General features: G+C 44.3%; 1 protein-coding gene and 1 long non-coding RNA gene across 2 annotated transcripts in view; both read right to left on the bottom strand.

The window, feature by feature from the left end:
* The window catches only part of LOC144892844 (uncharacterized), a 6,498-nt gene extending 6,056 nt beyond the window's left edge, over positions 1–442 (bottom strand). The window contains exon 1 of the long non-coding RNA XR_013623987.1: positions 309–442. This is a non-coding gene — a long non-coding RNA (uncharacterized LOC144892844). The remainder of the gene's footprint in view (positions 1–308) is intronic.
* Positions 443–27,416: 26,974 nt separating this feature from the next.
* On the bottom strand, positions 27,417–52,159 carry LOC144892843 (protein mono-ADP-ribosyltransferase PARP14-like). The gene is made up of 5 exons (XM_078781172.1): positions 52,039–52,159; positions 39,877–40,017; positions 37,344–37,592; positions 32,481–32,717; positions 27,417–28,212 (listed from the first exon to the last, which is right to left on the bottom strand). Exons 1-5 carry the CDS (start codon positions 52,139–52,141, stop codon positions 27,545–27,547), a joined length of 1,398 nt encoding a protein of 465 aa, XP_078637298.1. The 5' UTR covers positions 52,142–52,159; the 3' UTR covers positions 27,417–27,544.
* Positions 52,160–72,089: the final 19,930 nt, after the last annotated feature.

Genomic DNA, 72,089 nt, shown 5'->3' with positions numbered 1-72,089 from the left:
TTTGCTTAAATCTCATTTAAAGGAGAAAGCGCATATTTCAAAAACCAAGAATGATTCCGTCTTATCGTCAAACCTTTCACTTTGCATATATGTATGAAAAAGATGCACAATGAAGCAGGAAGTGAAAAAAGTTATTTCTCATTGCCATGTTATCCTCAGTTGGCTGTTTGGCCATCTCTGAAGTCATGCATGTGATTTTGGATCAAGGATGGACTGTGGAAATCTTGTGATGATATCAAAACTTTAAATTACTGCTGCAGACAGTTTAAAACAATCAAAACAAGTCTGGAAATAGTGATGGCACTCACAGTTTTTGGAATGTTCACGAGATAAGAAGTAAACTGCAAGAGATGGAGTGTGGAATAAACACTGAAGAACAGCGCTGATGTAGCTGTTGTTTGCCTCCTTCATCGCCTGACCAAGTCCAGCTGCATATCCGATATTTTTCGGCCACTGGAGTTGAAGCTCGTGTTCAGGAGAAGACATCGTCCCTGGAACTTCTAACAGACCCTGCCAATGTGCATGGCAAATGAAAACACCAACTCAAACAACATAACAATTCTACTTTCCACACCAATGTGGTGAGGCACAAACGCAACAAGGTCATGTGCTTTGGATTGGATCTTTTATGTTATACTGGGATAATAATATGCCAAATGGTGCAGTGCTGATGGTATATAGAGGAATATACAAGGATAGACAAGGAACTTTGGCACAGGAGGTCATTTGGCCAACATTCCTGGGCTACACCAACATCAGATGCCAACACCCATCCACATACAACCTGCAAATATCCATGTACCCCAATGCATACAGATACCTATCTACTCAAAATTTAACTTATCTACTCTTTCTGCTGACACTACCTTTCTAGTGAAACCATTCCATGCATTAACTAGAGAGTTCATAGAACACGATACCCCATGCAGTGTTCAGGTCGATACAGTTTGATCCCGACATTTGTGGAGGATATGTTCCTGGAAAATACCGCAAATATCAAATCCGTGAATGTGGAGACACTGTTTCAATGGGAAAATGGGGGATAAATAGGTTCTTGGCAGTTCGTGACGAATAAGGGAAAATCAAAAATCCCGTGAAAAACCGAGAATACACCCACCCACAAAAAACAAGAATACGTGAGGCACAGGGCTGTGGATGTCAGAGCATGTCAGAAAAACCGTGAATATGCCCGCAAAAAAAACAAGAATACACGAAGCACAGGGCTGTGAATGTCAGAGCAGATCAGAAAAATCGTGAATACACTCGCAAAAAACCCGCAAAACACCCACGAAAAGAATGTCAAACCGTGTGGTTACGCATGTACAGTGGCTTTATACGTGACGCATGGAAGATGCTTTTAGAACTGTGACGTGTACAGCTGGTGGGAAATGGTTTATGTATAGCTGGAAGTTGTTTTATGCGTGAGGCACAGAAGATGCTTTTAGAAGTGTCATATGCGCAGCTGGTGGGAGATGGGTTTTTTTGCGCCCATGAAAAACCGCGAATACGTGGGGAACAGGGCTGCGTATGAAGAAGCATGTCTTATTTTATCAACTGTGAATACACGGGGTCCCACGCATGTTTGAAACGCGGATGTTGGGGTCCGACTGCATTTCAATTTTAATAAAATAATGATTTTAAAGATAGTCAAAAAATGACGGGAGTTTAGTTTTATACATCCCCTTATACACTGTAATAAGACGACGTCAGGTTGCACTTTTGGAGTTTGGAGGCTATATTTGATACCCTCTCACATGCCACACCCTCTCATGTGTACAGGATGGGCCATTTATCTATTCCCAATTTTGAACCCCTGTAAATATGTTGCTAAGAAACAAAATCAAACAAAATATTTACAGGATATATGTACATATTTCAAGTTTTTGTGGTAAATATTGTTTTATTGAATTCAGAAGTGTACAAAATTAGTGATGAATTTCGACGTTATTTCCATATTTTTCAAGCAGTGGGTGTATCCTTTTGCAATACTCCAAGACCATTTTCTGTCGCATTCTGACAAATAATTTCTCCAAAAGCTGCTTTAATCCACTCTTGCAGATCTTGAATATTCACTGGTTGAGTTGCGTAAACCTTGCCTTTACGAAAGCCCCACAAGAAGAAATCGCACCTGCTCACTGGGAGTCTCCAGGTCCACAAATGGCTCAACAAGACTTTTCATGACTGGTGGATGGGTCAAGGTTCGCCCAATATGCGCTGACCCCCTCGATTGCCAGACATCACCCGGTGCATTCACTGACAGTTCACTCAACCATCGTGGTAATATTAGTTGTGAAAGATGGGTGAATGCTCAAGTCTCAAGGACCACCTCTCACCGAGACGATGTTGGGGTTCAGCTGAATTAACAAATTTGAAGTGCAATATGCATGCACGGGAGGGAGGCAGCCAAAAAAGGATAACCTTGTTGTGGGCCGACCCCAAATAAATCATAGATTCAATTGTACTTCATCATTCATATAAATAAAATTAAGCAAATTACACTAAATCTAAAAACTAATCTAAAAACTGAAGATTTAACTTCACAAAAACAATCAATACTCTGATTATAACACAGCGCACACGACAAAGTGATGTTTTGTTGATGGTCCCAAGATGTCGGCTCATTGATTTCGTTTCCTGTTGCATGACCCCCAATCCAGTTCGTAAAGACATCAGTGACCCCCGACATCACCTTGTGGTTTAACACTTTGTGCACATCTCTGCTACTTCTCGGCCTCACCTCGTGTTAATATCTTGTTTCTTGATTCCTCGACGGTCCTCGTACTCTTTCGTTCAAACAGCACGGGGGAATGTACACAGCAGCACGAAAATAACCTTCAACGCCACAAAAATGGGACACAGCCTGAGTGACGTCACATTGTGACGTCGTCACTATCGACATTGTCACGTCACAAACATTACGCCCATCAAAGCCTACGCTGTTATTCCCAACCTATGGTTCGTTTGTTACATTGTTACAACCAACCTACGGTTTGTCCGTGGTCGTTTGACTCGGCCAAGGTTATAACAACCGACAGGTTCAGGGACCATTCAACGAACTTGCCACTGGCAAGTAATCAATCAATTACGTTCACGTAATCAATTACTTACGTTGGCTGTTGCACAACATAAGGGAACTCGTATTTATGTTTACCGGTGCATACCTGATACCCCGACCTTCTGGGAACGTGACGCTGAATGATGCTAACATTCCTGCTTCTTCTTCTTCAAAACTGGAGACGTGCTTTTTAAATCGACATCTTCTACGATAAAATGGATGAGTTGTGTGTTCGTGCGTGTGACTGTGAGGCATACTTTTTGTGTCTGTTAATTACGTACGTCTATTCATTAATTACGTGTGACATACTATTGAAATGTTTACCTTTTAACTCTTCAGACTGCTGAGACTCTTTCCACCATTGAAGTCTCTGAGATCCCTAAGATCCTCAATACCCCAAAAACCCCAAAAGACCCAAATGACACAAAAGACCCAAATGACACAAAAGACCCAGATGACCCAAAAGTCCCTGAGGACCCAAAAGACTCAGAAGACCCAAAAGACTTCAAGGATGCAAAAGACCCCCAAATCCGGCAGGCAGGTATGCTACAAGGTCGTGGAGACCTCTGAAATTTGGTCCAATAGACCAATGGGCACCCCCCCCCCCCCCATTAGTTATGATGAAACAGACACGAATTTTTATGCCTCCACTCCCCGAAGGTGGCCGGAGGCATTATGTTTTCGGGTTGTCCGTCTGTTTTCGGGCATTATATGTTCGGGTTGTCCGTCTGTCCGTCCGTCCGTCCGGATGGGCTCATCCTCGTTTTTCTCAGCAACCACATGTCCGATTGAGACTAAACTTTCAGGGTAGGAGTCACACCCATGCACAATGTTTTTAGAATTATGACGTCATAGGTCACGTGATATGGCAGTCATCTTGGAATAAACGCAAATAATTAAAAAATTATTTCTCAGAAACCACTGAATGGAAAATGTTTAAACTTGGCACATTGTCAAGTACACCCAATGGGGAATAAAAGCATGGTAATGATGACATCATAGGTGAAGTGGTACATCAGCCAAAAATGTTTTAATCGAATTCCTCATCCTAAAAATCTTACATTGCATTGACGAGGCATGGCGTTAAAATATGATCACAAAAACATCCTTGCTCACATGGTGTGGCAGCCATATTGGATTGAAGGAAAATATTAAATAATTATATCTCTGAAAGTGCTCACCCAATTGATGCGAAATTTTACAAATATAATCTAACACCACTGTTGCATATAGTTTGTAAATGTTGTCGTAGGTCACGTGGTTTGGCAGCCATCTTGGATAGAAAAATGAACCCTACCTGATCAACACAACACTTCACAAACATGTTCCCTTACTCATACATATGCAGAGTGCACATTTTTGAGGTCATATGGCATGTGGTATGGCAGCCATATTAGCTTGAAAACCGATATTTTAAAAAATCCGTTCTCTGAAACTGCTTCATCGATCGATGTGAAACCTGTCCTGGCTGGTGAAAATGTGATACTTCAAAACAGCTGAAGGGATTTAAATCAAACTTTTTTATTTTTAGTTCATTGAACGAGGGCATCTACCTGTTGTGGGACGATATGGAGGCCTATTGGAGACAAAATCGCATTGTTCTAGTTGTTCCAACTAAGTCGATTATTAGCTTTGCAACCCAGTAAATCGATGATTGGCTTTCGCATGGTACCATTCTTGTTATACCACGACAGTCGGAACAAGATATTCGGCAAACACTTTAACGGAGCATGTGAGTAGCTGGGTCGTGAGGATACTTTAGCGGTTGCCGAAGACGATAAGAAGAGGCCATTTCGTTGGGTACAAAAGGTTGTTTATTGTACAGAAATCTCCAGCAACTGCTAGCGAACGGAAGTCGTAACGGTTTATATAAAACCAAGAACCCTCTTTGGAGGGCGTGGCTCCAACAGTAACAGCGTCACGACGACACAACCAAAAGCCCGTGTGACAATGTGCCAAGTTTTAAATTTTTCCTTTGAGCGGTTTCCGAGAAATAATTTTTCAAACTGTCATCATGCCAACTGGCTGGGTGTGGGTTCCTATATCACCAGCCATGGCACCTCAGCAAAGGACTTCTGCGACTCATTGGGACTGACACAATCTGTCAATTTCCCGACCGGGATCTCAGTCAATGGAGTATCTTCCCTTCTAGACTTGGTTATGACAAACTTCCCTGCAAATGTCTGCTGCTCTTCTTCTGCTCCAATCGGTTCTTCTGATCATGTGCTTGTTAAAGTGGGTATCTTTCTGGCCATTCTCAGAGAGCCTCCTCAGCGCCGAAAAGTCTGGCATTTCACTCAGGCTGACTGGCACGGTCTGCAAGCAGCCATCAAAAATCTGGACTGGTCTCCCATCTCTACTGCCTCTGACATCAATTCTTCCTGGGAATTCTTCCAAAGCAAACTGCTCTCTCTCTCTCATGCACAGATTTATCCCATCTCGTCTTCAGTTGTCTTACCCTTCCTCCCATCCATGGTACACTGAATCTTGTGGTGAGGCAGTTGCCCTGAAACAACTTGCCTTTGCCTCGTGGATGGCAAGTCCAACTGAAGGCAATCTCAGTTCCTTCCACCAAGTTCGGAACAAGTGTGTGTCTCCCGTTAGGAGTGCCAGGAAGCACGATCTCTGCACACTCAAGAATGAACTCTCAAACCTGTCTCCTTCCTCCAAATCCGGGTGGCATCTGGTCAAATCCGTTTCTGGTGTTTGTTCCCCCTCCATCCCCTCCCTTACCTCAAATGGCCACACAGTTGACACCGCACGTGACAAAGCCGAATGCCTCAACTCTGTGTTTGCCTCAAAATCTTGTGTCCGAAACCCATCTCTCTCCGTTCCCACCTTACCCAGTCGAACCCAACTGCTCGTGGACTCTGTGTCCTTCTCTCCTGACAAGGTGGAGAAGTTTTTGTCAAACATCGACTCTGATTCTGCAACTGGACCATACAGCATCAGCCCACGGGTCCTATAATCCTGCTCTGCTGCTTATTCTCACCCTCTCTCTGTTCTTTTCGCCCTCTCTTTTGCTCAAGGTCATCTGCCAGCATCTTGGAAATCAGCATACATTACCGCTTTACACAAAAAGGTGCAAAAACAGATCCTTGCAACTACAGACCAATCAGCCTGCTCCCAATTATCAGCAAAGTCATGGAATCCATCATTGCTTCGGATATCAAATCCTTCCTCTTCTCCAATGGCTTGATCTCCGATCATCAATTTGGATTCAGACCAGGTCATTCTACTCTGGACATGTTGCTTCTGCTGTCTCAACAATGGATGGAGGTCCTCAATGCCAAACAGGAAATCAGAGCTGTCTCCCTGTCATCAATGCACAAGATACGATCAGCAAACGCCCAGAAACGGCGAGTTTTACACCGACTTTCTTCGCAAAACGATTTTTTTTTAAACAAGTATATATTAAAAAAAAAAGTATTAAATAGTAAATAAAAGTAGGCGGCGACTAAAACGGAAGCGGGCGGGGACGAGAAACATTTTTTTTTTTTACTTGGCCTAAACACTCTGTTTTGCTTTGAGAAACTCGAGTATGAATTCACTCCAACTTCCTAGAAGTTCATGGTGTTGAGAAATCTGTGTGACCATTGCTCGATCACTAACCCCCGATAACACCTTGTGGTTTAACACTTTGTGCACATCTCTGCTACTTCTCGGCCTCACCTCGTGTTAATATCTTGTTTCTTGATTCCTCGACGGTCCTCGTAGCTCGTACTCTTCGTACTCTTTCGTTCAAACAGCACGTGGGAATGTACACAGCAGCACGAAAATAACCTTCCACGCCACAAAAACGGGACACAGCCTGAGCAAATCCCTTTCCAATGACGTCAAAATGAATAGAACGACATTGTGACGTCACAAACATTACGCCCATCAAAACCTGCGCTGTTATTCCCAACCTATGGTTCAATTGTTTGTCCGTGGTAGTTTGACTCGGCCAAGGTTAGAACAGTCGACAGGTTCAGGGAACATTCAACGAACTTGCCACTGGCACTTGTTGCACAACATAAGGGAACTCATATTTATGTTTACCGGTACATACCTGATACCCCTACCTTCTGGGAACGTGACGCTGTATGATGCTAACATTCCTGCTTCTTCTTCTTCAAAGCTGGAGAGACGTGCTTTTTAAATCGACATCTTCGACGATAAAATGGATGAGTTGTGTGTTCGTGCGTGTGAGGCTTACTTTTTGTGTTTATTAATTACGTACGTCTATTCATTAATTACGTGTGACGTACTATTGAAATGTTCTCTTCTCTTCTTCTTCTCTACTTCTTCTTCTTCTACTTCTCGTATTATTACCTACTTCTCTCCCCTCCCTCTGACGTCAGTGCGGGTCTGTGGATGTGACATGCTACCCCTGGGGCGTGGCCACCAGGAGGACCCTCTTGGTGCTGCAACTAAGCATGTGATATGGACCGGAGCCACTGACTAAGTGAAATGCCGCAATCGACTGGAGCCCAGGGCTGTGTCCTGATTGTTGGCTTTAGCAGCTGAGATGACACCCTTGCATGTGGCATCCTCACTACCCAGCTACTCACATGCTCCATTACCTAATTAAAGAGTATTTGCCGAATATCTTGTTCCTACTGTCGTAGTATAACAAGAATGTTACCATGCGAAAGCCAATCATCGATTTAATGGGTTGCAAAGCTAATAATCGACTTAGTTGGAACAACTAGAACAATGCAATTGTGTCTCCAATATGCCTCCATATAGTCCCACAACAGGTAGATGCCCGCGTTCACTGTCCTAAAAATAAACAAGTTTGATTTAAATCCCTTCAGCTGTTTTCAAGTATCACATTTTCACCAGCCAGGACAGGTTTCACATCGATCGGTGAAGCAGTTTCAGATAAGGGACTTATTTTTTAAATATCGCCTTTCAAGCTAATATGGCTGCCACACCACATGACATATGACCTTAAAAATGTACACTCTGCATATGCATGAGTAAGGGATCATGTTTGTGAAGTTTTGGGTTGATCGGATAATTGCTTCATGTTTCTATCCAAGATGGCTGCCAAACCACGTGACCTACGACATAATTTTCAAACTATATGCAACAGTGGTGTTAGATTATACAAGAGAGATACCCGTGCTATGCACGGGTGGGAGGCCAGAAGCAAACAGACAAGGCAGATACGGCAAATGCTGAAGCATGAAACCAATAAATTCCACATTCCTGTAGCACCTTCAGTCGCACGTCAGACAAGGACAGCAAGTTCGTGAAAGACTTCCATGAAAAACGTACCCGTTTGCTCACGTATCGAAACATCGTTCGTGCGACCATGGCGAATCTGCATATGGCGATGGCAAAATATCATAAATTGAAGGTTTTTCTTATTTTAAACGATTCATATAAACATCCGTTGAATCATATCACACGCAAATCATCAAAATCTAAACAGTATCTTGAGAATTTCAATAAAAGCTGCATCACTGTTCATATCGGTAAATATTATTCCATCGTGTTTCAAATCGTGATCGATACACTATGATCGTGATGATAGTGATCGAGAATCGTGATCGATAATCGTGTTCACAATCGCGATGTCGTATGTACTCCCGATACGTGTCCCAAATTCCCGATACGTGTAACTGTACCAAATCAACAGTTAAAAGGATTTTGAGCCGATAGCTGTTACGGCCTTGGCAAGATTGATTTTGCGCATGCGCAAGATTGGAGGTCACGTTTTTCGAAGCTGTTCCATGCGCTCACGCTTTCGAAGCTAAGTAATTTTTTCACAATTGTGTTTTTGTCGAGACTGTATCTATCTTTCGGTGTGTGTACCCATAGCGTGTCTTTAGGAAGATTTTCGGTGTTAATTTTTCATACATGTATCCACAATTGTCGGTTGATTCGTGTCGCATATTCTGAGGCCTAGTACGAGTACTAGTAGGCTTAGGCTACCGTCTCCGGCCTTGTGGTTTTGTTTTCTCTCAGCGGTTCGTCGAATGCGCTGCAATTACTTTCGTTCTCTGTTTCGTCCCAGTCGTTCACCCCATACTTCCTTGTTTAATATCTCAACTCAAAAAAAAAACCCCAAAAAATATTTCCTTCTTAGTTCTTATTCGTTTATTTGTTGTTCTTATTTGTTCATTCGTTCTTCGTTCACGTTGTTCATGATCACGCGATCATGTGGTTAGAAAGGTTTAATCTTTCCCCTGAAGAACTGTATTCTGTCAAATATTATAACACCTTTTTCTTCTTCTCCTGTAAAAGGATGCTTTGGTCTTGCTCAACAAATCTATTCATTCCAAAAAAAATACCATCTCTTACAGTTCCTCTTTTCTACATTCCTGAAACTCTCCAGCACTCCATCCCTCCTTCAGCGTCCTCAAACGTATTTTTGACTCGAAGGTCTCAAACTCATTTTGCAAAAAATGTTCGTTTCCCATGAATCGTACACTTTTCAAAATCCAATCTCACCCCTCCCCTCCAAATCTTCCCCATCCCCCCTTCCCTCCAAAACTTCCCAATTACCCATCCCCTCCAAAACTTCCCTATCACCCCTCCCCTCCAAATCTACCCCCTTACCCCTCCCCTCCAAATCTTCCCCATCACCCATCTCTTTCAAATATTCCCCCTTGCCCCTCCCCTCCAAATCTTCCCCATCACCCCTTCCCTCCAAAACTTCCCCATCACCCCTCCCCTCCAAAACTTCCCCATCACCCCTCCCCTCCAAATCTACCCCCTTGCCCCTCCCCTCCAAATCTTCGCCATCACCCATCTCTTTCAAATCTTCCCCCTTGCCCCTCCCCTCCAAATCTTCCCCATCACCCATCCCTTTCAAATCTCCCCCCTTGCCCCTTCCCTCCCCTCCCTCCTAAACTCCCCCCACACCCCTCCCCTCCGAGACTCTCCCTCGCTCCTCCCCTCCTGGACTCCCCTCTCACCCCTGCTCCTCAAAGCGTCCTCCCTGCTTCTTCCCCCTTCCAAAGTTCACCTTCATCTCCCCCAACCTTCTGCCTCGCTCTTCCCCCTTCTCAAATAACACCTCACTGTGCCTCACCCAATCTCCATCAAACCTTTTGTCCGCCCCATTCTTCCCTTTCTCCAAGCTATTCTGAAATCTCTGAAATCTCTGAAATCTCTGACACGCCTTCAACAGCTCTCCCTACCTCTTCCTCCTCTTCCACATCTTACCCTACCCCTCCCCCCCCCCCTGTTCTGTATCCTATGCTCCCCCTTCCTCTTTATTAACGGTATGGACCTCAAACATCCGAGGCCTTCGCTCAAACTTGACTGATCTCTCCATACAGGTTGCTTCTGACAAACCAGATGTTTAACAGAAACTTTCCTCCTTCATGATGTCTCTGATTCCTTGGTATCTCTCCCAGGTTACTCCCTCCTCCGGTATGATAGACCTGAGCCTCGTCCCAGAGGTGGGGTTGCTATCTTTATGAAAAAACTCTCTTCCTCACTCGCCCTCCACTGCCCTCTCTCCACCTCACCCCCAGGAATACCTTTGGCTACGGCTTCCCCTTCGCTCCCACCTTTTGTTCATATGTGTGTTGTACCGTCCACCAAACAGTGATGACTCCATCTACATCTCGCTGTCTGATAATATGGACCAACTTCTATCTACCTATCCCAACTCTCTCTTCCTCATATGTGGTGATTTCAGTTGTCACCATGCCAGTTGGCTGGGTGTGTGTACCGCTCTCACCAGCCATGGCTCTTCAGCAAAGGACTTCTGCGACTCACTGGGACTGACACAATCTGTCAATTTCCCGACCCGGATCTCAGTCAACGGAGCATCTTCTCTTCTGGAATTGGTTCTGACTAACTTCCCTGAAAATGTCTGCTGCTCTTCTTCTGCTCCAATCGGCTCATCTGAGCATGTGCTTGTTAAAGTGGACATCTCTCTGAACATTCTCAGAGAGCCACCTCAGCGTCGACGAGTCTGGCATTTCACTCAGGCCAACTGGCACGTCTTCAAGCAGCCATCAATCATCTGGACTGGTCTCCCATCTCTACCGCCTCTGACATCAACTCATCCTGGGAATTCTTCCAAAGTAAATTGCTCTCAGTTGTCATACCCTTCCTCCCGTCCATGGTACACGGAATCTTGTGGTGAGGCTGTTGCCCTGAAACAACTTGCTTTCGTCTCCTGGAAAGCAAATCCAACGGAAGGAAATCTCATTTCCTTTCACAAAGCCCGAAACAAGTGTGTGTTCACCCTCAGGAGAGCCAGGAAACAATATCTCTCCATTCTGAAGACTGAACTCTCAAACCTGTCTCCTTCCTCCAAATCCTGGTGGCGTCTGGTCAAATCCGTTTCTGGTGTTTGTTCCCCCTCCATCCCCTCCCTTACCTCAAATGGCCACACAGTTGACATCGCACGTGACAAAGCCGAATGCCTCAACTCTGTGTTTGCCTCAAAATCCTTAGTCCCAAACCCATCTCTCTCTGTTCCCACCCTTCCCAGTCGAACCCAACTGCTCCTGGACTCTGTGTCCTTCTCTCCTGACAAGGTGGAGGAGTTTTTGTCAAACCTCGACTCTGATTCTGCAACTGGACCAGACGGCATCAGCCCACGGGTCCTAAAATCCTGCTCTGCCGCTCTATCTCACCCTCTCTCTGTTCTTTTCACCATATCTTTTGCTCAAGGTCATCTGCCAGCATCCTGGAAATCAGCAAACATTACCGCTTTGCACAAAAAAGGTGCAAAAACAGATCCTTGCAACGACAGACCAATCAGCCTGCTCCCAATTATCAGCAAAGTCATGGAATCCATCATTGCTTCGGATATGAAATCTTTCCTCTTCTCCAATGGCTTGATCTCTGATCATCAATTTGGTTTCAGACCAGGTCACTCTACTCTGGACATGCTGCTTCTGCTGTCTCAACAATGGATGGAGGTCCTCAATGCCAAACAGGAAATCAGAGCTGTCTCCCTTGACATATCACGTGCCTTCGATACGGTCTGGCACCCAGCTCTGCTCACCATACTCTCCTCCTATGGTATCCATGGAAATCTCCATGCATGGCTTGCGGACTTCCTCTCTGGTCGTAGTCAACGTGTGGCCCTGAATGGATTTCTCTCATCTCCCCTTCCTGTTCAGGCTGGAGTTCCCAAAGGCAGTGTGCTGGGCCCTGTGCTTTTTCTGGTCTTTATCAATGATCTCTCCGACTCTCTGGAAAATCCTCTCTATCTCTTTGCTGATGACTCCACTCTCTGCCGCTCCATTCCTCTTCCCTCAGATCGGCAGTCTGCAGCCTCCTCACTCTCTGCATACCTGGACAAAATCACAGACTGGTCAAACAAGTGGAACATGTCTTTCAATCCTGACAAATCTCACACTCTTACTATGTCTCTCCGAAAAGATCGACTGGACAACCCTCCCATCTACTTTCTCAACAATCCTCTCCAAGAAGTTCTGTCGCTCAAGCTTTTGGGTCTCACTATTGTCATGTATGCAGTGCAAATATTCACCGTTGTATCCCTATTCACCGGAGATATTCACCGGAGGTATGCAGTGCAAATATTCACCGGAGACGTGTCGGTTCAAAGATGCCACCTGCCATTTCTGTTCGAAAACTGGCCATATTGCTCCAGCTTGCATCACTCGCAAATCGGGAAAAGGAAAAGCTGCTGACAAGATTCATCAGTTTATCGGTTCGGAGGAACCCGAGCTTGACCAGGTGAGCTCTGTTTCCGACAACTCAGAATCGTATGACCTGCTTCATATTGATTCTCACCATAGGCGGGACCCTCTTCTTGCCAATGTTGTCGTCAACAATCGACCATTGCAAATGGAGGTCGACACTGGTGCGGCCGTCTCGCTCATCAGCCATGCTGTTTTCACAAACCTGTGGAGTGATGCTGACCGACCCCATCTGAAACCTACTACCTATGGACTCTCCACCTATACAGGTGAGAAGATTGTTCCCTGCGGTACATGTGACGTCACGGTGGGCTATGATAACCGTGAGTTTCACCTACCCCTGATCGTCATTCCTGGAAAGGGCCCTTCCTTACTCGGCAGGAACTGGTTGAGCATAATTCGACTGAAGTGGGAAAGCATTCATCAACTCCGGGCAGCCAAAGTTTCTCCTACCGCAGCATACACACTCAAAAATGTGCTGGATACGTACCCGGATGTCTTCAAGGATGAGCTTGGAACCTTGAAAGGACATACGGCTAAACTCAGGGTTGACCGGGATGCCAATCCTATATTTTGCAGGGCTCGCCCAGTCCCTTTCGCCCTGCGTGAGCGGATTGACAAGGAACTGGATCATCTTGAAAATCTGGGGATCATCGAGCAAATCCAATATGCCGAATGGGCGGCGCCCATCGTTCCGGTCATAAAATCGGACCAGTCCATCCGCATATGTGGAGATTATTAAATGACCGTGAACAGGTGTTCTTCATTGGATAAATATCCAATCCTGAGGATCGAAGACCTCTATGCTCGTCTCACGGGAGGCAAGACTTTTACGAAACTCGATCTCAAATCCGCCTATCTACAGCTCTGCTTGGACGAGAATTCGAAACAGTATCTTACCATCAACACGCATCGTGGGTTGTACAGGTACCACCGACTTAGTTTTGGAGTGAAATCTGCACCTGGAATTTATCAGCGTGTCATGGACAGTTTGTTTGCCGCCGAACGCAACGTCGTTTGTTACCAGGATGATATTCTGGTTACTGGTCGTACGGACGCGGAACATCTACAGAACCTGGAGAGAGTTCTGAAGAAGATTTCGGACTCCGGCCTACGTTTGCGTCGAGACAAGTGCAAGTTTATGGTGCCATCAGTCACGTACCTGGGTCATACGATTGATGCCGAGGGTCTACACCCGACAGATGAGAAAGTCCGAGCTATCAAGGATGCTCCTGCTCCACGAGATGTGACCGAATTGAAGTCATACCTCGGTTTGCTTCAGTTCTATGTTCGTTACATCCCGAATGTGACCGACGTTTTGGGCCCCCTTTATCGGCTTTTGAGGAAAGGAGTCTCCTGGAGCTGGGGGTTTACTGAACAATCAGCATTCCAGACCTCTAAGGATCTGCTCAAATCGTCCAATGTTCTCGTTCATTTTGATCCAGAGAAGGATCTTGTGCTGACATGCGATGCCTGTCGGTATGGAGTGGGGAGTGTATTATCACACGTGATGCCTGACGGTACGGAAAGACCGGTTGCATTTGCATCCAGAACGTTGTCCCCGGCAGAGAAAAACTATTCCCAACTTGACAAGGAAGGATTGGGAATCGCTTTCGGCGTCGGCAAATTTCGCCAGTACCTTCTTGGACATCATTTCACGATTCGCACTGATCACAAGCCGCTGATCAGTCTGTTTGGTCCAACTAAGGCGACATCTGACACACTACTGCCCAGGATCATCCGCTGGTCCCTGTTTCTCGCTGCTTATGACTACACCATATGTTATAAGCCCGGTTCGTCTATCACAAATGCAGATGCCATGAGTCGGTTACCCCTTCCAGAATCCGTTGATGATTCGCCTACACCAGGATCCATTATCGCACTGATGGATCATCTGGAAGATTGTGCTGTCGATTCCGGCCAGATCCGCACTCATACTCGACGAGACCCCGTTCTGTCCAGAACTGTCCAGGCTGTACAGCTTGGATGGCATTTGCTACCTGAGGGTGACCCAGATTTTGCGGCTTTTAAATCACGTAAAAACGAATTCAGCGTGGAAAATGGTTGCCTACTCTGGGGATGTCGTGTCGTGATCCCGAAAAATCTGCGTTCCAGGGTCATGGATGAAATCCATGACTGTCACCCCGGGATTGTAAAGATGAAGTCACTCGCCAGAAACGATGTGTGGTGGCCGAATCTTGATGCTGATATCGAACATCATGTTCGACATTGTTACCCCTGCCAGAGCACCTGGAATACACCTGCGAAAGTGCCACTGAATCCCTGGGAATGGCCCAGCGAACCGTGGCATCGCCTACATCTCGATTATGCCGGGCCTATTAACGGCAGCATGATTCTAATAATTACGGACGCGCACACAAAATGGATTGATGCCTATGTGACGCGTGGTACTACGTCAGCCATTGTCATCGAAAGACTCAGACGCTGTTTCGCCACTCATGGTCTGCCCAGGATGATCGTGAGCGATAACGGTTCGTGTTTTTCCAGTACCGAGTTTGCCAAGTTCACACGTCGGAACGGCATCAAACATAAGTTTGTCAGTCCACATCATCAGGCTTCAAATGGCTTGGCCGAACGATCCGTAGGAATCATCAAATCCGGATTGCAGAAACTTCAAGAGGGAACCCTGGAAACAAAGCTGTCTCGTCTCCTGTTCAAATACCGCATCACGCCACAATCAACAACCGGTGCAGCTCCGTCTGAGTTATTGATGAAACGACACTTGAGATCGACACTTGACAATCTCAAACCAGACATATCATCAAATGTTTATCAGAGCCAGCTTAATCAAAAGTTGGTGCACGATAAGACGTCCAACAGTCGATGTATCAACATTGGAGATCCAGTGTTTGCCCGAAACTTTGGTGCAGGTGCGACGTGGCTACCGGGGGACATCATTGAGAAGCCAGGTCCACTGTCCTGTGTGATTCGCCTGCAGGACGGCCGCGAAATTCGTCGACATCAGGACCACAAAACCTACCGTCACTGTGAGTCGATGGAGCCTGTAGCATCGTCACAGTCAGGACAACAGTTCGACCCGCCACTGCCGGAGATCGTCGTGGCCGCTCCAGCCGGCTCGGATGCCCCGAAAACCTCTGCAAACGCTACACCCTTCGTGGAGACCAAAGGAATCACCTCGGACTCTGTATCCACTGGTACACCGCGACCCAAAGGAATCACCTCGGACTCTGTATCCACTGGTACACCGCGACGCTCAATGCGTGAGAGAAAAGCACCCGACCTGTTGAATCTTTGAAGATGTTTTTTTTTCACGTTGACACATGTTCTATTTTCACGTATTTTCATTATTCTCATAACCGTTTGCATACATATTTTCACATGTTTTAGAAATGTTGCTTTTGAAATGTCAATTCTGGAAATCTAGCACGTATTGCTCGTGGTAATTTTGGACTTAAAGGGGAGGATGTCATGTATGCAGTGCAAATATTCACCGTTGTATCCCTACACCGGGACCGGGTTGTATCCCTACGCCAGACCTCGGATGGTGCTGCTGTGAATCGGGCCTTGATCGGCAGAGTGAATAAACGCATACGACAATTGATCGCAGTTTGTCGAGATACTTTACAACTATCTGCCATGATCTTTCTTGGGAAAACCACATTTCCAAGCTGGCCTCCAAAGCCAGTCGCCGACTGGGCATCCTCCGTCGTGCGAAGTCCTTCCTAGGCACACCTGAGCTCCTCACCATATACAAGGCTTTCATCCGCAGCTCAATGGAATACTGTTCTCCCCTATGGGCTGGTGCTCCTGCCTCACACCTGGCTCGGCTTCACGCTGTTGAATCCAAAGCTTTCAGAATCATTGGAATCTCCCGCGATGAAGCTATCTCTGAGGGCCTTTCACTCACTCACCGCAGGCAGGTAGGTGGTCTTTCTGTCTTCTACCGACTCCTCTCTGGCCTTGCTCCCCCAGCTCTCTCTGTGCTCTGTCCCCCAAATATTCCTACAGGTCGCACAAGATCTGCCAGCCACCCTCTGATGGTTAAACTGCCGAAATCTCGGCTCTCTGCTCACCTTCACTCTTTCATGCCTCTTTTCTCCCACCTCTGGAACAAACTCCGCGCTCGTGCTCGTGTTGAATACCACTTATCGCACTTGTGGTAGTGTTGCAAAACCACTTTTCGCACTCGTGTTATTGTTGCAAAAAACACTTTCCACACTCGTGCTCATGTTAAAAACGACTTTTCGCAATTGGGTTGGTGTTGCAAAACCACTTTTCGCACTCGTGTTATTGTTGCAAAAAACACTTTCCACACTCGTGCTCGTGTTAAAAACGACTTTTCGCAATTGGGTTGGTGTTGCAAAACCACTTATCGCACTTGAGCTTGTGTTGAAAACCACTTTCCACACTTGTGTTTTTGTTGCAAACCACTTTCTGCACTCGTGCTTGTGTTGAAGACGACTTTTTGCTATTGGGTTGGCGTTGAAAACCCACTTTTTCGCACTTGTGCTGGCGTTGAAAACAACTTTTCGCTCTTTGGTTAGTGTTGAAAACCACTTTTTGCAATTGTATTTATGTTGAAAACCACTTTTCACACTTGTGCTGGTTTTGCAAAACCACTTTTCGCACTTGCGCTTGTGTTGAAAACCACCATTCGCATTTGTCTTAGTGTTGCAAAACTAATTTCCACACTTGTGCTGGCATTAAAAACCACTTTCCGCACACATGCTAATGTTGAAAACCACTTTCCGCACACGTGCTAATGTTGAAAATCACTTTTCGAAATTGGGTTAGTGTTGCAAAAACCACATTCCGCGCTCGTTCTCGTGTTGAAAACCACTTATCGCACTTATGCTGGCGTTGAAAACCACTTATCACACTTGTATTAGTGTTGCAAAACCATTTGTCTTACTTGTGTTAGTGTTGCAAAACCACTCCCTGCACTTGAGCTAGAGTTGCAAAACCACTTTCCACACTTGCGATGATGTTGAAAACCAGGTTCTACACTTGTGCCTGTGTTACGAAACCACTTACCGCACTTGTGCTCGTGTTGAAAACAACTTTTTGCACTTTGGTTCGTGTTGAAAACCACTTTTCAAACTTGTGTAGGTGTTGCAAAACCATTTGTCTTACTTGTGTTAGTGTTGCAAAACCACTCCCTGCACTCGTGTTAGTGTTGCAAAACCACTTTCCACACTTATGCTGGCGTTGAAAACCACTTATCACACTTGTATTAGTGTTGCAAAACCATTTGTCTTACTTGTGTTAGTGTTGCAAAACCACTCCCTGCACTCGTGTTAGTGTTGCAAAACCACTTTCCACACTTTTGCTGGCGTTGAATACCACTTTCTGCACTTGAGCTAGTGTTGCAGAACCACTTTCGCACTTGTGTTAGTGTAGGAAAACCACTTTTTGCACTTGCGCTAGTGTTGAAAACCACAACTCGCATTTGTCTTAGTTTTGCAAAGCCAATTTCCACATGTGTGCTGGCATTGAAAACCACTTTCCGCACTTGTGCTGGTGTTGAAAACCACTTTTAGCAATTGGGTTAGTGTTGCAAAACCACTTTACACACTTGTATTAGTGTTGCAAAACCACGTTCCGCACTCGTGCTGGCGTTGAATACCACTTTCCGCACTTGAGCTAGTGTTGCAGAACCACTTTCGCACTTGTGCTGGTATTGAATACCACTTTTTGCAATTGTGTTAGTGTTGCAAAACCACTTTCCACACTTGTGCTGGCGTTGAGTACTACTTTCTGCACTTGAGGTAGTGTTGCAGAACCACTTTCGCACTTGTGTTAGTGTAGCAAAACCACTTTTTGCACTTGCGCTAGTGTTGAAAACCACAACTCGCATTTGTCTTAGTTTTGCAAAGCCAATTTCCACATGTGTGCTGGCGTTGAATACCACTTTCCGCACTTGAGCTAGTGTTGCAGAACCACTTTTCGCACTTGTGTTAGTGTTGCAAAACCATTTTCCGCACTTGTGCTGGTGTTGAAAACCACTTTCCACACTTGAGCTAGTGTTGCAGAACCAGTTTCCACACTTGTGCTGGCATTTAAAACCACTTTTCACACATGTGCTAGTATTGCAAAAAACACTTTCCGACACTTGTGCTGGCGTTGAAAACAACTTTTTGCACTTCTGCTTGTGTTGAAAACCACTTTTCACGCTCCTGTTAGTGTTCAAAACCACTTTTTGCACTTGTGTTAGTGTTGCAAAACCATTTGTTTCACTTGTGTTCATGTTGAAAACGACTTTCCACACTTGTGTTAGTGTTGCAAAACCACTTTTTGCACTTGTGTTATTGCTGCAAAAAACACTTTCCGCACTCGTACTGGCATTGAAAACCACTTATCGCACTTGTATTGGTGTTGCCAAACCACTTTTCGCACTTGTGCTTGTGTTGAAAAGCACTTTCCGCACTTGAGCTCGTGAGGCAGAACAACTTTCCGCACTTGTGCTGGTATTGAATACCACTTTTTGCACATGCGCTAGTGTTGAAAACCACTTTCCGCACTTGCGCTGGTGTTGAAAACCACTTTTCGCAATTGGGTTAGTGTTGCAAAACCACTTATCGCACTTGTGCTCATGTTGACAACCACTTTCCACCCTTGTGTTAGTGTTGCAAACCACTTTCCGCACTTGTGCTGGTGTTGAAAACCACTCTCCGCACTTGTGCCTGTGTTGCAAAACCACTTTCCACACTTGTGCTAGTGTTGAAAGCAATTTTTCGCACTTTGGTTCGTGTTGAAAACCACTTTTTGCAATTGTTTTCGTGTTGAAAACCACTTTTCACACTTGTCTTAGTGTTGCAACACCAATTTGCACAGTTGTGATGGCATTGAAAACCACTTTACGCACACATGCTAATGTTGAAAACCACTTTTCGCAATTGGGTTAGTGTTGCAAAAACCACATTCCGTGCTCGTGCTCGTGTTGAATACCACTTATCGCACTTGTGCTATTGTTGCAAAACCACTTTTCGCACTCGTGTTATTGTTGCAAAAAGCACTTTCCACACTCGTGCTCGTGTTAAAAACGACTTTTCGCAATTGGGTTGGTGTTGCAAAACCACTTATCGCACTTGAGCTTGTGTTGAAAACAACTTTCCACACTTGTGTTATTGTTGCAAACCACTTTCCGCACTCGTGCTTGTGTTGAAAACGACTTTTCGCAAATGGGTTGGCGTTGAAAACCCACTTATCGCACTTGTGCTGGCGTTGAAAACAACTTTTCGCTCTTTGGTTAGTGTCGAAAACCACTTTTTGCAATTGTATTTGTGTTGAAAACCACTTTTCACACTTGTGTTGGTTTTGCAAAACCACTTTTCACACTTGCGCTTGTGTTGAAAACCACCATTCGCATTTGTCTTAGTGTTGCAAAACCAATTTCCACACTTGTGCTGGCATTAAAAACCACTTTCCGCACACGTGCTAATGTTGAAAACCACTTTTCCGCAAACATGCTAATGTTGAAAACCAACTTTTCGAAATTGGGTTAGTGTTGCAAAAACCACATTCCGCGCTCGTTCTCGTGTTGAAAACAACTTATCGCACTTATGCTGGGGTTGAAAACCTCTTATCACACTTGTGTTAGTGTTGCAAAACCATTTGTCTTACTTGTGTTAGTGTTGCAAAACCACTCCCCGCACTTGAGCTAGAGTTGCAAAACCACTTTCCACACTTGCGATGATGTTGAAAACCAGGTTCTACACTTGTGCCTGTGTTGCGAAACCACTTACCGCACTTGTGCTCGTGTTGAAAACGACTTCTCGCACTTGTTATTTTTGCAAAAACCACTTTCCACACTCGTACTGGCATTGAAAACCACTTTTCCCACTTGTGTTATTGTTGCAAAACCATTTTCCACACTTGAGCTAGTGTTGCAGAACTACTTTCTGCACTTGTGCTGGCATTGAAAACCACTTTCTGCACTTGAGCTGGTGTTGCAGAACCACTTTTCGCACTTGTGCTGGCATTGAAAACCACTTTTTGCACTTGTGTTAGTGTTGCAAAACCACTTTTCGCGCTCCTGTTAGTGTGCAAAACCACTTTCCACACTTGTGCTGGCTTTGAATACCACTTTCCGCACTTGAGCTAGTGTTGCAGAACCACTTTCGCACTTGTGTTAGTGTAGCAAAACCACTTTTTGCACTTGCGCTAGTGTTGAAAACCACAACTCGCATTTGTGTTAGTTTTGCAAAGCCAATTTCCACACGTGTGCTGGCATTGAAAACACCTTTTTGCACTTCTGCTGGTGTTGAAAACCACTTTTCGCACTTGAGCTAGTGTTGCAAAACCACTTATCGCACTTGTGCTCATGTTGAAAACCACTTTCCACACTTGTGTTCGTGTTGCAAACCACTTTCCGCACTCTGGTTACTGTTGTAAACAACTTTCTGCAATTGTGTTAGTGGTGAAAACCACTTCGCACTTGTGTTAGTGTTGCAAAACCACATTTCGCACTTGTGCTAGGGTTGAAAACCACAATTTGCATTCGAGCTCGTGTTGCAAAACCAATTTCCAAATTTGTGCTGGCATGTGGGGCGTTGCACCGTGTACACCGTCCTTTCGGAGGAGAGGGATGTTAAGCCAGCTATCCCATTCACAAGCATATTTGGAGGAGAGGGATGTTAAGCCAGCTATCCCATTTACTCGCATATTTGGAGTAGAGGGATGTTAAGCCAGCTGTCCCATTTCCAAGCATAATTGGAGGAGAGGGATGTCAAGCCAGCTGTCCCATTTCCTAGCATATTTGGAGGAGAGGGATGTTAAGCCAGCTGTCCCATTCACTCGCATATTTGGAGGAGAGGGATGTTAATCCAGCTGTCCCATTTACTCGCATATTTGGAGTAGAGGTATGTTAAGCCAGCTGTCCCATTTACTCGCATATTTGGAGGAGAGGGATGTTAAGCCAGCTGTCCCATTTACTCGCATATTTGGAAGAGAGGGATGTTAAGCCAGCTGTCCCATTTACAAGCATATTTGGAGGAGAGGGATGTTGAGCCAGCTACCCCATTTACTCGCATATTTGGAGGAGAGGGATGTTGAGCCAGCTACCCCATTTACTCGCATATTTGGAGGAGAGGGATGTTGAGCCAGCTACCCCATTTACTCGCATATTTGGAGGAGAGGGATGTTAAGCCAGCTGTCCCATTTACTCGAATATTGGGAGTGGAGGTATGTTAAGCCAGCTGTCCCATTTACTGGCATATTTGGAGGAGGGGGATGTTAAGCCAGCTGCCCCATTTACTCGCATATTTGGAGGAGAGGGATGTTGAGCCAGCTGCACCATTTACTGGCATATTTGGAGGAGAGGGATGTTAAGCCAGCTGTCCCATTTACTCGCATATTTGGAGGAGAGGGATGTTAAGCCAGCTGTCCCATTTAATGGCATATTTGGAGGAGAGGGATGTTAAGCCAGCTGTCCCATTTACTGGCATATTTGAGGAGAGGGATGTTAAGCCAGCTGTCCCATTTACTGGCATATTTGGAGGAGAGGGATGTTAAGCCAGCTGTCCCATTTACTCGCATATTTGGAGGAGAGGGATGTTAAGCCAGCCGTCCCATTTACTCGCATATTTGGAGGAGAGGGATGTTAAGCTAGCTGTCCCATTTACTCGCATATTTTGAGTTGAGGGATGTTAAGCCAGCTGTCCCATTTACTGGCATATTTGGAGTTGAGGGATGTTAAGCCAGCTGTCCGATTTACTCGCATATTTGGAGGAGAGGGATGTTAAGCCAGCTGTCCCATTTACTCGCATATTTGGAGGAGAGGGATGTTAAGCCAGCTGTCCCATTTACTCGCATATTTGGAGGCGAGGGATGTTAAGCCAGCTGTCCCATTTACTAGCATATTTTGAGTTGAGGGATGTTAAGCCAGCTGTCCCATTTACTCGCATATTTTGAGTTGAGGGATGTTAAGCCAGCTGTCCCATTTACTCGAATATTGGGAGTGGAGGTATGTTAAGCCAGCTGTCCCATTTACTGGCATATTTGGAGGAGAGGGATGTTAAGTTCTTCTTTCCTGGAAGTCCTTGCAGTGTCCTTGTGTTTTATACTTCTCCCACCCCCACCCCCCCCCCCCTTCCCACGCCTCCTCCCCCCAAGCCATCTCCTTCCCACAGATCTCCCGATGTACCTGCTCTCAAATGTTGTGTTTGTACTTCCCCTTCGCTCCCCATCTTGTCTCCCGCCACCCTTATTATATGTTTTGTGTGTCTGTTTGATTTTTTGTGTGATAAATGATAGCTCTTTCACGAGCCTCGGTCCTGCATGCAACAACAACAACAACAACAACAACAATTTTGGGAAATGAGAATTTTATATAAATAAAACGGCAAAACAGCAGTAAAAAGCATCAAAACACCATCAAAACAGCAGTGGAAAGCATCAAAAGAGCAGTGGAAACCATCAAAACAGCAGCAATGGTCTGTTCAATCACCGCAGCTAAATGTGTCGGAGTAATTAACTATTCTCCTTCGTGCCCTCCTTTGGTTGCCTGAATGGTGTCACTGCAGGACCTCCGGGTGAACAACATTACGGGTGAAGATTCCACTGTGGCCATCATCAATTTTTCCCTGTTATGTTGGCCATTCCTGACTACCTTTACCTTGACATCCTCAAATCGTTTAGTTCGCGACAATGCAACGCACAATTGGCCTTGGCTGAAGACGGGCTCTGGTTAGTAAATCCCAACTTTGTGTAATGTTTGACCTTGACTCTTGTTTATTGAGAAAGAGAATGCCACACGAACTGGAAATTGACGGCGTTTGAGTACGAATGGTGGTGTTGTATCGGAAGGTGCAATACTAATCCTGGGTATAAATGTGCGTGTTCCTTTGTGACTGCCAGCAATTATTTCTCCGTCTATTATGTTTGACAACAAATCTTTTAACAACCAATCTTGCACCATTGCACAGTCCCTGTTTCGGATCAAAGTTACGGACTAACATGATGACAGCACCTTCTTTGAGATGAAGTTTGTGCAATGGCATTCCAGAAGGAGTCAATTGATTTAGGAATTCCATGGGAGAATTTAGTGCCTCTTCAGGGTCATCACAGACAATGGAATCAGCGCTGAAGTTCGTCTTTTCTTCCCCAGGAAATGCATCCAGTATCTCATCGTTGATCACAAATGTGGATTCATTATTTGGACATAACATGGCTCGTTGTGCCAGCGCGTCATAGTTTGAATGGATTTCGTTAAAATTACCGAAAACAGCCTCTGCTGAAGAAATGTTGTCTTCCACACAGATCGGATCAGGCAGTCGAATTAAATCTGATTCAGGAATTGTTTCCGCAGTCACGTTTCCAACCGACAGTGACCATTTTGAGAATTCTTCATCATCATTAGCTCTCATGTATGTGTGTGTATAGAGGGCCGTCTTAAGGCATGGGCACACAGGGCAGTTGCCCAGGGGCCCCAAGTTGCCCAGGGGCCCCACGATTCTAGGGGCACCATGCTACCATATTGTTCATGAGAGATCTCTTGGCAGAGTGGATAATTACTCGACCTCTCGCTGGAAAGGCCTGGGATTAAGTTACGAAATAAGACTGTAGCAGATTACATTTCATTTTATATGCAAATGGTATAATATGCATTAACCTTATTTCATTAAGATTTCCACTCATTTATGCACTGCGTAAAATATGAAACAAGTTTCACTGTGCATCCCGATTGCCATTTGTTGAATGACGTCACGCACTTCTTGTTGAAGTTGAGTTTAAGAGTCTAATTATCGCAAATAATCTGGAAGAATTCCCATGTTTTAAACGTGTAAATGACTGGAAACACAGTAATCTTATTGTAGAACATGAAAATGGAAAAGAACATCGCAAGTGCATGATGGCATATTTGATTCGGCATAAAGAAACTGGATGTGTAGATTCTTTATTAATCAAACATCAGCGCTCAGAGCAGGAATACTGGCATAAAGTGTTGACACGTGTGGTTTCTGTCATTCGCTTTCTTGCCTACAGAGGTTTGGCATTTCGTGAAGAGAATCAAACTATTGGGTCAGCAAAAATGGAAACTTTTTAGGTATTCTAGAGCTGTTGAGTGATTTTGACCCTTTTTTGGAAGAGCATCTCCAACTGCATGGAAATGCTGGAAAGGGAAACCCATCGTATCTATCGGCAAACATTTGTGAGGAATTTATTGAATTAATGGGTCAACATGTTCTTTGTGCTATTCTGGAAGAAATAAAAGAGTCAAAGTATTATTCAATAAGTGTGGATTCCACTCCAGACATCTCACACATTGATCAACTGACATTTACCGTCCGGTACATTCGAGGATGTGAGCCTGTGGAGCGTTTCATCAAGTTCATCCCCATCTTTTCTCATGGAGCAAAGAATCTCGCAGACACTGTTGTGGATTTCCTGAATGGGAACAAAATTCCGCTATCAAACTGCCGTGGTCAGTCGTATGACAATACCTCAAATATGTCTGGACGCTATACTGGATTGCAGGCACGGATCCATCAACTGAATGAGTTCGCCATCTATGTCCCCTGTGCTGGACACAGCCTCTACTTAGTGGGAGGAAAAGCGGCAGAGTGTTGTCTACAGATTGTAAAATTCTTTGACTTTGTTCAGCGTCTGTATTCCTTTTTCTCGGCTTCTACACATCGATGGAATGTTTTGGCATCATCTTTCGGAAAATATCATATTGGGGTCAAGCATCTGTCTGACACGAGATGGTCGTCACATTTTGATGCTGTCCATGCTCTGCATAGAGGTTTTGAGAGAACTAAACATGCACTGGATTCGGTATCAGCTGACACTGACCAGGAAGTGGACACAAGGTGAGAGGCAGAAAGATTGAGCGAGAAAATGGAGAACCTGGAAACGATTTTTCTGACAATTCTTTGGAACGACATCTCGAAAGAGTGAGCAAAACAAGTAAGGTCCTGCAGTCAAAAGATGTGGACTTACTTGTTGCCATGAATCTTCTTGAGTCTCTGAAAACGTATCTTCAGGAAATTAGAGACAAATTTAGTGAATATGAACTGAAGGCCAGGAGTAGGTGTGCAGATTCGGATTACAGCGATGTGAAGAAACGGGTGTGAAAGCGAAGTGTATGTCTTACTACGTATGACGGATCAGAAGAAGAGATACTTCTAAACAAAAGTGAAAAGTTCATGGTGGAAACATTCCCTCCTGTTCTGGACTCTCTGAACTCTGACCTGACAAAAGGTGCAGATGCTTATACATGGATTGGAAATCTTGTTTTCCTTCTTCAGTCAATTGAAAACGATTGGTTCTGATGAGTTAAACAAAAAGTGTGAACACTTGGCTAATGTGTATCACAAAGACCTTGATTATGGTGACCTTCTCAATGAATGCCAGCAACTCAAGCACTATATGGTTCTTGATGAAAATTGTGAGACTCTCCCTGCGTTGTGCAGAAAAATAATTTCGGACAACTTGAAATCTGTGTTTCCCAATGTTGAAATTGCACTCAGAGTGTTCATGTGCATGATGGTGACCAACTGTACAGGGGAACGTTCATTTTCAAGATTGAAGCTTACAAAGAATCAGCTTCGCAGCGCAACGCGGCAGCCGGTTTGAACTGGCTTTCACTCATGTGCGTGGAAAATGACGTCCTGAAGACCATTGACTCCAAGCCAATTATAAATCAATTCTCTGCAAAGAAATTTCGTAAACGTTTGCATAATAATAAATAATTCGTACTGTACCATCTCCGTCTGTACGGTGCACCAATTATTATCATTTTTATGTTGAAATGTTTTTTTTTCAAGGCTTATGTTATATTGTTCAAAAGTTTGTGTTGATTAATCCTCGCTTTACTGCATGTTTTTTTAATGTTTAAACATTGATTTTGTTGAAACTACCAATAAATCTATAGGTTTCATTTTATTGACCGTTTACATTTTTATTCCCGTGGGTGGGTGGGAAGGGGCCCCAGTGGATTGCTTCGCCCAGGGCCCACAATGCTCTTAAGACGGCCCTATGTGTATATATGTGTGTGCGTGTGTATATATGTGTGTGGGTGTGTGTGTGTGTGTGTGTGTGTGTGTGTGTATATGTGTGCGTGTGTATATATGTGTGCGTGTGTATATATGTGTGAGTGTGTATATATGTGTGTGGGTGTGGGTGTGTGTGTGTGTGTGTGTATGTATGTGTGTACGTGTGTGTGTCTATATGTGTGTGGGTGTACGTGTGTGTGTGTGGATGTATATGTGTGTGGTTGTGTGTGTGTATGTGTGTGTGTGTGTATATGTGTGTATATATGTGTGTACGTGTGTGTGTCTATATGTGTGTGGGTGTACGTGTGTGTGTGTGGATGTATATGTGTGTGGTTGTGTGTGTGTATGTGTGTGTGTGTGTATATGTGTGTGGTTGTGTGTGTGTGTGTATATGTGTGTGGTTGTGTGTGTGTGTGTGTGTGTGTGTGTGTATATGTGTGTGGTTGTGTGTGTGTGTGTATGTATATGTGTGTGGTTGTGTGTGCGTGTGTATATATATGTGTGTGGTTGTACGTGTGTGTGTGTATATATGTGTGTGGTTGTACGTGTGTGTGTGTGTGTGTGTGTGTGTGTGTGTGTGTGTGTGTGTGTGTGTGTGTATATGTGTGTGAATGCATGTATGTGTCGGTATATATATGTGTGTGGGGTGACCCCACTAGTTTGAGAATATTGCTCCAGGTGTGCTCCTATGTGCATATTCTCTCCGTATTTGGAATGAGGCACTTTCTAACATTCTTTACAGATCGCAATTTTCCCAAGAAAGTCTCTGCAATCTTCAAACAATCTGATGTTGAATGCAGTAAAACTTCATCTGAACAAGTGATGAATGCAGTGATGGAATTCTCTTCGAACCTCTCATTGGTAGCTTGCTGTATTTCAGACTTTTAAATGAAACCTTTTGTTTTACGACTTCGTGAGATTTTCTTTTTGGTGTTGAAATTTGGTGTTGAAAATTCCAGATGTGGGATTCTTTCGATGTAATTGGGATGAAGCTGAATATCTTGATGAGCTTTTTCAACTGCCTTTTGTAATTTCTCACCAGTAATCCTTAAATCCTTCACTTCACCATGCAAATGTATATTCAGTGAAGATAAATCGAAACTGATGATTCTTGAATTATCCATTAATGGTGCAATTTCTTCCCATGCTCTGCTCCAAACCTCGGGATGACTGACAGCAAATGTTTTTTCACCAAATCTGCTCATAGTTTCTTCAAGTATTTTATGGACAGCACTCCTCCAGTGCTGGGAAAGGTTTAAAGAGGGTATTGTTCCAATATTAAATGTTGGGATAACATCAATTGACGTGGGCGGGTAAAATAGCAATTGTGCAGAAATGCTCCCAAATTTTCTTTCAATGTATTCTGTGAAGACGGAGTTCTTCAACATCAACTTCAAGATGTTGTGGTCGATATGGCATGTCACTTTCTTTGGAAACTCCACATCTACAGTTCTACATCCACGAACTACAATATTTTCTTCTATGTTGTATCGATACATCTGTAGAGATGTCTGCTCAAGGCAATGTTTCTTCGCCAAAACTTGCTTTGCACCTGCAAGGTAAATACAAATCAGGGTTAGTGATAAATATTGCAATACACACAGGTGGGGGATATAACTAATGCAAACATGTAAAAGACTGCAAGGTCAAACCACCATAGACATATTTCCATACACTGTGAAGAAAAATTGAACTTGCTATAATGCCTTTTAAAATGAATTTTGTCATTTACACCACTCGCACACCCACTCACTATGGAAGTGGCAGGAATGGTCATTCCTCTTTGGGGTAACTAGCTCACAGACGATCTATGGTCGGGTCTCAATAACTTTGGGTGTGTGTCCATTTACCAAGTTCCTTGTGGAGAGATCGCCAGGTGGTTTAAGCATTCGAGCAAGCACTCCATTCAAAACCGTTAAGGAACGGCTGGCTTGGTAAGCACAAGCTAGCTGCTTGGTAAATGAGCACAACCCGAGCTTTCTCCCTTTCAGTTCCGTGTTGAACAGAAGGAGCAAGTTTCAAAAGTTCACTACGAAAAACGCCCCTTTAGCGCCAGGAACGGTCATGTTATTAACCCAACACTTATGGCGTACCCAGAGTACATGAGATCTTCACTCAGTGAACGATCTCACACATGTCGGGATTCCTCCAAATTTCTTTATTTAGTGCTATAATGAGCATTAGCGACTGTTTAAAAAGCTAATCATACGTGTTTGTGGTTCATAATATTCATGACTGTTCAATAATGTTCATTACTTCTGGTAGAGGCCATTGCTCCCATGAAAACGCCGTAATAAGCTATTTATATACGTTGACTCACCAGAAAACGCCTTGAGGGAAGTGGGACATTAGTAGTATTCATATTGTTTTGCAATAACATTAACAATATGCGATTATCATTAATTTTGTTATTAAAAGCGTCTTTGGAAAAACGTCACGATAAAGCTAACTTAACATGGCTATACACCTCAACACGCAACCCATTGACGGCAATGGCGGGGAAAACCTGCTCGGGGAAGAAAACCCCCTTGGGGAGGGTGGCTGATGAATGCGCTACAACCTTAATTATGTAACCCTTGGTCAATTTCAAATTTGCTGTCAGGATGATTTGGATCTTTTATAGTGCATAATCACTGCAGATGACTGACGATGAAATAGGAAGGATGAGACTCAAATGAGGAAACAATGATGGATTTGTAGTGGTTACCTTATTCACTTGTCACGGTTAACTTATCCGCATGTGATGGTTACCATTGCGATGGGTTTGGTCTAACCCACGCACACAGGCGTTTGGTTGTGTCGTCGTGACGCATGCGCGGCTGTTGGAGCCACGCCCTCCGAAGAGGGTTCTTGGTTTTATATAAGCCGTTACGACTTCCGTTCGCTCGCAGTTGCTGGAGATTTCTGTACAATAAACAACCTTTTGTACCCAACGAAATGGCCTCTTCTTATAGTCTTCGGCAACCGCTAAACTGGTGACCCCGACGTGATGGCCTCTTCTTATCGTCTTCGGCAACCGCTAAACTGGTGACCCCGTTGCCCCCGAACGTATTCGGGGGCCAAATGAACACGGCAGGATTGCAACGCAATTTCTTCCACAACACCTAAACTCGAACTGCCAGAGTTTTAGCAATGACGAGCGGCCATGTGGTTCGCGCATCACGCTCGGTTCCTCCTCTACGACTAGAGGGGCGAACCAGCTCCGGGACCCTCCGAAGGAACGCCGTTACGGGGCGTTGGCGGCACGGCTACTTCGTCACCTTCGCGCACACAGGCCGGGCACGGCTACTTCGTCGCCTTTGCGCACACAGGTCGAGCACCGCTGCTCGTCGCCTCCGCGCACACAGGCCGAGTACTGCTGCTCGTCGCCTTCACGCACACAGGCCGAGTACTGCTACTTCGTCGCCTCCGCGCACACAGGCCGAGTACTGCAGCTCGCCACTCCTACTACTGCTCCTATGGCGGATCCCGAGGCTGATGCTCCTGCAACTACAGCTACTACCGCTGCTCATCTCTTGCGCACGCACGGCTGCTTCGTTACCTTCGCGCGTACTGCTGCTCGCCACTCCCGCAATTCCTACTGCTGCAACTACAACTGCTACCGCTGCTCATCTCTTGAGCACGCACGGCTGCTTCGTTACCTTCGCGCGCACTGCTGCTCGCCACTCCCGCAATTCCTACTGCTGCAACTACAACGGCTACCGCTGCTCAGCACCCGCGGCCCAGCTCTGTTCCACCCGCGAACTACGTACACGCCCGTGGCGTGCCTTCTGGGGGGGGGGGGAGGCGCATGTAGTGGTTACCTTATTCACTTGTCGCGGTTAACTTATCCGCATGTGACGGTTACCATTACGATGGGTTTGGTCTAACCCACGCATACAGGCGTTTGGTTGTGTCGTCGTGACGCACGCGCGGCTGTTGGAGCCACGTCCTCCGAAGAGGGTTCTTGGTTTTATATAAGCCGTTACGACTTCCGTTCGCTAGCAGTTGCTGGAGATTTCTGTACAATAAACAACCTTTTGTACCCAACGAAATGGCCTCTTCTTATCGTCTTTGGCAACCGCTAAACTGGTGACCCCGACGTGATGGCCTCTTCTTATCGTCTTCGGCAACCGTGAAAGCTTAAGATTCTAAATGGCTTTAAAATGTTATTTATTATAGATTCTAAATGTTATCCATTAAAAACAGGATGGATAGTCTAACAATGCCGTCCATAGCAGAGTCTGTTTCATACTTTCGTTCAAGAGGATAGGATGACCTGGGTGGGTATACCAGTTAGCAGTATGGGGATACAATAGTTAGCAGTATGGGGAGTTTTGTCTGAAGTTTTTTTGACTTCAGACATCAACAACCGGTTCGTGAATGACTTGGTTAAAAAAGGGTGAATGGCCAACGATGAACCGATAAAATCCACGTTCCTGTGCCACCTTCAGTTGAACGTCAGGCATTGACAGCACGTTCTCTATATTTTCATTCCAAACAGCATCATTCATCATTCCAATCACAAATTAGCACTATAGTATTAATATATCAAAATACAATGTTAAATCATGATTGCATTGAGATATTATAAACCCAGCGAACCTTCATAATCTGTTCACTTCCGGATTTTGGAGCAAGATCTGTGTCGATTGCATTTCAAAATCATAATTGTATTGAGGAATTTCTGAAACCTCCTACCAACTTTACAACACCAGCTGGGAACCCAAAACGTTCCACAGAAGGTTATTATATTTCCTTTTAGTAAAATATGCAACTGTAATGGTTACAAAATGCTTCCCCATCATGTGACCAGATCCTCAGCTCTGATTGGTGTACGCTTGTGTGGACATACGGACAGACAAACACTGTTCTAGAGGTATTGCCCAACGGGCTGAACAGTTGATGTTTTGTATCCCACTAATCGGCGAGATCTGCATCCGGACCTTAACCAAAATCTTATCGACTTGTTCTTGTCACCTAACCAACTCGTCCATTTTGTCCGAATCCGTCCATAACCTTTTGAAATATCATGCTCTATATCGTTTTTAGACCTCGCTCTCAATGGCGAGAATCACTTAAAAAATTATAGCATTCGGATCTTCAACAAAATCGAATCAATTCGTCATTGGCAGACACCCAACGTGTCCACCAATTTTCGTCTGAATCTGTCCATAATGTCTTGAGCTATCGTGTTATACAGTATTATATCATTTTTGTGTCTTTCAATGGCGAAGAATCACTTCCCGATCCGAATCCAGATCTCGTATCCAGATCCGAATCTTCTCCAACATCAAACCAATTCGTCCTTGTCACACAGCTAACCAAGCTGTCCACCAAAGTTTGTCTGAATCCATCCATAATCTTTTGAGATATCCTGCTCATAGGCAAACAGACAGACACACAAACAGACAGAGGTGTCAACATAACCTCCGTCCACCTTTTGTGTAAGAAGGTAAATATAACCTCGTCCACCTTTTATAACCTCTGTAAACCTTCGGTGGTGGAGGTAATTATCATAAAAATAAAAATTACAGCTCCATGTAGAAAGGGATTTTGAATAATTAAAACGAAGTGCATGATGAGTGTCGTAATAAACTGAAAAAACAAACAAAGCTGAAATGGAAAAGTTTCGTATGGAAGATTTTTGTGTGCAACTTGCAGTTCTTGAGAGCAAAAAGAATAAAGCCAAGAAGATGATTCGAAAAATTAAGAGCACGACACTTGTTTCCTTCATTGAGGAAGGAAAATGTTTCTTTCATTGAGTTTCGTGGAAGGTTTCAATTCACATTTGAACATCCCACAACAAAATATTAATAACATTTTGAGCTTTAAATTTACCTTCAGAGCTGTCAAATTGCAGATATGCCATTTGATTGTCCTTTGTCATTAAGATGTTGTTAATATCTCCACCACAGATTTCTGCTTCTCTTTGGAAATATTGATGTAGAGCTGCCATGGTGATATTGCTTGGAAGTCCTTCTACAAACAACCACTTTGTCATTTGCATTGGAGTCGCCAATATATCTCGATTATGGAGCTTTCTACTTGAGCAGGCCTTTTGAAAACCTTTCCATGCTGAGAAAACAAGTGCAGGCATGGATCAACACAACACCAATTCTTATCAGTTTGCCAATCATCTTCATAGTAAATAATACCAAAATACATCATTTGGTGTCTTCATAATCCAAATCGTCAGACATTGTCAAAATCGTCAGTCTTTCAGTCTGTCTTTCTGAGGATTTTTGACCGCGATACAATCGGTCGATACTTATCAAATCTCAACCAAACTTGACAGGAGGACTAACTGTCATACTCACACATTGAACAAAGTTGCCATGGATACATCAAAGTGTCCATTTCATTAAGATTTAAGTTGACAATCTTAATCAAAGCTCGGTTTAACCGTATGAAAATTAATAATTTTTCATATGAAAATTGATGATTTTAGACGTTTGACCGAGAGTTGATCTTTGACATTTTGGCCTCAAAAATAGTTACTTTCCCCATTCAGTGAGGCACTATGCAATTGCTGTTTAATTTCAAGTTAAAAGGACTAGGGCATGCCCGTACTATATATATATGCCCGTACTTCTATATATATATGCCCGTACATGCCCGTACTTCCTAGGGCATGCCCGTACTATATATATATCTAAAATTATACCCCCCCCCTCTATTTACATGAAATGGTTTGGTCCATTCACAAAGCCAGTAACGACCACAGAACCCCCCCCCCCCCCTCTATTTACATGAAATGGTTTGGTCCATTCGTAAAGCCAAAGCGAACGGCGAACGGCTAAATCGCCATAGCTCGGTAACTACTTGTCCGATTAATATGAAACCTTGAAAAGGCACATCCTCGGGTCCCCAGCAATATACCTGGCAAGTTTCAAGTATATCGGACCGGTAGTTGTCGAGAAACAGCGGTCACAGACAAACAAACATACAAACATACAAACACACAGACACACAGACACACACACACACAGAGATTACTGGAATTATAGATAGATGAAAATTGACAATTTTTCAGACAAAAATGTATGATTTTAGAAGTTCAACCATAAGTTGACCTTTGACCTTTTGACCTCAAAAATAATTGGTTTCCTAATTCAGTGAATCAATATGCAAATGCTGTTTCAAATTTTTGAAGTCCATCGGATGAAAAATAACGATTTTAGAAATTTGATCTCAAGATGACCTTTGACCTAAAATCAGTAGGCTTCTCAGTTGTGACTACCTCTACAGCTTAGTAGCTATTCATGATTATAGGTTTACAATTGTGACTTGGAGGTGAGTGACAAACAAGCAAGCAGACAGATTGACAGACAGACAAAAACAAGCAAACAATACTTGAAAAAATCCAATACACTTGAAAAATCTTCGAATTTTTAAATATATATTTTGTATACAGAGTCAAGGCTCGTGTAAGAGCTAACGCATTACACACGAAAACATGAACGGACCCATAACACATACAATAAACGAGAAAGAGCAATTGGAGATTGCAGACCCTCGCCAGGACATGTTTTCAGTGGTTTTTAAGGCTTTTGTGTTAAAACAAATATGGCGGCCTAACCACGTGACCAATGACATCATCATTATATTTTTTTCTCCACCAAAAGGCACGGCCCTCTTATGCGACGTCTCCCTCGGCCGGCCTCGCCCCATCGTGCCCGCTGGCTGGCAGCCCCCGGTGTTCGACGCCATCCACGGCCTGTCCCACCCTGGCGCGAGGGAATCCCAGAAACTCGTTGGGGCAAAGTTCGTCTGGCATGGCCTCCGGAAGGACGTCCGCGACTGGGCCAGGACGTGCCTCGCGTGCCAGCGCGCAAAGGTCCACCGCCACACCCAGGCACCGTTGGCCCCATTCACGGTGCCCGAGCGGCGGTTCGACCACGTGCACGTCGACTTGGTGGGACCTCTGCCCCCCTCGCGAGGGTTCACCCACCTCCTCACCATGGTCGACCGCACCACACGGTGGCCAAAGGCCGTCCCATTGGCGGCGACATCTGCGGCGGAGCTGGTCTTTGGGCAACCACTGTGGGTACCGGGTGAATTTATCCCCAACTCCACGGCTCCTTGGTCGTGGCACAACAGCGCTCCGCCCTTCAGGAGACCGCCCGGAGGTTCGCCCAGGTGCCAACGGCACACCACGGTTGCCCGCCTTCCCACGTCGCCCCGGAGCTTCGCACGGCAAAGTACGTGTTCATCCGGCACGACGCCCACCGGGCACCGCTACGGACCCCGTACGACGGGCCCTTCAGCGTGTTAGAGACCGGGGACAAATTTTCACGGTCGACATCGGCGGTGCCCCGGATCGCATTTCCGTGGACCGCCTCAAGCCGGCCCACCTCGATCCGCACCACCCCCCGCCAGCGGCTCTGCCTCCGTGTTGAGGCCGCCCCCCGGCGGTCGGACCCCCGGCACCCCCGCCAGCGGCTCTTCCTTCGTGTCGAGGCCGGCGGTCGGACCCCCGGCACCCCCCAGCCCCGCCACCCCCCCAGCCCGGCACCCATCGCCAGGGGGTGTTTCGGCCGGGTCATCCGGCTTCCCCGCAAACTCACCCTTCAGGTGCGCGGGAATTCTGGGGGGGCGCGTGTGGCGGACACAAGCAAGGGGACACGAATTCAGCGCACCAGCAGGTGGCACGAACGTCCAGGCGGGGAACTGGAGGGCATGCCCCGCCTATCGACCGATCGGCCACGCCCGGGGACTAGGCGTGGCCTCGGCACATATATGCGGGCTCCAAGCTCGAGCCCGCCCAGTGCTGCAGTTTGAGCTTTCTTAATAAAGACTATTTTGATTATCAAACGCGTTGTGGCCTACCTCTTTGGCAAGCAAGTTGTGTGCGCAGCACCACACTTCAATGTGGTTTTTTTGAAATTGAAATTCTAAAAATACTGTTTTGATTTTGATGATTTGCGTGTGATATTTAACGGATGTTTTTATAAATGGCGCCCCCCAATTGAAGCCCTGCCCTTAGGGCGGGTACCGTTGCTCGTTATATATAATGGTGATACAACAATTTTTACCGCTTTGCTTTGAAGAACGGGAATGAAGGAGGAGGAGCGTGTTAGTATGTCTGGTTGAAGGCTTTGGGTGGTGAGGGGGCTTGAAGCCAGATTTTAATCTTACAGCCGCCATGTTGGTGCTCACCGTCACTGCGATGCGAGGCGAAAGATGCCTCAGAGCTGTCACATTCACAATCGCTATATCGTATGTACTCCCGATACGTGTATCCTTCATTGTAAAAACTACCAAGTCAAGAGTTAAATGGATTTTGAGCCGATAGGTGTTACGGCCTTGGCAAGATCGATGGAGACAGCGATCTGTTGCCTTGTCCGATTCGATCCGATCCTATTCGATTCGGTTGTTGGAGTCTGATCGGTGCAGCTGTGCAGTGATTGGTGCAGCCGTTTATGCGGCACCCGGGAAAATAACGTTATGCGGGAGTCTAAACCTGAAAATGCTGGAGGCAAAACTGAAATTGGAAAAACAATATAGCCTATTTTACTCCTGGAGATCCCAGGATTACCCACCCAAAATATTGTTGCGATCGGTTCAGCCATTTATGCGGTACTTTCGAACGGACGGACAGATGGACGGACAGACAGACGGACGGACATTTGGTGAATTATAGTAAGATGTAGAAAGGAAGAACTGTAAGAGATTGAATTTTTTTTTTTGAAATGGAGTGATTTGATGAGCAAATTGAAGACAGCCTTTTAAAGAGGAAGAAGAAAAGCGTGTTATAATATGCAACAGAATGCAACACTGCAGGGGAAAGTTTAAACATTTTAAAACAAAACCGTGAAAACTATCTGGGAAAATTCCCTGACGTCAGGGCGTAGGTGGATGAAGGATTCCAGAACAGGTTCAGAAGGAGGAACAGAAGAATACAAGATTGACAGCCAGGTGAGCAGAGAACGAAGGAATAGGGAGGTGTATAAGCAATTGTATTAGTACGGGAGGAGGAGCCAACTTTTTAAATTCTTTGTACATATATATTTTTTTTTTTTTGAAGGTTAGGTGAAAGTGGATTTGAGGAAGAATGAGATAGGTTGAAGGAGTATGGTGAAAACTAGAATTGGAAAGGTATCGGCTGGAGAGGATTGAGATATGGAGGAAGGAGAGAAAACGGGCGAGGTGAGACAACAAATGGTCGCGGTCTGGGCAGAGGAGCCACGAGGAGAGAAGGAAATTATGATTAAGATTTTTTTTTTGAGTTTTTTTTTTTTTGTATTAAGACTTTAAACAAAGGGTAAGATGTTCGGGGGGAAGTATGGGGTGAAAAGAAAAAGGAAATACAGTGAAAGAATGAACATAAATAAACAACAAAAACCACAGAGGAGACAGGGAAGCTTCGAGGGACCAGGCCCCAAACGCGGCGTTAACGAAACGACTATTACACACAGGTATGCACGATTTACAAACCGAGATCTAACTAGAAACACACAGGAGACACATACACAGAAAAATAAACAGTAGATATTTGGCAAAAACACAAACGGAAAATATTTAACTTCGATGACGTGGAGAGCTTGGAAGAACACGACCTCACCAGAGGAACCGGAAGTGGAAGTTTAAACATTTTCAAGTAATCAGGAAAAAGAACAGCAAAGCGTTTCAAAACAAACATCACATGCCAAGTCTGCTGCAAAGTTTATACAAAGCGTTGTGCTGTGCAATATTTCTCACCAATAGGTTGAAGAAAAGTAATGATAGCTGCTTTCCCATTTTTCGCATAATCCACATTAAAGTCGAGGTGACTGCGTCCACTGCTCTGTTCTATGAACGATGTAACCAATTTTAATGGTGTGTTTTCATCCAGACCTTCCAGCTTCACATGATAAGCATCAATGTCAAAGCTGGACCCATTCCGAGCCTCAATGTGAAGCTCCTTTCCATCAATCTTGTACTTGCCAGTTGCTAGAATTGTATTAACTTCTGAAACAAAGCAAAATAAAATGAGAAATAAAAGAAGAATATACAACACGATTTGAACATTGAACAGTGTTCTAGCTTTTTATGTATCAAAGGTTTAATGACTCATCAGGAACTCCAATAGTGGTTTTGAACTCAGGACCTTATGATATTGAGCCAGCCACCTTAACTGTTCAGCCAACACCAGGCGAATACTCCTAACCTTCAGGATATTTTGCAGTAGCACATGCTTCCTTCAGCAAAAAGGTGGTAGTTAGAGGGTTTACTCAGTCTGTGAGGTTGGTGGTTCGATTTCGATCCTGGACGAGTCATACCAAATACTTTAACTCGAAAAGAGAATTTGACACAGACACGTTGAAAGATATGCCTTCACCAATGTTAGATGTAAACGTCAAGCCACTGTAACATTTGATCCCAAATAAAGGTTACATTAAAAAACAAAGGTGTTGCATGTATTCTCTCGTGTTCTCACGTGTTTTAGCTTGTTCTCGCTTGTTCTCGCTTGTTCTCACTTGTTATCTCTTGTTCTCACGTGTTATCTCTTGTTCTCACGTGTTATCTCTTGTTATCTCTTGTTCTCACTTGTTATCTTTTGTTCTCTCTTGTTCTCTCGTGTTCTCATGTTCTCTCTTGTGTCCCGTGTTCCCCCTTGTTCTCTCGTGTTCTCTCTTGTTATCCCGTGTTCTCTCGTGGGCACTGTTATCACACCTCCCAAATCCCAGGAGTACCTCTGGCTACGACTTCCCCTCTTTTCCCAAATCATGCTTGTCTATGTGTTGTAACGTCCTTCCAACAGTGATGACTCCATCTTTATCTCTCTCTCAAATGACATGGACAAACTTTTAACCACTCATCCCAAATATCTCTTCCTCCTATGTGGTGATTTCAATTGTCAACATGCCACTTGGCTTGGTGTTGGCACCTCTCTCACCTGCCATGACTCTTCAGCAAAGGACTATCGTGACTCCATGGGACTGACCTACATTTGAAATATTGTGCTATATTATCGTTTTTGGCCCAATCAATGGTGAAGAATCACGTGAAAATATAAATCTCGCAACCGGATCCTCACCAACATGGAACCAATTGGTCCTTGCCACGCACACAACCTACCCACCAAGTTTCATCTGAATCCATCCATAACTGTCCAATTGTGGACAACTGTTCCTTCAAAATAATGCTCGATAACAATTGCTTGCTTAGCAAGTGATCACATCTGAAGTTTTCATTACATGTTAAAATTGTCTTATTTGCATATTGGGGGTAAAGACAAAAAGGTGCAGAGGTAGCGCACATACTTTTGAGTTGTCTATCCTTCGTTGGTATTCCACCTGATCAGTTGGTGAACAATAAATATCCCATGATGTCTGTGAACGAGTTATTGCTAAAATGGGAATTCCTGCACTAACCTCCAGAGGGCATCAGTGGCAGAACCGCGGACAAGAGAGAATGGTGTGCACACATATGCGCAAACTCGTAGCTAACTGACTCACGATTCAACATGCATGCAACAAACAAATTAGTCACACGTGTTTCGCTGATGTTTTATTATTTACAATGAATGTGCAAAAGTTTTCAAAAGTGCTATCAGGAGATATTATGCACATTATATACTTATGAGGTACAACGCTAAACTTATACAAAAAATATTTTAAATTTTCAAAAAAATTAACACGAAAAATACAACGGACGTGCCTGTACCGAGCAACTTTGGTGTGAATAATGTGCAATCAGGAAAACTACCAAATACCCCCTCTCTCCTCCTCTTGTCTCCTGCACTCTTTATTATATGTTCTATGTGCGGTTCGGGTGCTGGTGTTGGCTTAGCAGTTAAGGTGCTGGCTTGGGATCCTCGGATCCTGGGTTCGAATCCCGGTCTACGGCTGAATTAATGCCACGGGGGTTGACTCAGCCTGTCATCCTTCCAATGTCGGCAAATTGAGTACCAGTTCACTGGTAATTCCCTGTGTGTCGCAAGAGGCGACTAACAGGGTTGGTGGCAGGAAGGGCATCCGGCTGTAAAACATTGCTTCAAAATGCAGACCATGGTGCCTGAAAAAGGCCAACCCCCTGCTCTGCGGGGAAAAATGGCCTCTGAAGGTGGTACTACTATGTGTTAGCTCTTACATGAGCCTCGACTTAGTATACAAAAAAGAATAATGTTTCAGATATAAATCATTAAGAAATGGTGCTTTCTTTTGAGCAGTATTTTATAGGGCACACAAATTAAAATTTACAACATTTTTGAAAACATTTGCCAAAAACCTATTTGTGGTGGAGCACCTACCTTCAGCAGTCTGGCAAGTCAGTAGCATGGTGTTCCGTTTGAGGGTAAACAACTCAACACGATGATGCAAAATACCCTCAAAGAGGAGTTTCTGCTTTTCCCCATCAATGCCATCACAATGAATCAGAATATCGTTTTCACCTGTGAATGAAGACAATATAAATTTACCATAAACTCATTGATTTGACACATGATCTTGCTCATAAGCAGAGTGAAATATCGTGTGCATTAAACTAGATTTTGCATCGAATAAAGTGAAAAAACATTGTAAAAAAGCTAAACATTTCTGGGTGTCCCGCAACTGGCAAGAGATAAGCGGATGAATATGCATCTAAGTAAAACTCATCAAAATTACCAACCAGCAAACCCAGAACCAAACTCTTGTCTGGCACTAATATAACGTGAGGTGCAGTATCACATCATTTGCACGGAGCAGCAAATACAGAACTATAAATAATCTCAAAATGCCATCCTAAAGTTTCCGCTTTGCACTTAAACTAAACTTGATGAAAACGACAGTGAAAAAAATTTGTACATTTTATTCATTTGTGTTCTCCCTCTTCTCATAATAAAGCTTTGTGAAAGATTTGATGGCAAAACCTCAATTGGTTAAAAAAAGGTTATGGCCTGCACAGTCTCACTGATGCTCAATGGTAAATAAATAAAGAAACACAAACGATGAAAAAAAAACATGGGGCGTTTCACACTTGACACACTCTGGCGGGGCTAATTAGGCTATTTATAGTCACGATCATCTTGCCCTTTCACATTTTGACCCATTTTTTTCATCATTTTGATTATTTTCTCCATATTCTCATAATAAAGGTTTAAAAAAAATTATGACAAAAGCTCAAATGGTAAAAAAAGGTTATGGCCTCGACACACACACACCACACACACCGCACACACACCACACACACCACACACACAATTGCAAACCTCGTCTCCCGCTGTGTGGGGGTAGGGGGGACGGGTTAATAATTGTTAAGTGTGCTAAGATGTACAGGAGTCAGACAGGGATGCATGCTGTCTCAACTTGTAATGGACTGGGTATTAATGAGGACTACAGAACATGCCAGATGTGGCACAGACTGGTCTCAGGGTGACCATCTGGAGGAACTCAGCATTGCAAATGATGTCTGTTTGCTATCTGTCACCAAGGGAAGTTCACAAGAGAGAGTAAATCGGCTCCAGGAGTATTACCTCCAAGTCGGACTGAAAATCAACACGAACAACATGGAGTGCGAGATTACTTGCAGCAGACAACAATCATGATGTCATGTGCAATGACTTGGGCACACGAGATGTCGACAAGATCATGAATCGAGGGTCCATGTTTATTGTAACAGGAAGGGTTTGGGGGAGTAGGTATACTCAGATGTTCGGTTCTCAGACCTGGTCGAATACAGTGGAGAAGGAGCTGAGGGATCGAGAAACCACCTGGACTGCAATCAGTCAGTGGGCCCAAGACAGACAAAAGTGGTGCAAGTTCCTCAAGAGACTCCATATGTTGTCAGGCTTGGATAGGGATCTAAAGCAAGTGAGCAAGTACTTGAGGGGTGTCGAGGATTTCTGTTTTATATTGTTGTTGACATGGCTGCCGATTCAATCCCGCTCTAACATTCGCAAAAGGAATGACTTGAAGGCAGATCTCAAGTTTTCACAACAACAGGCACTAGTTTGGCTCGCTTGCCAATTAGCTGTGCCAAGGCCAACTGAAGTTGAGATTTTTTTTAACTTCGGAACTTAGAGGTCAGCCCATTTATGTACTGTGGGCCAAAGTGGTCTCCAGAAACTCAAACTAAGGCTTGTGTGAAAATATCCCCCATGAAAATGGACTGGCTTAGCAGTCCACGATGGGATTAAATTATTTTTGTTTATTTTTTTGAACAATGGGTGAACATGATTTTTGTCTTCACTGTATCCATTTTTATTTCTATTCTCCAAATTTAACTCTTCCACAAGGATTTTCGATATTAAAACAATGTCATCTGTGAACTGTAGGTGGTTTAGTCTTCCTCTGCTGACAGTTACTGCTTTATTTTCCCAATTCAGCTGATGGAACACTCTTCCTCAGCCTGCAGTCAACAATTTGTGAGAGAATGATTTGGCTTGTCTAAAATATCTTATAAAATTGATATTGCCACGATTCTGGTGCAGTTTGAAGATTACGATACGACCATGATAGGCTTCAAAATAAATTGTAAATGATATTGTTATGTCGGGGGGGGGGGGGGGGGGAGGGGGTGAGGATAGAGGAATATCTAGGGACAGGTAGGTCCGAATAGGTCGGTGATCGATTGTCGTGATAGGGAATCTACCTGAAATAAGTTCTATGTGCAGCCCGGATGTCGGTGAAAGTCGTATCTGTGTCCCCTTCACGAGGGGGTGGGGCGTGCAATGTAGTGCAGGGATTATGGATAAAATTCCTTTGTTTGTCATTCCCTCTGTCGCCAATCCCGTGTCCATTATGGCAAAGCACTCATATAGACACTTACAGTCACGTGAAAAAGTAAGTACACCCCGTGTAAAATTTTGACTTTTTCAACATATTTCAACATACAGCTATTTGATCTTCATTTCAACAATATTGACAAATAAAGGTGATATAATATAACAAATATCATGAAACATTTACATTTTGTAGTCCATTATATAATTTAAATAAACATAAATGCAAATTTCGCATGTGGAAAAAGTAAGTACACCCCCACATGTATCACTACTTAAAATACCTAAAATTAGAATCAGGTGCACCAGCTCAGGTGCAAATGATTAGAACATCGTTAGAGAGGATCTTGCAGGAACCTGTCTTATTTAAACCTCAGACATTTAGTTTGGTTTGCTCTTTGTTATTGAAGTGTGCGGCATCACCATGCCTCGACCAAAAGAGGTCTCTGAGGCCTTCAGAAAGAAGGTTATAGATGCCTACGAGTCTGGGAAGGGATTTAAAAAGATGTCCAAACAATTTGAAATCAATCATTCGACTGTCGGGAAGATCATCTACAAGTGGAGAAGATTCCAAACAACTGCCAACTTGTTCAGGCCAGGCCGCCCCAGCAAGTTCAGCCTGAGAGCAGACCGCAAGATGCTGAAAGAAGTCTCTAAGAACCCCAGAATGTCATCACGGGACCTACAGGTAGCTCTTGCCACTGTTGATGTCAAAGTGCACGAGTCTACCATTAGAAAGAGGCTGCACAAATTTGATCTACATGGGAGGTGTGCCAGGAGGAAACCTTTCCTTTCCAGAAAGAACATCAGGGCAAGACTAAAGTTTGCCAATGAACACCGAGGCAAAGACCAGCACTTCTGGAACAATGTGCTCTGGACAGATGAGTCAAAGGTAGAGCTATTTGGCCACAGTACCAAAAGACATGTTTGGCGAAAACCAAAGACAGCATTTGACCACAAGAACCTGATACCAACTGTAAAGCATGGTGATGGAAATATTATGGTTTGGGGCAGCTTTGCTGCATCAGGGCCTGGGCAGCTCACCATCATACAGGGTGACCCAAAAAAACCTCCCACATCACCTGATCCGGAAACATTTCCCTCAGCATTTCCCTCAGGTGTTCCGTAAGCGTCACGTGGAGGTCACGTCTTTTCGAAGCTGCTCCATGCGCTCACGCTCTCGAAGCTAAGTGATCTATCACAATCGTGTTTTTGTCGAGACTGTATCTATCTTTCGGTGTGTGTACCTATAGCGTATCTTTTGGAAAATTTTCGGTGCTAATTTTTCGTACATGTATACACAATCGTCGGTTAATGGTATCGAGTATTCTGCGGCCTAGTACTCGTAGGCTTAGACTACCATACCGTCTCCGACCTTGTGGTTTTTTCTCTCAGCGATTCGTCGAATGCGCTGAAATTATTTTCGTTCTCTGTTTCGTACCAGTCGTTCACCCCGTACCTCCTTGTTTAATATCTGTACTCACAAAAAAAAAAAAAACCCCCAAAAAAAATATTTCCTTCCCAGGTCTTATTCGTTTATTTGTTGTTGTTTTTGTTCGTTCGTTCTTCGTTCGCGATCACGCGGCTAGAAATGTATAATCTCTCCCCTGAACAACTATTTTCTCTCATATATTATAACACCCTTTTCTTCTTTTCCTACAAAAGGATGCTTTCGTCTTGCTCACCAAATCTATTCATTCCAAAAAATATATATAATACCATCTCTTACAGTTCCTCCTTTCTACATTCCCTAAACTATCCAGAACTCCACCCCTCCTCCAGTGTCCTCAAACGTATTTTTGACTCGAAGGTCTCAAACTCATTTTGCAAAAAATGTTCGTTTCCCATGAATCGTACACTTTTCAAAATCGAATCTCACCCCTCCCCTCCAAATCCTCCCCATCACCCATCCCTTTCAAATCTCCCCCCTTGCCCCTTCCCTCCCCTCCCTCCTAAACTCCCCCCACACCCCTCCCCTCCGAGACTCTCCCTCGCTCCTCCGCTCCTAGACTCCCCTCTCACCCCTCCTCCTCAAAGCATCCTCCCTGCTTCTTCCCCCTTCCAACTTTCACCTTCATCTCCCCAAACCTTCTGCCTCGCTCTTCCCCCTCCTCAAATAACACCTCACTGTGCCTCACCCAATCTCCATCAAACCTTTTGTCCGCCCCATTCTTCCCTTTCTCCAAGCTATTCTGAAATCTCTGAAATCTCTGACACACCTTCAACAGCTCTCCCTACCTCTTCCTCCTCTTCCACATCTTACCCTACCCCTCCCCCCCCCCTGTTCTGGACCCGATGCTCCCCCTTCCTCTTCATTAACGGTATGGACCTCAAACATCCGGGGCCTTCGCTCAAACTTGACTGACCTCTCCATACAGGTTGCTTCTGACAAACCAGATGTGATCTGCTTAACAGAAACTTTCCTCCTTCATGATGTCTCTGATGCCTTGGTATCTCTCCCAGGTTACTCCCTCCTCCGGTATGATAGACCTGAGCCTCGTCCTGGAGGTGGGTTTGCTATCTTTATAAAAAACTCTCTTCCTCACTCGCCCTCCACTGCCCTCTCTCCACCTCACCCCCAGGAATACCTTTGGCTACGGCTTCCCCTTCGCTCCCACCTTTTGTTCATATGTGTGTTGTACCGTCCACCAAACAGCGATGACTCCATCTACATCTCACTGTCTGATAATATGGACCAACTTCTATCTACCCATCCCAACTCTCTCTTCCTCATATGTGGTGATTTCAATTGTCACCATGCCAGTTGGCTGGGGGTGGGTACCTCTCTCACCAGCCATGGCTCTTCAGCAAAGGCATTCTGCGACTCACTGGGACTGACACAATATGTCAATTTCCCGACCCGGATCTCAGTCAACGGAGCATCTTCTCTTCTGGACTTGGTTATGACAAACTTCCCTGAAAATGTCTGCTGCTCTTCTTCTGCTCCAATCGGCTCATCTGATCATGTGCTTGTCAAAGTGGACATCTCTCTGACTATTCTCAGAGAGCCTCCTCAGCGTCGACGAGTCTGGAATTTCACTCAGGCCAACTGGCACGGTCTTCAAGCAGCCATCAATCATCTGGACTGGTCTCCCATCTCTACCGCCTCTGACATCAACTCATCCTGGGAATTCTTTCAAAGTAAATTGCTCTCTCTCATGCACAGATTTATACCATCTCGTCTTCAGTTGTCATACCCTTCCTCCCGTCCATGGTACACGGAATCTTGTGGTGAGGCTGTTGCCCTGAAACAACTTGCTTTCGTCTCCTGGAAAGCAAATCCAATGGAAGGAAATCTCATTTCCTTTATCAAAGCCCGAAACAAGTGTGTGTCCACCCTCAGGAGAGCCAGGAAACAATATCTCACCATTCTCAAGACCGAACTCCCTTATCTGTCTCCCTCTTCCAAATCCTGGTGGCGTCTGGTCAAATCTGTTTCTGGTGTTTGTTCCCCCTCCATCCCCTCCCTCACCTCAAACGGCTTAACGGCTGACTCCGCACGTGAAAAAGCTGAATGCCTCAACTCTGTGTTTGCCTCTAAATCTTGCGTCCCAAACCCATCCCTCTCTGTACCCACCGTACCCAGTCGTACCCAGCTGCTCCTGGACTCTGTGTCCTTTCCTCCTGACAAGGTGGAAAAGTTTCTGTCAACCCTCGACTCTGATTCTGCAACTGGTCCTGACGGCATCAGCCCACGGGTCCTAAAATCATGTTCTTCTGCTCTTTCACTCCCTCTTTCTGTTCTCTTCACCCTCTCTTTTGCTCAAGGTCATCTGCCATCTGCTTGGAAATCAGCCAACATCACAGGTTTGCACAAAAAAGGTGCAAAAACAGATCCCAGCAACTACAGACCAATCAGCCTTCTCCCAATTATCAGCAAAGTCATGGAATCCATCATTGCTTCAGATATTAAATCTTTCCTCTTCTCCAATGGCTTGATCTCTGATCATCAATTTGGTTTCAGACCTGGTCACTCTACTCTGGACATGCTGCTTCTGCTTTCTCAACAATGGATGGAGGTCCTCAACGCCAAACAGGAAATTAGAGCCGTCTCCCTTGACATTTCACGTGCCTTCGATATGGTCTGGCACCCTGCTCTGCTCACCAAACTCTCCTCCTTTGGTATCCATGGAAATCTCCACAAATGGCTGGCGGACTTCCTCTCTGGTCGTAGTCAACGTGTGGCCGTGAATGGGTTTCTCTCATCTCCTCTTCCTGTTCAGGCTGGAGTTCCCCAAGGTAGTGTTCTGGGCCCTGTGCTTTTTCTGGTCTTCATCAATGATCTCTCTGACTCTCTTGAAAATCCTCTCTATCTCTTTGCTGACGACTCTACTCTCTGTCGCTCCATTCCTCATCCCTCAGATCGGCAGTCTGCAGCCTCCTCACTCTCTGCAGACCTGGACAAAATCACAGACTGGTCAAACAAGTGGAACATGTCTTTCAATCCTGACAAATCTCACACTCTTACAATGTCTCTCCGAAAGGACCGACTGGACAACCCTCCCATCTACTTTCTCAACAATCCTCTCCATGAAGTTCTGTCGCTCAAGCTTTTGGGTCTCACTATCTGCCATGATCTTTCTTGGGAAAACCACATTTCCAAGCTGGCCTCCAAAGCCAGTCGCCGCCTGGGCATCCTCCGTCGTGCGAAGTCCTTCCTTGGCACACCTGAGCTCCTCACCACATACAAGGCTTTCATCCGCAGCTCAATGGAATACTGTTCCCCCCTCTGGGCTGGTGCTGCTGCCTCACACCTTGCTCGGCTTCACGCTGTTGAGGCCAAAGCTTTCAGAATCATTGGAATCTCCTGCGATGTCTTCAACACCGAGGGCCTTTCACTCACTCACCGCAGGCAGGTTGGTGGTCTTTCTGTCTTCTACCGACTCCTCTCCGGCCTTGCTCCCCCAGCTCTCTCTGTGCTCTGTCCCCCCAATATTCCTTCAGGTCGCACAAGATCTGCCTGCAACCCCCTTATGGTTAAACTGCCAAAGTCTAGGCTCTCTGCTCACCTTCACTCTTTCATTCCCCTTTTCTCCCGCCTCTGGAACAAACTCCCCCACTCCCTTCAATCCCACTCCTCCCTCCAGGTCTTTAAAACAGCTGTTCACCACCATCTCTTATCTTCCCCCATCGAAAACATTGATCTTTTCTACCCCCGGTAATTCACCCCAGAGTCCTTGCAGTGTTCATATGTTTTATTCCTCTCCCACCTCCCCCCAAGTCCTCCCCATGTCCCTGCTCTCAAATGTTGTGTTTGTGTCCTTCCCCCTCTTCCCCCTCTCTTTTGTGTCCTTCCCCCTCTCTCCCCATCTTGTCTGCCGCTCCCCTTGTTTTTTGTGTTTTGTGTGTCGGTTTGTCTTTTTGTGTGATTAATGTTAGCTCTTTCACGAGCCTCGATCTTGTATACAAAAAAGAAAAAGAAAAAAAAAAGCACTTGCAATGATCTTCGAGCTGTGTGTGCCGTAGCTCCATCTTGCTGAAACCACACATCGAGTTCTTCAAGGTCAAGGTGTTCGAGTTGTGGCCTTAGAAAGTTTTCGAGCATATCAATGTAACAGTCAGAAGTTATGGTAACAGTTACACCACCCTCTTCAAAGAAATAAGGACCCACGATGCCAACATCGGCAACAGCGCACCACACAGTCACTCGATCGGAGTGCAACGGTCTTTCGTGTAGCATGCGAGGCTTGTCTTCAGAGCAATAGCTAAAATTTTGTTTATTTACAGAGCCACTCAAATGAAAATGAGCTTCGTCACTGCACAAGAGAACAGCATCTTCCGGAACACGTTAAAGAATGTTCTCGCATAACTCCCTGCGGCTTATCCAGTCTCTCGCATTGAGTTCTTTCACAACCGTCATTTTGTATGGTTGGAAGTGGAGGTCTTTGTGTAAGATTCTCCTTGCAGTTTCCTGGGATATCCCTACAGCTAAAGCATGCTTTCACGCAGAACGTCTCGGAGACTGCACAACAGATCGCCTCAATGCTTCAATATTCTCAGGCGTACGAGCGCTCCTAGGTCGACCAGGTGATTTTCTTTTTAAAGCTGAGCCTGTTGCCCTGAAATTCCCAACCCACTGCAAGATGGTTTTCCGATCTGGAACGTTTTGGTTCCGTGGAATACTGAAACGTCTTCGAAAGGCCCTCTGCGCGGCGATCACGGAACGGTCGTTTGTGAAGAACGCTTCGACAGCGAACGCACGGTGTGCTCCCGACCACGCCATGTTGGCGACTGAGGACGGTTGGGGTTGGGCTACCAACAGACCCTAGCCCCGCCCCTCCCACCTCACTACTGCCAGTGCTACAGCCTTTCGAAATGTGGGAGGTTTTTTTGGGTCACCCTTATATAATCCACTATGAATTGTTCATTGTACCAGAGGGTGCTTGAGGATAATGTGAGGCCATCTGTCGGAATGTTGAAGCTCAACCAAAGGTGGACCTTGCAACATGAAAACGACCCTAAACATACCAGGAAATCCACCAAGGAATGGCTGAAAAGAAAGAAATGGAGGGTTCTGGAATGGCAAAGTCAAAGCCCGGATCTAAATCCCATCGAGATGTTGTGGGGGGATTTGAAACGACCTGTGCATGCACGAAACCCCTCAAACATCACACAGCTGAAAGAATTCTGCATGGAGGAATGGGCAAAAATTTCTCCCAGTCGATGTCAGAGACTGGTAGACAGTTATAAGAAACGCCTACTTGAGGTTGTTTCTGCCAAAGGGGGCAATACCACCGATTAGAGCCAAGGGTGTACTTACTTTTTCCACATGCAACATTTGCATTTATGTTTATTTAAATTATACAATGGACTACAAAATGTAAATGTTTCATGGTATTTGTTATATTATATCACCTTTATCTATCAATATTGTTGAAATGAAGATCAAAAAGATGTATGTTGAAATATGTTGAAAAAGTCAAAACTTTACATGGGGTGTACTTACTTTTTCACGTGACTGTAGATAGGTCCCTTAGTGCACACATTAATTAAATCCCCTCCCTTACAAAAAGACTTTGGAAGAAAACACACAGGAAGCCAGATCGGGGCACCGCCGCATGTGGCCGCAGCCAGCCACACCACCAGCTGGCCGAGCTACGAGCATTGGGCAGGGCAGGCTATAGCCACGCCCAGGGAACGTGTGATTGGTTGAGGCGGAAGGCACAAACATTCAGCCAATCAGAGCAGAAGGCGCCAAATGACCATTTAGAAACAGGTCGCTAGTTGGAGGACAAGCGCGAGTGACGTGAAAAGGCGGGAAAGATCACAAAGATGAGAGGGACGGATTGGTAACGCGCCAGAATTGATGTCAGACCAGGGTTGACAAAACGTCACGCTCGTGGGCATTTTAGTCAGTTCGTGCTGGTCTGTTCGTTCTGAGTTCTTCGTGGGAGGCTCTTCGTTCTTCGTTGGAGGCTCTCCGTCCTGGGTCTGTGCTTGTGCTTCACGCGTTGGTGGATTGGCTTCACTGGTTCTTCTTCCCTGCGTTCCTCCCTGTTGGTCGTTGGCGTCTTCCCTGAACCTTTGTGGTGCTTTTGGTTCTTCGTGGTGCTTTTGGTGCTTTGGTGCTTGGAGTGAGGCTGGTGCTCGGAGAGAGGCTCGGTGCTGTGAGCGAACGGGAGCTCGTGTGCGACCGACGAGGGGCGAGCAGACGAGGCCGCTGAGCGGGTGGCTCGGGGCCGAGCAGAGCATGGGCGAGGCGGACGGAGGCTTCTTCGTGCCAGCATCGGAGTCGGACATAGCCGCGTTGGACGACGGACACACCATACAGACAGAAAAGACGCACCACATCTCACACAAATACACGACGATTCTTTTATTTAATTCATCTCTTTTGTCCTGTTGTCAAGTCTGGTATGGGGACGTCCCGATTTAGGACATTTATTTACCGGCACGTTATTTTCCTGTCCCACTAATAATTGCAAATAAACCCTTGCATTATTTTCTTTCATTCCAAAATCCTGTGTCCGTTTTGAGTTCATTTCCTCCAGGATCGGAGCTGCCATCGGATCGCTACAGGTACGCGCTTGCCGCTTCTTCCTCTTCATTCTTCTGCGCGTGCTTTTATAGTCGAATCCGTAATTGATCGTCGCATCAAGTAAAGCCGTTCAGTCATCCACGGTCCTACGGTATTAACCGAGGGTTTCGCCTGACAATATTGTTACAACAAATTTTGTACAGTGAAATAACCACAGAAACTCATGCCATGCAGTGTTGGGAAAATTATTTTTCAAATCAAAAATATGATCAAAAACATTTTCTATGTCTCTCCGAAAAGACCGACTGGACAACCCTCCCATCTACCTTCTCAACAATCCTCTCCAAGAAGTTCTGTCACTCAAGCTTTTGGGTCTCATTATCTGCCATGATCTTTCCTGGGAAAACCACATTTCCAAGCTGGCCTCCAAAGCCAGTCGCCGACTGGGCATCCTTCCACAACCCACTCCTCCCTCCAGGTCTTTAAAACAGCTGTTCACCACCATCTCTTATCTTCCCCCATCCAAAACACTGATCTTTTCTACCCCCGTTAATTCACCCCAGATCCACTTTTTTGAAATATCAACTTCTTTTCTGGAAGTCCTAGCAGTATCCATGTGTCCTAGTATTAGTGTCCAACTAAACTATTAAACTATTCGTATTAACTAGCAGTGTCCAACTATTATGATAAAAAAGTGACAGAGTGGTTATGCGGTTAGCTTGAAACCAGCAGATGAAGGTTCACTTCCTTTCTTTTTAAATAATTTTAAGATATGATGGGTTTTCAAATGTATGGAAAGTGGGAGGTGTTCCGTATATTCATTCAGGGTTGTATAAAGGTAAGCTCAAGGTGTTTGGTTCTCGTTTTGAAGAGAAAGCCTCTCAGATAATAAATATTAAAATAATTGTTGCTGCAAATGAAATTATAGACCCAATAGAAGATAAAACATTTCGTGTTGAGTAAGCATCTGGGTAGTCAGAGTATCGACGAGGTATTCCTGCTAACCCTAAGAAATGTTGTGGGAAGAAAGTGAGATTTACCCCCGTAAATATAACTCAGAAGTGAATTTTATCCCAGGTTTTGTTAATTGAGTATCCGGAGAAGAGAGGAAATCAGTGTATGTTCTTTGCTGTTGTACTTGTGTGCTTCCCTCTCTCTCTCCCCCATCTTGTCTCCCGCTCCCTTTATCTTATGTTTTGTGTGTCCGTTTTTTGTGTGATTTCTGTTAGCTTTTACATGAGCCTCGATCTTGTATACAAAAATTAACTAGAGGTTCCAGGGAACCTGAACTTAACTGGGTCAAGTCATGTCATAGGTTACGACGAGGACATTTTTCGGACATCGTCAAAACCCGTAATATATGTGTTGAGGTTTGTTACATACTGTCTACACACCAAGTTTCAGCCTTCTAGCTGCATTAGGAAGTACCAGATTAACAAAAGTTTATTTTTCAATATGGCCGCCCTGCCGCGCCCATTTTTGGGCGTGCCCAAATGCAATCCCAAACTAGTTTATGCCTTAAAGATGCTGCATAACAAGTTTCATCAAATCTCATCAATATTTGTGACTTTTAGAGCATAGACGTCGAATTGTTTACAGACGGCAGACAGACAGACGGACGACGGACACTGGGTGTCGACAAAAACTCAGCTGGACATAGTCCAGTTGAGTTAAAAAAAAATAAAAAGCTTGAGAGAATGAATGAGGGTGAAGTGATGGGAAGAATTGCTTACCCTTTTTTGTAGAGGGCTCGTCTCGCTCTTCAGACAAAGCAAAATGTTCCGCAGTGAAGATACTCTCTTCTAAATCGAGTGAGTGAATTGACGCTGAGTTCATGATATTGGCACTGTTGTCTTGCTTCTACAAAGTAAACATTTCCTCAATGATTATGTCAGTTTTCAAATGGGATAAAATGAATTTCATTCAAAACAGTTAATTATATTTTTAACAAACGTCCAATGAGTTTTCACCACGGTCTGATCTGATCTGTCACATGACAATGAAAATCTTTGCGGTGCCATGTTAGTGTTTTCTTTGGACTCTCTGGACCAGTTATGGCAAATTTTGGCATTGCGACCAAAGTGCTGGTGACAATCACCCCGAATTATCAAAAATGCCCATGGAATATTTAAATGCTGGTATAGCCAAAGGAACTGTTAAAACTGAACTTGCTGGTTATTTTCCCAGTGCGACCTGTGATTATAAAAAAGCTTTCATGTCGCTGCCATGCTTATGAGCGGACAATCAAGACAACTTCAGCTGAACACATTTTCGAGATGAATGTAAACAATTCTTGCTTTAAAAAATGAGCGACACTAATATATTTGGATGAATGATTACCGATTGATGGAATGTCTTTTCTTTCAACCAAAATCATGCATTTTGTGGCTTTGGCAGGAAGAAAATATGGAGGGAAGGAACAACAAATAATTATGAAAGTTTTGTAAACGAAAACATGAAACCTGTTTAAATTTATGTACATTTAAATTCACACAGTATGGTGATGATTGCCTTCCAAGTGCAAAGGATATCCGTGTTGAAAAGCTCCTTGGGGATTGGAGGATTGTGAAGAACAAGGTGACAAATAATGATATTTATGTTGCAAATCTCCTTGGGGATTGGAGGATTGTGAAGAACAATGGGACAAATAATGATATCCATGTTGAAAAGCTCCTTGGGGATTGGAGGGTTGTGAAGAACACGGTGACAAATAATGATATCCGTGTTGAAAAGCTCCTTGGGGATTGGAGGATTTTGAAGAACAAGGTGACAAATAATGATATTCATGTTGAAAAGCTCCTTGGGGATTGGAGGGTTGTGAAGAACAAGGTGACAAATAATGATATACATGTTGAAAATCTCCCTGGGGATTGGAGGATTTTGAAGAACAAGGTGACAAATAATGATATTCATGTTGAAAAGCTCCTTGGGGATTGGAGGATTGTGAAGAACAAGGTGACAAATAATGATATTCATGTTGAAAAGCTCCTTGGGGATTGGAGGGTTGTGAAGAACAAGGTGACAAATAATGATATTCATGTTGAAAATCTCCCTGGGGATTGGAGGATTTTGAAGAACAATGGGACAAATAATGATATCCGTGTTGCAAATCTCCTTGGGGATTGGAGGGTTGTGAAGAACAAGGTGACAAATAATGATATTCATGTTGAAAATCTCCCTGGGGATTGGAGGATTTTGAAGAACAATGGGACAAATAATGATATCCATGTTGAAAAGCTCCTTGGGGATTGGAGGGTTGTGAAGAACAAGGTGACAAATAATGATATTCATGTTGAAAAGCTCCTTGGGGATTGGAGGATTGTGAAGAACAATGGGACAAATAATAATATCCGTGTTGAAAAGCTCCTTGGGGATTGGAGGATTTTGAAGAACAAGGTGACAAATAATGATATCCATGTTGAAAAGCTCCTTGGGGATTGGAGGATTTTGAAGAACAAGGTGACAAATAATGATATTCATGTTGAAAATCTCCCTGGGGATTGGAGGATTTTGAAGAACAATGGGACAAATAATGATATCCATGTTGCAAATCTCCTTGGGGATTGGAGGGTTGTGAAGAACAAGGTGACAAATAATGATATCCATGTTGCAAATCTCCTTGGGGATTGGAGGATTGTGAAGAACAATGGGACAAATAATGATATCCATGTTGAAAAGCTCCTTGGGGATTGGAGGATTGTGAAGAACAATGGGACAAATAATGATATCCATGTTGAAAAGCTCCTTGGGGATTGGAGGATTGTGAAGAACAATGGGACAAATAATGATATCCATGTTGCAAATCTCCTTGGGGATTGGAGGATTGTGAAGAACAATGGGACAAATAATGATATCCATGTTGAAAAGCTCCTTGGGGATTGGAGGATTGTGAAGAACAATGGGACAAATAATGATATCCATGTTGAAAAGCTCCTTGGGGATTGGAGGGTTGTGAAGAACACGGTGACAAATAATGATATCCGTGTTGAAAAGCTCCTCAGGGAATGGAGGATTTGAAGAACAAGGTGACGAAGAATGATGGATAGAGTCAACAAAATGTTGATCAAGGAATGCTCACGATCACGGGAAGCAATCAGAAGCTGATGCTTCGGGCATTAACCCTTCGTTGGAGCAATACAATCCTCATGTGATTTTTCCAACAACCCTTTTGGGTCCTTTTGCTCCGACGAAGAGTTATCATACAAAATGTCAGGTTCTCTTTGCTTCCAATGGCGGCTAGGATACCTCGATCAACGTTATGTTGACACCATCCATTTTCCTACCTGTTCACTGACACACCACGAGCCAACACGAGACTCCGCAAGCAAGACTAGTTCTTCATTATTTGAACAATGATACCCTTTACTGCTTACGTACATGTCCTGGGGAATGTTAACCTGAAGGCATATGAAAGCCTCGACTCCAATGATGCAAAATACACAGCCACATACTACATCCTAGCACAGCATTCCTGTTGCTTGTGGGCGGAAAAATCAACAATATCCTCAAGTGTGAGGTAGAACAAGTATGTTTGGCTTAGCCAATGAGAGCAGCCACACAAAGCTGTAGTAACTATTAATTACAAGTTAAAACAGTCCAGTGTGTAGATGTGTATGACAAACCTCTTTTTTGTCTGTGGCCTTTGGGGCAGGTTGCAGCACAGACTCTGAAAAAGAACAAGGCAAATGAAAAACCGCAGAAGAACATGAAGCAATAAAGAAGCACAATGGTCAAAAGTCTGATTATTTATTGTTTTAAAATGCTGCCATGCACAAACATGCACAAGTCAGCAATGGCTACAGATAAATTGTAAATACAAGAGCATGGTAGATTTTTTAAAACAGTGAAGGTGTAGTGGTGTGCAATTACTCGGTTAATTAAAGCTGTCTCACGATTGGCCAATTATTTGTCAAACCAACCTGGAATTAACATGCTGACATACAGTGATTGCAAAAAACTCGGCGTTTATTTTTGTCTACAAAGTCAAGGCTCATGGACCCACCCCCCCTTCCCATGCCTCCTCCCTCCAAGCCCCCCCATCTCCCACAGATCCCCCGATGTCCCTGTTCTCTGCTGTTGTACTTGTGTTCTTACGTCTCTCTCCCCATCTTGTCTCCCGCTCCCTTTACCTTATGATTTGTGTGTCCGTTTTTTAAATGTGATTAATGTTAGCTCTTACGCGAGCCTCGATCTTGTATCCAAAAAGATAAAAGAAAAAACAAGTGTCACGCCTCGGTCCCCCGTCGGTGAAGTGATGTGAGTTGATAAAGTGGAAGACGCAAGGCGGCCATCTTGGATTTTGACGTGGCGGCCATCTTGGATTTTGACGTGGCGACCCAATTTTCAATAGCGTTCTTCCTCATGCGTAGGTACACCCAAGCACCAGATTAGAAGTAAGTAGTTCGTTTATTTTTCAAGATATTTCGCTCACAAGGTTCAGACATTTATATGGTGGCGCCCATCTTGGATTTTGACGTGGCGACCCAATTTTCAATAGCGTTCTTCATCATGCGCAGATACACCCACACACCAGATTAGAAGTTGGTACTTCGCTTATTTTTAAAGATATTCTGCTCACAATGTTCAGACATACATGGCATCAGACATACATGGCGGCGGCCATCTTGGATTTTGACGTGGGTTGCACCCACACATCAAATTAGAATTCGGTCCTTCGCTTACGCACGCACACATGTACGGATGCACGCACACATGTACGGACACACGCACGCACGTTCGCACGCCCGCACGCACGCACAGACACACGGACGGAGGGGAAAACCATAGTCCCCCTTTCGCTCCACGGTGCGACGGGGGACAAAAAAAGAGCTTCAGAGAATCAATGAGGGTGAAGTGATGGGAAGAATTGCTTACCCTTTTTTGTAGAGGGCTCGTCTCGCTCTTCAGACAAAGCAAAATGTTCCGCAGTGAAGTTACTCTCTTCTGAATCTAGTGAGTGAATTGCCGCTGACTTCATGATATTGGCACTGTTGTCTTGCTTCTACAAAGTAAACATTTCCTCAGTGATTATGTCAGTTTTCAAATGGGATAAAATGAATTTCATTCAAATCAGTTATTTTTTTTTTATTTTAAACAAACGTCCAATGAGTATTCACCACGGTCTGATCTATTTGGATCCACACCGGATAGATATTCACCACGGTCTAATATATTTGGATGAATGATTACCGATTGATGGAATGTCTTTTCTTGCAACCAAAATCATGCATTTTGTGGCTTTCGCAGAATGAAAATATGGAGGGAAGGAACAACAAATAATTATGAAAGTTTTGTAAACGAAAACATGAAACCTGTTTAAATTTATGTACATTTAAATTTACACAGGATGGTGATGATTGCCTTCCAAGTGCAAAGGATATCCGTGTTGAAAGGCTCCCTGTTAATTGGAGGATTTTCAAGAACAAGGTGACAAATAATGATGTTCATGTTGAAAAACTTTTGGGGATTGGAGGATTTTGAAGAAGAAGGTGACAAATAATGATCTCCATGTTGAAAAATCTCCTTGTAGATTGGAGGATTTTGAAGCAGAAGGTGACAAATAATGATATCCGTGTTGAAAATCTCCTTGTAGATTGGAGGATTTTGAAGCAGAAGGTGACAAATAATGATATCCGTGTTGAAAATCTTCTTGTAGATTGGAGGATTTTGAAGAACAAGGTGACAAAGAATGATATCCATGTTGAAAAGCTCCTTGGAGATAGGAGGATTTTGAAGAAAAAGGTGACAAATAATAATATCCATGTTGAAAATCTCCTCGGGGAATGGGGGATTTTGAAGAACAAGGTGACAAATAATAATATCCATGTTGAAAATCTCCTCGGGGAATGGAGGATTTTGAAGAACAAGGTGACAAATATTGATATCCATGTTGATAAGCTCCTTGGAGATTGGAGGATTTTGAAGAAAAAGGTGACAAATATTGATATCCATGTTGAATAGCTCCTTGGGGATTCGAGGATTTTGAAGAACAAGGTGACAAAGAATGATGGATAGAGTCAACAAAATGTTGATCAAGGGGTGGTCACCATCACGGAAAGCAATCAGAAGCTGATGCTTCGGGCATTAACCCTTCGTTGGAGCAATACAATCCTCATGTAATTTTTCCAACAACCCTTTTGGGTCCTTTTGCTCCGACAAAGAGTTATCATACAAAATATCAGCTTCTCTTTGCTTCCAATGTCGGCTAGGATACCTCGATCAACGTTATGTTGACACCATCCATTTTCCTACGTGTTCACTGACACACCACTAGCAAACATTAGCCTCCGCAAGCAAGACTAGTTCTTCATTATTTGAACAATGATACCCTTTACTGCTTACGTACATGTCCTGGGAAATGTTAACCTGAAGGCATATGAAAGCCTCGACTCCAATGATGCAAAATAGACAGCCACATACTAGATCCTAGTACAGCATTCCTGTTGCTTGTGGGCGGAAAAAATCAACAATATCCTCAAGTGTGAGGTAGAATGCCTGTGAGGTGCCTGTGAGTGTGAGATAGGTGCCTCAACTCTGTGTTTGCCTCTAAATCTTGTGTCGCAAACCCATCCCTCTCTGTACCCACCGTACCCAGTCATACCCAGCTGCTCCTGGACTCTGTGTCCTTTCCTCCTGACAAGGTGGAAAAGTTTCTGTCAACCCTCAACTCTGATTCTGCAACTGGACCTGAAAGCATCAGCCCATGGGTCCGAAAATCCTGCTCTGCTGCTCTTTCACTCCCTCTCTCTCTGTTCTCTTCACCCTTTCTTTTGCTCAAGGTCATCTGCCATCTGCTTGGAAATCAGCCAACATCACCGCCTTGCACAAAAGGTGCAAAAACAGATCCTAGCAACTACAGACCAATCAGCCTTCTCCCAATTATCAGCAAAGTCCTGGAATCCATCATTGCTTCAGATATGAAATCTTTCCTCTTCTCCATTGGCTTGATCTCTGATCATCAATTTGGTTTCAGACCTGGCCACTCTACTCTGGACATGCTGCTTCTGCTTTCTCAATAATGGATGGAGGTCCTCAATGCCAAACAGGAAATTAGAGCTGTCTCCCTTGACATATCACGTGCCTTCGATACGGTCTGGCACCCCGCTCTGCTCACCAAACTCTCCTCCTTTGGTATCCATGGAAATCTCCACGCATGGCTGGCGGACTCCCTCTCTAGTCGTAGTCAACGTGTGGCCCTGAATGGGTTTCTCTCATCTCTTCCTGTTCAGGCTGGAGTTCCCCAAGGCAGTGTTCTGGGCCCTGTGCTTTTTCTGGTCTTCATCAATGATCTCTCTGACTCTCTTGAAAATCCTCTCTATCTCTTTGCTGATGACTCTACTCTCTGTCGCTCCATTCCTCATCCCTCAGATCGGCAGTCTGCAGCCTCATCACTCTCTGCAGACCTGGACAAAATCACAGACTGGGCAAACAAATGGAACATGTCTTTCAATCCTGACAAATCTCACACTCTTACGATGTCTCTTCGAAAAGACCGACTGGACAACCCTCCCATCCACTTTCAGAATAATCCTCTCCAAGAAGTTCTGTCACTCAAGCTTTTGGGTCTCACTATCTGCCATGATATTTCCTGGGAAAACCACATTTCAAATCTTGCCTCCAAAGCCAGTCGCCGACTGGGCATCCTCCGTCGTGTGAAGTCCTTCCTTGGCACAGCTGAGCTACTCACCACATACAAGGCTTTCATCTGCAGCTCAATGGAATACTGCTCTCCCCTCTGGGCTGGTGCTCCTGCCTCACACCTAGCTCGTCTTCAGGCTGTTGAAACCAAAGCGTTCAGAATCATTGGAATCTCCCGCGATGAAGCTAACTCCAAGGGCCTTTCACTCACTCACCGCAGGCAGGTTGGTGGCCTTTCCGTCTTCTACCGACTCCTCTCTGGCCTTGCCCCCCCCCCCAGCTCTCCTTGGGCTCTGTCCCCCAAATATTCCAACAGGTCGCACAAGATCTGCCTGCAACCCTCTTATGGTTAAACTGCCAAAATCAAGACTCTCTGCTCACCTTCACTCCTTCATTCCTCTTTTCTCCCGCCTCTGGAACAAACTCCCTCACTCTCTTCAATCCCACTCCACCCTCCAGGTCTTTAAAACAGCTGTTCACCACCATCTCTTATCTTCCCCCATCCAAAACCTTGATCTTTTCTACCCCCGCTAATTTCACCCCAAATCCACTTTTTTGAAATACCAACTTCTGTCCTGGAAGCGCTGGGTGTCCTTGTGTTTTATACTTCTCCCACCCTCCTTCCCCTTCCCACGCCTCCTCCCCCCAAGCCCTCTCCCTCCCACACTTCTCCATGCTCTCAAATGTTATGTTTGTGTGCTTCCCCTTCTCTCCCCATCTTGTCTTCCGCTCCCTCTTTTTATATATTTTGTTTGTCTGGTTGATTTGTTTGTGAAATAAATGTTAGATCTTTCACGAGCCTCGATTCAGCATACAAAAAAAGAAAAAAAGAAAAAGAAAAAAAGAACAAGTATGTGTGACTTAGCCAATGAGAGCAGCCACACAAAGCTGTCGTAACTATTAATTACAAGTTAAAACAGTCCAGTGTGCAGATGTGATGACAAACCTCTTTTTTATCTGCGGCCTTTGGGGCAGGTTGCAGCACAGACTCTGAAAAAGAACAAGGCAAATGAAAAACCGCAGAAGAACATGAAGCAATAAAGAAGCACAATGGTCAAAAGTCTGATAATTATTTATTGTTTTAAAACGCTGCCATGCACAAACATGCACAAGTCAGCAATGGCTTCAGATAAATTGTAAATACAAGAGCATGGTAGATTTTTTAAAATAGTGAAGGTGTAGTGGTGTGCAATTACTCGGTGAATTAAAGCTGTCTCACTATTGGCCAATTATTTGTCAAACCAACCTGGAATTAACATGCTGACATACAGTAATTGCAAAAAACTTTAGGTGCAAAAGTCTCAGAGTCCTGGACCGGTTGGATGCAACTGGGTAGGGTGAGTACAAAGAGTGAAGGGTTCAGGATACAATATTTTGGAAGTAAAACACAGAAATGAAGAATTCAGTCATCTCACGAGCAGAATTGACTGTGGTGGTATTTAAGGTAAGGAGAGGATTGGAGGGGGAACATACACCAGAGAGACTTAACAAGGGACCACCAGATTTTAGAGGTGGGAGACAAGTTTGTAAGTTTAGTTTTGAGGTTGCACAGATGTCGTTTTCTGGCTCTCCCAAGAGTGGATACACACGTGTGGGCTTTGTGGAATGAGCTGAGGTTGCCTTCGGTTGGATTTGCCTTCCAGGAAGAGAAGGCATGTTGTTCAAGGCAACTGCCTCACAGCAGGATTCAGTGTACATTGTTGGGAGGAAGGGTATGATAACTAAAGACAAGATGGGATGAATCTGTGCATAAGGGAGAGCAGGTTTCTGTGTAAGAATTCCCAGGATGAGTTAATATCAGGGACGGTAGATATAGGAGAACAGGCCTGAAGTGCAATGGCTGCTTGCAGTCACTGTCGATTTGCCTGAGTGAACTTCCAGACTCGCCGGCACTGAGACTGTTCTCTGAGAATGGCCAGATAGATGTTGACCTTCACAAGCACATGCTCAGATGAACCAATGGGAGCAGAGGAGGAGCAGGAGACATTGATGGGAAAGTTCGTCATAACCAAATCCAGAAGGAAGGATTTGCCATTGACAGAAATGCGGGTTGGAAAGTTTACAGATTAATTCAGTCCCACAGAGTCCTTTGGCCTTTGCTGAAATTCCACATCTTATGAGAGAGGTACCAGCACCCAGTAAATTGGCATGTTGGCAATTGAAATCACCTCGTGTGAGGATGAGAGAGTTGTGATCAGTGGTTAAAGGTGGTCCGTGTCACGTGAGAGATAGCTTTGTTGTTGGAGTCGTCACCGTTTGGAGGATGGTACAAGTTACAACACACAGGAAACAAGATGTGGGAGCAGAGGGGAAGTCACAATTTTTTTTGTGACTTCCTTGGTAGTCACAATCAATTGGGAGTTTTAAAGTGAAAAACCTTTCCTAATACTGTGAAGCACAAAGCACATTTAATGCATTTTAAAGCACATTTAACAATTGGTATATTTGCTGAGCACAATTGGTGCAAGGCCCAAAACTTGTATCAAGGGAGGCGCAAAGCGCCACTCCCTTATAAATGGGACAGTTTCCCCAGATGCAGCTTCAACATGGGGACTGAAAACTCGTTTCTCGGCTTCAACTGGACGAAATCGGCTGCAAATTTCAGAAGTAAATGCTTTGCACATCGAGGTAATATGTTCCAAATTTCACCAACGTTCGTTTCCTCATTCTTGAGTTTTATTACGAAAACCGTCGAATTCACGTTGGTGTCTGTCCGTCCGTCCATCCGTTTCCCCGCCCCAAAATGCGTTGGCGCTCATATCTCAAAGGCGATACTAGGCAGGTTCACTATGTTAACAAATATAATTTCGTCAAAATTTTGGGAGATTAGCAAAACTATACATTTTTGGAATACTCAAAGCATTGGGAAAACAAAAATGAATGTTGGCATTTGCACAGACACCTGCATGGCCGCCATTTTGGATTTTCAAAATGGCCGCCATAAAATACATATTTTGCGCTATCTCGGCTTCTAGTCAACCTAGAAACTTATTTAAATATGCTAATCCTATGTTTTCTGGGTCAAGGATTCCAATAAAGGCCTCAAAATAGTGCTCAGGATTATAGAAAAGCAACAAACAAAGAGAATTGAAAACAATATTGTCTTTATATTTGTGATATAACGGCATTACATAATACATGATTTTGCAAGTCCTTTGAAGTTATAGGTATGGGTTTATAAAGCAGGAAAGCAGCCTTGTTAGTATCAGATTGAACTATAAGTTCTATACACAGGATCTACTAGGTCTATACCATACAGGCATATGCTTTTACAGATCTTCATCACTGTCCTGAGTGTCATTTTCGCAAAGGTGTCTACGCAAATGCGAACCTTAATTTTTGGTTTCCTCATGCTCTGAATATTCCAAAAATGTATAGTTTTGCTAATCTCCAAAAATTTTGAAAGAAAAAAACATAGTGAACCTGACGATACATTGAAACGAGCTGAAACTTGGAATATACATCAGCCAATAGGTCTATCGAATGGCTTTTGAAACACGTTCAAAATCTGCGCTCATTAAGGGAGTCTACAGGGGGTGCATTACATATATATGTTAAAACCCACCAGTAAGTAAAGTTTTTTGAACTGTAAGAATCAAATTGGCGCCCCTTTATATGAACTTTTCTAGAGCATTACTTGGTTCCTCTTAAGAACACAAGGGTAGACCAGCATGCACACAAGGCTTTTTGAATGTCCCTTCTTTTCTATTATTTGGCATTTTCTACAAGCTGTGGAATGGAATGTCCCTTGTTTTCTAGAGTTTGCCGCACAGCACACACCATATAAAGGGACCTTTTCTATGCCCCTGACATTTTCCCCAAGAATGTAAATAGCATTCAAAGGAAGATCTCCCATAAAGTTGTCATGCATAAAATGGCATGTTCAAATCATAAACACATTCTTCATACTATTGATTTTCTTGCCTTCACCAATCGAGGCACCAAAATGGTAAAGCAATAAGTTAGAAACTACACAGAATCCTATAAGCAATATGAACGAGAGTTCTTGAACACCCACTCGTAAATGAGATTCACCTTTCCAGTGCAGGGTAGTTAGGGGAATTTTGCATATCTTATGGCAATGGTAGGTCTCCTCAGTTACCACGAGCAGATTGATCGTCTCCAAAGTGGAGATCATATGTGCCACGTCTTCAGGGCGCTTTCCCTCAACATTTATTCCATTGATCTGAAAGGCAGCAGGAAAATAAAAGTGCGAAAGAAGTTCAAAGACTAATTTGTAAGTAAAATGCAATATAAGGAGCGAGCTGTCAGGCATGTAATTTTTTGTATCGTCGAGACATTTGTGTCCATGTTCTCACATCCTGCTTTGCAACTTGTCCTCACAGCGCTCTTTTTACCTCTGCCACTGAAAGTGGATGGAGGTTATGTTTTCACCCCTGTCTGTCTGTCTGTTTGTCTGTCTGTCTGTCTGTCTGTCTGTTTGTCTGTCTGTCTGTCTGTTTGTCTGTCTGTTTGTCTGTCTGTTTGTCTGTTTGTCTGTTTGTCTGTCTGTCTGTGAACAGGATATCTCAAAAAGTTGTGGACAGACTCAGCCGAAATTTGGTGTGTGACAAGAACGAATCAATTCGATTTCGGTGAAGATCCGGATTTGGATACAAGAATTGTTTTAACTTTGAAGTGATTCTTCACCATTAAGAGAGCGGGCCAAAAACATTATACACTGTACAGCATGGTATTTCAAAAAGTTGTGGATGAGTTGTGACAAAACTAGGTGGATGAGTTCGTTCGACAACAAGAACAAGCCCATTCAATTTTGGTTCAGCTCCGGATCGAGATCTGGCTTTGGTTTCAACAGCGTGCAGCCGAGCTAGGTGTGAGGCAGGAGCACCAGCCCAGAGGGGAGCACAGTCACAGTAGATAATGTAAGGTTGTGCTTTGCAATTATTGCAGGTCAAAATATTACATGAAACAACAAGGAAAGAGTGGGGCAAAGGTGACTCAAAATCTCCTGATTTATGGCTCAAAACCAGGTGTCCCATCATTGCATTATTAGACAAAGATAAGTTCACAATAAAACTTCAGGCAAATGACATGCCATGTTTTCTTGGTGGGCATTAAAGATCCCAAGGTGACCTTCATGAAGAACACTGAAAGGATCAAGTTGTCATCCTAATGAACAAACTATGTGGAGCCACCATCACAGTGCCAGGGAATCCTGGATAGGGTAATCAAAAAAAGATCACTCGGCTTCATTGACAACAGTTTCAGTGCACGACAGAATGTCACAATATAAAAGTAAATCATGCTGTAGTGAGCGTTTCACCTTGATTATGTAAGCTCCATTCCACAGGCCAGCCTTTTCAGCTCGCCCCTTCACCTTCTTTACATAATGTTCCAGTTTGTCTTTGTTTGTGCACAAGGTGAAGCCGAAGCCTCTATGTCCTTTATCCAAGCAGCAAAGATATTGATGGTGGTTTGGGGAACAAGATTGAATTGCCTGATCGATGGAAAAAAAGGAAAAGCATTCATGACATCACACATAATCTGCTCAATCTATTTTTAATGCAGAGGTCGATGTTCATACATGTATTTGATGACAAAAAGGGCAGGAAGCCAAGAAGGTGGAAGCCAACAAACCACCGCGGTCAGCAAGCCAACATGCAAGCAGAGAAGGTGGAAGCCAACATACAAGCCAAGAAGGTGGAAGCCAACAAGGTTAACAAGCCAACATGCAAGCCAAGAAGGTGGAAGCCAACATACAAGCCAAGAAGGTGGAAGCCAACAAGGTTAACAAGCCATCATGCAAGCCAAGAAGGTGGAAGCCAACAAGGTTAACAAGCCAACATGCAAGCAAAGAAGGTGGAAGCCAACATACAAGCCAAGAAGGTGGAAGCCAACAAGGTTAACAAGCCAACATGCAAGCCAAGAAGGTGGAAGCCAACATACAAGCCAAGAAGGTGGAAGCCAACAAGGTTAACAAGCCAGCATGCAAGCCAAGAAGGAGGAAGCCAACAAGGTTAACAAGCCAACATACAAGCCAAGAAGGTGGAAGCCAACAAGGTTAACAAGCCAACATGCAAGCCAAGAAGATGGAAGCGAATGAGCAATCCAAGAAGATAGGAGCGAACTAGCAATCCAAGAAGGTGGAAGCCAACATACAAGCCAAGAAGGTGGAAGCCAACAAGGTTAACAAGCCAACATACAAGCCAAGAAGGTGGAAGCCAACAAGGTTAACAAGCCAACATGCAAGCCAAGAAGATAGGAGCGAACGAGCAATCCAAGAAGATAGAAGCCAACAGGCAATCCAAGAAGATAGGAGCGAACGAGCAATCCAAGAAGATAGAAGCCAACAGGCAATCCAAGAAGATAGGAGCGAACGAGCAATCCAAGAAGATAGAAGCCAACAGGCAATCCAAGAAGATAGGAGCGAACTAGCAATCCAAGAAGATAGGAGCCAACTAGCAATCAAAGAAGATAGGAGCCAACTAGCAATCCAAGAAGATAGAAGCCAACAGGCAATCCAAGAAGATAGGAGCGAACGAGCAATCCAAGAAGATAGAAGCCAACATGCAATCCAAGAAGATAGGAGCGAACTAGCAATCCAAGAAGATAGGAGCCAACTAGCAATCAAAGAAGATAGGAGCCAACTAGCAATCCAAGAAGATAGGAGCCAACATGCAATCCAAGAAGATAGGAGCCAACTAGCAATCCAAGAAGATAGAAGCCAACATGCAATCAAAGAAGATAGAAGCCAACATGCAAGCCAAGAAGATAGGAGCGAACAAGCAATTCAAGAAGATAGGAGCGAACTAGCAATCCAAGAAGATAGGAGCGAACTAGCAATCCAAGAAGATAGAAGCCAACAGGCAATCCAAGAAGATAGAAGCCAACATGCAATCCAAGAAGTTAGAAGCCAACATGCAATCCAAGAAGTTAGAAGCCAACAGGCAATCCAAGAAGATAGAAGCCAACATGCAATCCAAGAAGATAGAAGCCATCATGCAATCCAAGAAGATAGAAGCCAACATGCAATCCAAGAAGTTAGAAGCCAACATGCAATCCAAGAAGTTAGAAGCCAACATGCAATCAAAGAAGATAGAAGCCATCATGCAATCCAAGAAGATAGGAGCCAACTAGCAATCCAAGAAGATAGAAGCCAACTAGCAATCGAAGAAGATAGGAGCCAACTAGCAATCAAAGAAGATAGAAGCCAACTAGCAATCGAAGAAGTTAGAAGCCAACTAGCAATCCAAGAAGATAGAAGCCAACTAGCAATCGAAGAAGATAGGAGCCAACTAGCAATCAAAGAAGTTAGAAGCCAACATGCAATCCAAGAAGTTAGAAGCCAACTAGCAATCCAAGAAGATAGGAGCCAACTAGCAATCCAAGAAGATAGAAGCCAACATGCAATCCAAGAAGTTAGAAGCCAACATGCAATCCAAGAAGATAGAAGCCAACATGCAATCCAAGAAGATAGGAGCCAACTAGCAATCCAAGAAGATAGGAGCCAACTAGCAATCCAAGAAGATAGGAGCCAACTAGCAATCCAAGAAGATAGGAGCCAACTAGCAATCCAAGAAGATAGGAGCCAACTAGCAATCCAAGAAGATAGGAGCCAACTAGCAATCCAAGAAGATAGGAGCCAACTAGCAATCCAAGAAGATAGGAGCCAACTAGCAATCCAAGAAGATAGGAGCCAACTAGCAATCCAAGAAGATAGGAGCCAACTAGCAATCCAAGAAGATAGGAGCCAACGAGCAATCCAAGAAGATAGGAGCCAACATGCAATCCAAGAAGTTAGAAGCCAACATGCAATCCAAGAAGATAGGAGCCAACTAGCAATCCAAGAAGATAGAAGCCAACATGCAATCCAAGAAGGTGGAAGCCAACATGCAATCCAAGAAGATAGAAGCCAACATGCAATCCAAGAAGATAGGAGCCAACTAGCAATCCAAGAAGGTGGAAGCCAACATGCAATCCAAGAAGATAGAAGCCAACATGCAATCCAAGAAGATCAGCAAGCCAAAAAGGTGGAAGTCAACAAGGTCAGCAAGCCAACATTGATAAAAGGAATTATGCTGTCAAAAAATAACAGACACGAGTAGATGAGCCTGGCATTAGTTGGTGGACATTAAATATCCCATGGTGTCCTTCACGAAGGTTAGTCGAGTTATCGTCGGCACCCTGAACAAATTACAAAGTTCTGCGAGAACAGACAGAAAAAAAAAAACTGCAACAGTAGCACATCCGTACTCGCAGCAACAACTACATTGACGCAACCCTGCAGCCAGCTGCCGTATATGAGAAGAAAAGAAAGAAGAAGAAGAAGAAGCAGCCTGGACCCAACATATAACAATCAGTCAGATGACCTAAGGCTGTAGTGCCTCGACTCTATTGACAAAATAATCTTCAATAATTAGCTGTCCTAACATTCTTTAAGTCAAGTGGCAATTCCAGTTTATACATCCCACCAACCGTTCAGGTTGATGAGGAATCTCACATTTGTCTTTATCTATTTTTTTTACAACAAATGGATGAGTTTGTGTGTGTGTGTTTGAGGCATACTTTTTGTGTGTATTAATTACATACATCTATTAATTAATTATGTATTACATACTATTGTAATGTACCTTTTAACTATTTAGACTGCTGAGACCCCTTTCACGTTTGAAGACCCTTTAAGACCCCTCAGAACTTTAAGACCCCAAAGATCCCTAAAACACAGGGGATCCAAAAGTCCTCGAGGATCCAAAGCACCCAGAAGACCCAAAAGTCACGGAGGACCCAAAAGTCTTTAAGGACCCAAAAGACCCAGAAGGCCCAAACATTCCTGAGGACCTAAAAGACCCAGAAGACACAAAAGATCCTGAGGGCCCAAAAGACCCAGAAGAGCCAAAAGTTCCTGAGGACCCAAAAGACCCAGATGACCCAAAAGCACCGAAACCAAAAAGGCCTAGATGACCCAAAAGTACCCAAGGACCCAAAATACCCTGAAAACCCCAAAGACCCTGAGGACTCAAATGACCCAAAAGTCCCCAAGGACCCAAAAGACCCAAAAGTCCCCAAGGACCCAAAAGTCCCCGAGGACCCAAAATACCTAGATGACCCAAAAGTACCCAAAATACCCCGATTATCCCGAATATCCCAAAGACCAAAAAGACCCAAACGTCCCTGACAACCCAAAAGATCCAGAGGGCCCAATAGAACAAGAGGACTAAAAACACCCAGACCCAAACGACACTGAAGACCCAAAAGTCCTCGAGCACCCAAAAGACTCCAAGGACCCAAAAGAGTCAGAGTCTGGCAGACAGGTATGCTACAACGCGGTGAAGACCAATGAAGATTTGGTCCAATCTACCAATCGGCCCACTTGTTATGCTAAAGAGTCTCATCTCAAGGTATATGGAATCCCTCTCTGCTTTGGTCGGCTACTCTGTTGTTATTCGTGTTTTTATTTTAAGCTCAACGGCTTGGTGATTTGACTTTGGGATGCAATGAATTGTGAACTTAGAAACCATATAGCATCACAACAGTGTGGTGGAAAAGGTGCAAAGAAAGTCATAGTATTGGAATGAAAACACTTACCTTGTGAGATTTCTTAATTGGAGATTTGTCACACCTTTGAGAACACACACGCACACACACATGATTTTACGCCATGCTTTAATTCAACTTCATAAAGAGATGTATGAGCAAGGAGCACAAGTTGAGGCAGGATTTGACAATAATATCAGGAATGAAACATCGCAACAAAACATCGTTTCAATAAACAACAATTGGAATACATTTACATTGTTGAAAAATAAATGTTAAATTTAGGAATTTTCATCTTCCCACCAAACCTTTCATATACTCACTGGACAATTGTCATATATTTGCACCACCTTAGCAGAAATACAGCCATTAATTACAACAGTCAATGTAAAAACAGATCGTATCAACCAAAGGTCCAGTGAGCTTATTTCCAATCCAAGCAAAATGATGAAATCCATTGTTTCTACTGATGTCAAGTCTTTCCGCTTTTCAAAACGCCTGATCTCTGACTATCAATTTGGATTAAATTCTGGTCACTCAAGCAATGAGTCTGGCATCCTGCACTGTTTGTCAAGCTCAATTCTGGTGGCATACAAAGTTACCTTCCTACCTTTGCTTTCTTACTTCGTCCACTTGCACAGTCAATGTGATGTTATGAATGGAACGCTCTCCTTCTCTCTCCTCTCCCAGTGGAGGCTTGAGGTCCCCAAGGTGTGTGTTGGGCCCAGGCGTGTTCCTCCACTTCATAAATGACCACTCTGATGCTCTTGGAAACACTCTCTGCCTCTTTGCAAATGACTCCATTTGTGTTGTACAATAACCCAATATGGTTGCCAGACCACGTGACCGATGACATCATAAATTTACATTGTCTAAGATAATTGTTCCGTAGATCATGCTCAGGAAATTTCAAAATGATCGGACTATGGTGAAAATTCCGTGTCCATCGGACCAACAGTTGCAGAGAGAAAAAAAATCATACTGATTGAATAAAGCATTGTACTTGTCGAATTATGACGTCATAATGAAGGCATCGAAGACATCATCATTAACATATCCTATTCCCCATGGGGAGTACTTGACAATGAGCAATGTTTAATTATTTCCCATTGAGCGGTTTCGGAGATGTCGAGGTGCAATGATTTTCCAAGATGGCGGCCATACCACGTGACATATGACGTCATAATTATCGCTAAAAAAATGTTCTGCAGGCGGTGGAGCTCCTATGATGCAAAATTTCGTGACAATCAGACCAATGGTTGCCGAAAAAATGAATTTAAAACATGCAGACACGAACGACATATGTAAGTACCCATGGCATACGTACGACACAAGCAAATGATCGCTTAACCCCGCTTTTCACTTCCTGAGTGCAGGATAAATCAAATCAAAAGATTCTATCTTTGGGCAACGTAAATGTTTCGACAAATACAGCATACCTGACATAAAACAGCATGTAGGCCTTTTGTTTCAGTACAGTCGTGATTTTTACTTCCTTTACATCTTCATTCTTCTTCATATACCAGGCTCGATTACTTCCCTGCAAGAGCAATTATTGCAATACTAATGAGTACAAAGGAAACAGAAAAAGAGCAATCAGCATTTAACAAAATTAAAACGATGTCAAAAAGGTTTGACAAATATTGATATCTTTGGTGAGTTAGCATTAAGCTGTCTATGAGATTATCTGGATCAGAAAGCAGAAAATTCCAAGAGTGTTTCAATATTGATTGATTGCACGGCACTACACACACCCACAAACTAATTCCGGCAGATGGGAGGCCAAGTTCAACACTGATCTGAGGGACGGCGCACACACACTGACACTGATGAATCACCCTGCCTGCGAAACACCAGGATGACAGTTTATAGCGTCATTGGCGTGTGTGTGTGTGTAACCTTTCTCAGAGATGGCTGAACGGATCTTCCATCAAATTTTCAGAGGTTCATCAGTGAATGTCGTGGAGTGTTTTAGGCAAAAATAAATTTGATAATTTTGAAAAAAAAAGTTCGATTCAGTATTTTTATATTGTTGCGGATATGAGGACTCTATTTTTTTTATTGTGTGCTTTATTATTATTATTATTATTGTTTATTCTGCGCCTCCTGCCTCCGGAGTTGTGTAAAGATAAAAAGGGCGTCTCGGTAGTTATTCCATAAACACCACATTGCAGGACCCGATAAAACCCTTGTTCAGTAGCTTATATCTTATTATGTGTCTTAGGGTAAGGCTGTGTCTCCCATTAATTTAAATACTCCATTGCACCGAGTGAAATAAGAGTAGATTCCCTTCATTCCCATTCCCAAAACCTCCATTTCCCCTTTCGTCATTGCCAGGCCTCAATTGCCATTGCCAATTACATCCCCTCCAATTGCCGCCATTGACCACGAGGCAGGGTCGGAGAAGAAGGGCGTGTCTCCACCTCGTCATAGAGGGGAGGAGTGAGCCAGCCCCGAACAACCAACCGAGCACGAGGGGTTTGGTTTGAGAGGGCGGAGGAAGAGCGTTTGGGGGAGGTTCGCAAAGGTTAAGGGGCGGGGCCTATATAACCCGCCACGGGAAGCTCCCAAGAGCAGACGAGAGATAAGTCCAGCAGATGAGTCCAAGGCTGAGCTGAGCTGCGTGGTAAGGGACAAAGGAAAGAGCTGGGTCGTCAGAGCAGTTGCGCTTTTACTGAGTCCAAGGAAAGAGCTGGGTCGTCAGAGCAGTTGCGCTTTTACTGAGTCCAAGGAAAGAGCTGGGTCGTCAGAGCAGTTGCGCTTTTACTGAGTCCAAGGAAAGAGCTGGGTCGTCAGAGAGATGCGCTGTTACTGAGACGAGAGATAAGTCCAAGAGATGAGTCCAAGAGATGAGTCCAAGAGAGACGAGTACAAAGCAAAGAGCTGGGTCGTCAGCAGAGATGCGCTTTTACTGAGACGAGGAGATGAGTCTGAAAAGAAAGGTCCATGACAAGAGCTGAGTTGGTCGTCAGGGGTGGTCAGTGGTTGCGTTGAGTGGTTGCGTTGGAGAAAGAGTGGTTGGACAAAGAAAGAGAGAGGAGAGAACCCGTCACGCCAGACCTCCCACCAGCGTGTCGGCTCCGACCGTGATCCGACCCGTGATCCGACCCGTGATCCCGCGCACACGACAGGATCGGTGGCATCAGCGGCCGTCGAGGTCCAGCCCGACGTCCCTTGCGGGATCGAGCTCCAGCCAGCTCCGTGCCGTCCACCCCCTCCAGCCACACACCTCCTTCCAGCCAATCCACTCTGCAATTCTCCGTGTGAGTCGTCTTTGTTTGTTCTGTCCTGGGTAGGTAATTAAGCTTGTATAAGGAATTCACTGTGTCACCTGCGTCTCATGTCCCTGTACATAATCGTGACTGCTCCTTTTTGCTTGTGTGTGTAAATAGTAATAAATCCCGTTACTCTTCTGTACGTCTTCTTCCTCTTTGCATTCGGTCGCTTTAGAGTTTTCCAGATTGAGTAGCTGTGGCGCGATACGGCCAACGTTCAGGGTGAATCGGGTTTTAGTCGGGGAATAACTGTTCGGCCGCGGTTACACCACCGCTCGGTAAAAATAACATCTAATCCGCGGACCGTAACAAATTGGTGTCGGGGAGTGAGATACGAGGCCCGAAGCGCGCTTAACGCGCTCAAAATTACGAGCTGC

Source organism: Myxine glutinosa, chromosome 7 (genome assembly GCF_964187855.1).
Source record: "Myxine glutinosa chromosome 7, kmMyxGlut1.1, whole genome shotgun sequence".
Lineage (NCBI taxonomy): Eukaryota > Metazoa > Chordata > Myxini > Myxiniformes > Myxinidae > Myxine > Myxine glutinosa.
The sequence above is the reverse complement of the archived record's forward strand: the minus strand, read 5'-3'. Positions and strand labels throughout refer to the sequence as shown.

Bases quoted from the DNA above. Each gene is read 5' to 3' on its own strand.
- LOC144892843 (XM_078781172.1), bottom strand. From the start codon at position 52,141: ATGAACTCAGCGTCAATTCACTCACTCGATTTAGAAGAGAGTATCTTC. The intron at 37,593-39,876 runs GTAGGTGCTCCA...GCTTTGTTTCAG, and splicing joins GACTTGCCAGACTGCTGAAG to AAGTTAATACAATTCTAGCA. The intron at 32,718-37,343 runs GTGAGAAATATT...TTGTTTTCTCAG, and splicing joins TACTTTTCTTCAACCTATTG to CATGGAAAGGTTTTCAAAAG.